This window comes from Festucalex cinctus, chromosome 20, assembly GCF_051991245.1.
Source record: "Festucalex cinctus isolate MCC-2025b chromosome 20, RoL_Fcin_1.0, whole genome shotgun sequence".
In the NCBI taxonomy this organism is placed as follows: Eukaryota; Metazoa; Chordata; class Actinopteri; order Syngnathiformes; family Syngnathidae; genus Festucalex; species Festucalex cinctus.
The window spans coordinates 513,517-585,605 of record NC_135430.1 but is presented as its reverse complement, the minus strand read 5'-3'; the positions used below and the strand labels follow the sequence as shown (position 1 = coordinate 585,605).

The 72,089-nt window shown below is 41.1% G+C and overlaps 1 protein-coding gene across 1 annotated transcript; it reads left to right on the top strand.

Annotated features, from left to right (window-relative positions):
- The first annotated feature begins 44,659 nt into the window (after nucleotides 1-44,659).
- LOC144008931 (uncharacterized) lies at nucleotides 44,660-56,638 on the top strand. The gene is made up of 2 exons (XM_077508315.1): nucleotides 44,660-52,500; nucleotides 53,573-56,638. The coding sequence occupies exon 1, from the start codon at nucleotides 49,034-49,036 to the stop codon at nucleotides 51,614-51,616; it is 2,583 nt and encodes an 860-aa protein (XP_077364441.1). The 5' UTR covers nucleotides 44,660-49,033; the 3' UTR covers nucleotides 51,617-52,500; nucleotides 53,573-56,638.
- Nucleotides 56,639-72,089: the final 15,451 nt, after the last annotated feature.

Below are 72,089 nucleotides of genomic sequence, written 5' to 3'. Positions count from 1 at the left end.
GAGGCTTTTTCATGGAATTGTTGAACTAAAGACACCCCAATATGGCCTAAATTGACCAAGATCTTTGAAGAGATCATGTAGAATCGATACTAATCGTCTTGGGGTATTTTCTACTAATTCTTTACTCATTTCTAACCTGGTTATTCGATTCTTCAGTTCAGCAATCTCGTCTTCCATCTGCTTCTTGTTGTTACTTCTCTGAAGATGTGGAAGGCTGTGGACCCTGGCGTCTGTTCCAAAGGCGTGACAAAACTACCTCGAGGTTCTTATATTTTCTCACCTCGTCGTCCTCACTGTCTTCGCTCAACTCGAACTTATACTCTTCCTCTTCTGGTTCCTCCTTGTTAGGGGAGGCGCTCTTTCCCTTTACTGGCCCTTCCCTCCATTCCGCCTTTGACCTCGCGGCTGGAGTTTCCAATACTTTACCCATCTCCATCTGTTCCTTCTGGGAAAAAATGGAATGAGGGGCCCTTCTACACTTTCTCACCAATTCTTTCCATCTAGGTGATCTATACTCACATGGATTTGCCTTGTTAAAACTAGGACATCCACGTAGCGACCGATGCACTCGGCGGTCGCCAACTACATGTCCTTCACCGGTACAACCCGGGTATGGACATCCTTGCCACCATTTTTTCTCTGGGCGACTTTTATGGTCAGATTTTCCCCTGACATGGGTCACTCGCTCTTGCCCGAGCCTTCCCTCACTTAATGAATTCGCATTAAGTTTTTCTAGCTTTTCTGTGGCCACCTGAGCTAATGCCATCATCTTCTCATTACCCTTAGGCCTTATTTTTTCACTCTTTTCATCTCTATAGGTTCTACCACTATACATTCTTATCTGTGCACTACTATGGCACTCCCTATAAAAAGTACATTTGGGGTGAAGCCGCTTGGTTCCTCCTCCGTACTCATCGACACTTCCATTCCCAATGAGTATATACCCTCATAAGGTTTCATGGCCATCATTATTTTTACTTTTATCCAGTGTCCTGTGTCAGACCTCGTATCTTGTTGAGGCGACACCACTGGACTCACCCTTACTACTGCTGTTTTAGCCTTATATTCCATTTTATCCAATATAGCGTACATTAACACATTACTACTACACATACTACTAATATTTATTACCCTTTCTTGTGGGACGTCAGGTAATGTTTCCATCGGAATATCCCCTCGGGCTAACACACCATTGATTACTGTGGCCCAGGGTACCCCTGGTTCAACTACACACTTAGGTTCAACATATATTCGAGTTGGCGTCGCCTCCGAGCCAACAATAAGCGGAGCCGGGCGATACTCACCTCCTTCCGGCGGCCAGTTGTTGTAAAGCAGCGCCTGAAATCTTGAGTCGCACGTCCTCTCGTTTATCTCCATCGGCCAATAGGTCAGCAAATCGGAACTCAGCGACTTTATCGGGGTTTCCGCTCTAGTTAACTGCCACCCTTCGGCTTCCCCAGCTCTTATCAGTGAACCTCTTTCCATTCTCATCCAACAATGTTGACAATACAATACCTTCTCTCCATCCCACATACATTTACAATACTGTGCATCTGTATTCTCTTGCGGGGCTAAATCCCACTGAACATGCACTTTTATTCTAGGTAGGCTCTTTATTCTACAATACCCACATACCTGTATTTCAAATATCTTAGCCGTGCCTACCTCGCTCAAATCCGGCTTAAGCTCGTCCAACCAGCCTTCGTCGGGTATCTGTTCCACATTCCACTGGCTCCTCAACTCCTCGCTTCCACTACAAATTATGCAGGTCAAGATAGCCGGTTGCCAACTAAAATCTTCTACTCTATTAACAATATATCCTCTTATTGCATTTATCCAAAGATTAAATGCCCTACCAACCATTATTTCCTTTTCAGTCCTCCGCACGATGACAGCTCCTTTCACCATAACGAGCTTGACAAAGGCCGGAGTGGCTTGTTCCATCTTTTAATTATTTGTCTTACTCCTTAGCTTTAGGCTGAATTAACTGGCATTGGTTTTAGCTGCTCTACCCCTTGGAGTCCCTTCTTTTTTAATCGCACTGTATTTCTGTCTAAAACTTCTTCAATGATGTCAGATTGGTCATACTTCGCTTTTACTGCCTGACTATCGGATGGACCATGAGATTTTATCCACACTCTCTGTCCTACCTGAAATGGGCACTTTCCTTTCTGAGTGTTTTCTGTACTTTGCATTCGTCCTACCTCAGGAGCGACAAAGGGGCGCTGGTTTAACTCCTCTGAAGGGGAAGGTCTATCTGCTCTGCTCCTCCCATTCAAGTCCTTGACCAACTCCACCAATTTTTCACTCCATTCTTTTCCATTAGCATTTTTCCCGAGCCAACTTTTAACTAGGCCAATGGTTCGTTCAGCCACGCCATTAGCTTGAGGGGTGTAAGGCGGAGAGTAAGTCCTCATTATTCCCCACTTTTGACACCACCTGTCTATTGTAGCGTTTTTGAAATGAGTTCCATTGTCAGTTCTTAACTCTCTCGGTATGCCTAACCACATACAACCCTCTTCCAGTGTTTTTAGTACGCTATTAGCATTCGCATTACGTACCGCTTTTAATCCCAAATGTCCTGACATCGAATCTACAAGCACAACAAGATACTTCTCACCTTTAGTGCCGTTTACTCCCATGGGGCCTGCTACGTCCATGCAAACTGATGCCCATGGAACAGTGCTTTTAATCGTCAATCCGTCCACTCGTTGCCCTCGGCGTCCTGCATTATACTTATTACACAACTCGCAATTTCGTATAACTGAACGGATTTTCTTTTCTGGGATCCAAAGTTCCAGTTTCTCCAACTCTCTCTTTGTGGGCAAGGCACCTCCATGGCCTAGCGCTCCATGTACGGCCTTAGTAACCTCACACACAAACTCATCTGGGACCACTTTTCCTCCTTTGGGAGTATTGTCCCATTTTTCTGCTCCTACAATTACCAATCTTCTCTCTTGGACGTATTTATCTATTTCATCATTTCCTCTCCAGTGAGCCCCCTCCTTGACGTGGGCTTTCTGGTGAACAACATCGATAGTCATATTTAACCTTAACTCGGCTATTTTCTTCCATAACTCAGCATGAGCAATTTCTCTACTCCTCGCTCCTTCAAACCCATTTTCTTCCCAAATGGATAAATCTTCTCTGAGCGCCTGGGCGCAATAGTGACTATCGGTTATAAGTCTTACTCGACTCACGTGTAATCTTATGGCCTCTAACAATCCTTCTAACACCGCTGTAGCCTCTCCTGCTTGGGCACTGCCAGGAGTCTGACCTTTCCTGCGGCATATCTCTTTACCATTGTGTTTCAGGATGAAGCCCCAGTGGGCATACTGGTCTTCACCCTTTTTGGATCCATCTGTATATAGAATCCATTCATATGGTCTCTCCTCACTATTTACAGTTTTCGCCTGTTTTTTAGATATGGATTTTGCTGGTCCTATCTCTAGGTCAGGGTCAAGCAGGATATCTTCCCACCTCCCCCATCTCACATTCGTCGCTTTAGTACTTTCTAGTGTGTCTTTACGCAGGTATCGATGTACTTGACTCTGCGTAACAACTTTTATGCCTTGTCCCTGGGCTAGGTCTTTTAATGTTCCCCAATATTTAGCAAGAACTGCTAATTCTCTCTCCTCCTGGGGAAACTTTTTCTCAACATTATTTATAGTGTAAGTCCATAGTGTCACTAAGCCGGCACCTTCATTACTAACACTTACCATTGCATTATCTTCATCACATTGTATCTCGGCAACCAACCTGACTTCCAAGCTTCTCGGTTCGAGGCGTATAGCATTTTTTACTACGTTTTTAAGCCCTTCTAAATTCTCTTGGTCTTTAGCTGACCAAGGCCAATCTTTTGTTTTCTTTTCGTTAGGAATTTTACGCAATCGAGCATAAAGGGGTCTCGCAAATTTCTGATAATACGGAACATAATCTCGAACATAATTACACAGTCCTAATATTTTCTGTAGCTCGTTCTCGGACGTTGGAGGCAAAATCTGTTCTATTTTCTCTCGATACGCTTGCGACAGCCCCAAGTCTTCAGACACTTGGAATCCCAAGTAATCTACCTCAAACCTGGCCAGCTGACACTTCTTAAGATTTAATTTTAATCCTGCCTCCGTCACTCGTTCGATTACGGCCTGCAGAATCTCCAAATGTTCCTCCTCCGTGTCACTAGCGATGAACACATCATCGATGTAAACTGTGACTGGGAGACCTTCCAAAATATGCAAGACAGCTGATTGAAATACATTCGGGGAGTTCTTATATCCTTGCGGCAACCTCTGCCAAACGTATGCTTTTCCTTTATGCGTAAACGCTGTTTTCCCTTGTGATGCTTTGGCAATTCTCAGGGAAAAGAATCCATTTGCAAGGTCAATACATGATTTATACTTCTTTACTCTTAATGTTTTTAAAGACGCCTGGGGGTTTATGAGGCTCGCTCGGTTAGCCACCGTTCGGCGGTTTAGAGCTTTAAAGTTAATGACTGGCCTCCATCCCCCTCCTACCGCTTCAGGTTTTTTAACAGCTTGAATTGGGCTATTGGTAATAGGGTTTAGTTCTTCACGAATAATGCCAAGTGCTAATAATTCTTTTACAATTACCTCCATTTCGGCCACTGCTCCGGGGTTGAGGGGATATTGCCTCACTGGCGGATGTACCCCCCCAATTATAATATGCACATAATTTGCGCCTAAATCACCGCAATCATTCTTAAAATGTGCGATGGCGGCTTTGTCTAGAATTTCACCTAATTTCTTTTTCCCTTCCAGTGTTAATACACTGTCTTGGATTTGTTGGGCTTTTACGGCAGGTACATCTACTGATTTATACCATTCTTGGTCGGGTATTATTTTTGTAGGGCCTACTTTCACTAATTTCGGTTTTAGTTTTTCCCATCTCTTTTTCGCAACTTGCCTTTTATTTTTAGGCTTTTCCATTTCTTCTGCATCTTTTAATGTCAACAAATTGTACGGTCCTAACACCCACAAAATTCCCTTCCAAATCCCTACCGGCATTTTGGCAATCGAGCCATCAGCTACCATTACTTTTAGGTGTCCGATTCGTTTTAAGGCTCTACGGGTCATGGACACCTCGGCCCCTGTGTCTACTAAATAGGGCACTCCCTCTACCTTAGCATAAAGGTTATCCCCTATTCTGTAAACCCCTTCTAGGGTGACCCGTGCCTTTGTTTCCATTATTTCCCAGGCCCCCCGGAGGCTGCAGCCTTGCGAGCCTCGAGGAAGGCCTTCCTTTCTTCTGGGTTCAGTTTGTCAAATTCTTCTTTGGGCATATATGCTGGACCTGGTCTTCGCACTGCTGGCTGTTGTCTTGGTTGGGGCCTCGTCTGCTGTCCTGGCTGGGTGGCCTGTCTCTGATTCCAGTTCGTTCTCTGCTGCTGAGGTCTCACGTAGGGGACAGTCTGAACTGGTTGCTGAGCTCCCTGCTGGACCTGCTGTTCGCTCCCTCGGGTGCGACTAGCGACTGGTCCGGTTCTCCTTTTCTCAGCGTTATGCTTAGTTAGGCGATCCCACTTCTTAACGGAGGCTTCAATTTTCAGCGTCGTGCTATTTGGGGCCATCTTCACAAAGACAGCTTCGTTCCCTCTGTCCTTGACAATCATCCGCAGCACTTTGATATACCTATTTGGAGATATAACTTCCTTAATTTTGTGCCACACATTTAGCAGTGAAACGTCCCTTTTGAGTTGCTCTCTAGCCCTGCTAATATGGGCATCTTCATCCTCATCTTCGCCGTCCACCCATCTTTCGTAGACCTGTTGTGGTGTTTCGTATGGTCCGACAGGGCTAGCGATGATGTACTGAAGCCATAGTTTCTTAGCACCATCTCCTCCTGGGGCGTCTCTAATCATAGGCCATGTCTCAACTAAATACTCTTTAGCTGTCTCTAGCCTACCTTTTTGGTGAACCAGCTCCTTCAAGGTCTTAAATTGTTGCACATCCCCCTCCATGTCATGTGGTTGGGGCACTGGGTTTGGTACTATTGTAGTTGATCCCAGCCGTGTCACATATTGGGACTGTTGGTTCAAAGAGGTTCTTGGGGCAGCTGGTACCGTTACAGTAACCGCTGCTCCATCATTATCAGAACCTGAATTCAGGTCATCGTCGGCTCTCAGCTCACATTTTGCTTTATTATTTATTGCTTTTTTAAGCCTTCTCAACATAAAATCATGTGCCACCGCCACGTAGCCATCCCTGAAATTCTTAGTCAGGTCTTGGTGAATTAATAATGTGGTATATGGCGGAGCCTGTAAAATGTTAATAGCCTCGCGATAAATTATTCGCATAGTTAGAGGCATTTTACTATCTAGCTTATTGAGCCAGGCAGGTGGATAGGGGCGATTTACTTGCCCTGCCTCGGGTACGTAAGCTCTTCGCCCATCCTTTGTCTCGATCCATCCCAGGTTAAGATCTCTAGCTACCCTTGCTGAGGATTGGTACACGTCCAACGTAGGTTGAGGATTTTTCTTTCTTTTACTAACTGGTCTTGTAACTATTTTCGGGTTCTGGCCGGGGTTGCCCGGGTCATCTTCTGATGAGGTTGAGTCTTGGTCTTCGTCAGCGGGGTTAGCGCCAATCACGGTCGAAACAGGAGCTTGCTCTTCATCGTCTTCCTCTTCGCTCCCATCTCCTGGCACCAAACACTGCGGCAGGGGCACCGTCTTCATGGGGGGTTGTCCCGAACAGGGATGCCGTGCTGTTCCAGGTGTAGACGTGACGGGGCTAAAGGTCACCGCTCCCCTTGAGGCCTTGTTTTTTCCCTTTGGGGTTTGTCTGCTCGGTCCCGCTCGCTCTTCATCCTCTACCACCCGGGCAGCTCCTGACATCCCTCCACTTACCGGGGAAGGCACGGGAGTTGTTTTAACTGGGGATGGTGACTGGGGCGAGTCCCTGGGTTCTCCGTTTATTGATTGCTGGAGCTGGCGTCGTTCACGATCCATCTGTCTAGTACGGGTTAAAATCTCGTCTGTCACTGATTTAACTCGTTCCTCTCTCTGCTTTTTTGATATTACTATCACAAATTCTACTCCCGATGGTGTTGTTACAGGAGTCTTAGCTCTTAGAGTGAACGCTGCTACTGCTATGGACTCAGCCTGTTGCCACTGCATCTTTCCAGTTTTAATCCAATTTACAGCCATCACTATTCTCTCCGCTCCTTCTCCTAACGCTTTGTCGACCCCCCTCTCCAATGCTTTTGCCATCTCGTCCGCATATTGTGACTGATCGATATTGGGGTTCCACTCTGTCCCTGGCACGTGTATTATCATGCCGTAGGGAGTGTTCCCGCCACTAGTTTTTGCCGCTATTATTGGCCGCTGATTATCTTTTTGTAATTCTTGTTTAACCTCTAATTCATATTCTTGTCCCGCTTCCTGCCTTAAAATGTTTCCAAGCGCTTTACTATGCGGTTTTAGTGATCTATCTGTTATTATCACTATAGCATCCCCCCGTATTTGCCAGGGGCTTCCCACATAGTGGCACAATATTACACCATTCCCAATTGAAACCTTTTTTGTTTCCTCCGGCAGCCCACCCAGGGGCGCCGTTCTTATCAGGGGAGTCATTTTTACAATTTTTCCTGGGCTTTCATTTTCTGATGCTCCTGCATCCTCCTCATGGACACATGAGCCCATATCAACAAAGCCCTCTTCACCAACAGCCTCAGCTGGCCTTTTCCGCATTTTTTGTAACTCTTTCTGCTTTTGATCAAATCCCGACTGCTCCCAGAGGTTGAAGCTTAATGCTTCAGCCCCCTGGGGATTTGCTAATTCCACCCTTATCTGCATTTTCTCAGCGAGGGATTTAATCGTAGAGTCCCACTGGACTCCGGTGCTAGTTACTTCCACTACGTTATACACATCCAACAACACAGTCCACCAGTGGACCCAAAGGCCCACCGTCCCAGAGGTGCATCCCTCCTGGGGGTGGTTTATTACTACTGTTGCTATGCCCATTATTTCGGGAAATTCACTCACAAACACTCCTGTTTCCTTCACCGACCTTTCCACCTCAGCTGCGAGGTCGGCAAGACGGATTGAAGGGTTGTTTACTTCCAGGTGCCTTCTTGCTGCTGGTGGCCATCGATCTACACCTTCGCCCAGTAGCATAACCACTACTGGTATATCTGGTTGTTCTAGAGGCTGGGGTGCAGGCATTAACCCTGCTACCCCCTCTGTAGGGCTGGGGGGCTTTCCCCTCCCATTTCTCCCTATTATTCTTTCCATTACTTCACTAGCGTGTTCTATAGCCCGCTTTGCTTTCTTATTGTAGGAGTGGAGCTATCTATTTCCGAAGCCTTCCCCGCGCGCTTTGGGTTCAGGGACGTACTTTAGCTCCTGGTTACTCAGCTCCGTACCCGTGTACGTTGCCTCTACCTCTATCGGGACTACCGCCTTCGGGTTTCCTACCTTTACTCGTCGGCGGATGTCCTCTCTCAAACGGTGGGGTGTGTTGTCCTTTCGGGTCGGTTATAATCCTTCCCGCTTCTCTTCTCCGGGATCTGGATGTCTTCTTGTTCCTGGACACGTCTGCTAGGAACCGAAAAAGGCTGCCTCCACTAGAACATTAGTCTAGTGGAAACTCCTACCTTTCCTCCTTGGTTCTCGACGACTTTCTTCTTGTGCCAATGGACACTCCTGTCAAAACCGAAAAAGGCTGCTTCCACTAGAACATTAGTCTAGTGGAAACTCCTACCTTTTCTCCTTGGTTCTCGACGACTTTCTTCTTGTGCCAATGGACACTCCTGTCAAAACCGAAAAAGGCTGCTTCCACTAGAACATTAGTCTAGTGGAAACTCCTACCTTTTCTCCTCGGTTCTCGACAACTTTCTTCTTGTGCCAATGGACACTCCTGTCGGGAACCGAAAACTTAAAAGTTTTTCAAAAACTCCCGGAGAAAAGGCAAGCGACCGGGAATCAGGGTTAGGTTTGCAGCGTCAGCCTCTGACACTGAGTCCGCTATCCAAGATAAGGGACTATAAATATCTTCAGGCACCCCGCAATAACTAAGCAAAGAGTATGGTAGTTTTGCTACAAATGGATACCTGAGATAACAAACCAATAAAATGGGCAACCGCACCCAATCTGGCAAGCCTAAATAGCGCAAACCATAGTTTAACATCACAAGTCTAAAAGAGACTGCCTCTCTCCGAGCAGCCTCTCAACATTAACTCTAACTGTTCAAGCCCTCCTTCTTTTTGTGGACAGGCCTGAACCACCCCTTGACTCAGCCCCCCCCCTCAGGAAAGCGCGGCGCAGCGCGCTCTGCCAAGTACACTATCAGTACCTTCACAGCTGACCAGAGCAGCAGGTCGCTGTTAAAGCCCATTCACTTTGAATGGCCTTCTCACACTCAACCTCTTTTAGAGTGCAAGTCTACTGGGGGAGCCAGTCACCGTTTCTTTAACACAAAATAGTACAATCAACTTCAACTCAAAAATCACACTAGATTTTCACAATTAAAGAAGCTCTTTTCCATGAAACACTATTCATCAAAGAGACTATTTTGTGTTAACTCAGGGTCGTCTGACATGACAATTTATCAGCGAGTTCGCTATCAGCTCTAAGCTCTGTGCCCTCCGCTCAGAGCCGCAAGCTTCGCTCACTCGGGTTCCTGTTTTGGGCCTCGATCGATCCCGATTTTGACAAAAATGAGTCAATCGAAGCCCCACGTCTGGGCGCCACATGTCAACTTCCGCTTACCCGCAGGACTTAAATCGGGAAATATGTCCTGATCGACTCTCCAATTAAAGGGTTAGAAATTCCCCTTTTTCCTCACCAGCTCTAAGGCGTCAGCGTGAGGAGACGGGAATTAAATAAGCCGATATATCAAAGTGGATTCACCTAGGTTTGTTCACTGTCATCTTATCATGAGGCCAATCCGTTTTCATACACCTATCAATCCTGAGTGAGTAACCACACACACAGAGCCCAGGAATGCTAGCATGTACACCTCACTTCATTGGCAGCTCCACTTCTCTGAGTTGTTTGCATTTGTTATTGACCTAGTAATTTAATAATCCTTGTTAGGATCATACGGATTTGTTACATATCAAGCAGGAGTATTTGACTTATATTAATACAGATGGAAGCATTGGTTAGAGGTTATTCAAATGCACTTACCTTCTTCCAGACGTCCGTTACTGTCGTCCGTCTTGGAAAAAATAATGAGGTGGACTCAAAATGTCCAAAATAAATAAAATAAAATCAAAAAAATAATGAGGGCTCATCAAACGTCCCAAATAAAATCATAAACAAACATTAAGGTCTTATAAAACGACCAAATTATAAAAATAAAATCAAAAGCAAATGAAAAGGTCTTATAAAACGACCAAATTATAAAAATAAAATCATAAGCAAATAAAAAGGTCTTATAGAACGACCAACTTATAAAAATAAAATCATAAACAAATGAAAGGGACTTATTAAAACGTCCAAAAATAAATATAATAAAATCAAAACAATATGAGACAAGATAATAGAATGATTAATACGAACCTTGTCTTTTAAATAATTTTATTAACAATAATAAGACAACCAATATAAATCAAAAATCACATTTAATGATAAAACTTTAAATCAATCAAAATAAAATAAAATAAAATAAAATAAAATAAAATAAAATAAAACAGGAGATTAAAAATAGTATAACCTTTTACAATAAGCTTTACAAGATTGATCATTCCTCGGAAAAGCTTAAGACCTGATTGACAATAAGATGTTTTTGGCTGAAAATAATTTTGAAGATATGAGAGTGTATTAAATGGCCCCCACCCTAACACGCGATTAGTCATTCATATCTTCCTATTATACATCATTATTGCTAAAAGATTTGTACATTACCAATCATTGAAGAAAGGGTCCAACCACGGCTTAATCCCAGTCCTTCGTAAAAATCCAAAGTCCAGGCAGGCAGTTATATTCCATCTTCGAGAATGCACTCTATACAGACACATCGCAGGGTGAAAAGGGGCGTAGCTCAGAGTTGGTGACGGCCTTTTATACTCTTGGGCCACACCACTGACTCCTTCCGGTGAATGTCTCTCCGCGCACCTTCTCATATCAAAGCGCACTTGCTGGAACTCATTTTCAGTAATTTTCCACAGACGAGCCATGAAGATGAATCATGATGAGGTCATACATTCCTTACAAATGTGTCATGGATACACAGCGTTGCATGATGAGTCATACATGAAAATATGTCAAGGTCTTCAGCTCTATTCGACAAATGATGAACGTTAAAATCAATAAAATCATATATATATTAATTAAGCAAGCATGAATAACATATATATACATTGCATGTTAAATCCCAAATTCTCTCAGCTTGAATTTAACAGGTTAATTCTAATCTCTGTTGCACATCTTGTATATATCTTTGTTAAATCAAACAATACATACGGACAATCTTTTCAATGCAGTTACAGCAATATTATCAGCGATAAAAGTCAGTATCGATTATAAATGAAAGAAAAGAAAAAGAAAGACAGGAAAACTTCATAGTTGGCTTTCAATGTGTTACAAACATTGCTCCAAAAATCAGGTTAACAATTATCGAATATAGATTGTGTTGTGTATTATTATTTAATTCAGGATATCATTTATTTATATTTAATTTGTATCTTATATGGAATGTCCGGGCAATGCTGAGTGGGTGGCTTAGTTGTACAGGTTTGGCGGCATCTGGTGGTTACTTTGAGGAACTACACCCAGAGGCCAAAGTTTAATTATCAGTCCTATAGACACCTATTGGTCTCTAACTAAGAATTGAGTCTAGCCCATTAATTTGCTATCTCATTTTACATGATATGGCGTTTCATCTGACCCACTCAATCCACTCAATTCAACAGTATCCTGAAGTGTTGGGATTTGTTTCTTAACCATATTTTTAACTTGCAGATAATGTAAGAAATTTCCATTTTTTATTTCATATTTCTGGACCAAGTTTGTATACGATATAAACTTATTATCTGAGAAAAGATGATGAAGGTGTGTAATTCCTTTCTGCTCCCATAAGCTTAAATGGAACGACTGATTATTAAGTTGAAAGTCGGGGTTATGCCAAATGGGAGAGAGCCCACAGGGCGCCAATTGGGAGTTTGTAATTTCTAATGCCTTCCACCAGGCAGTCAGGGTGGCGGCTCTCATTGGGTTTTTAAAACAATTATGTCGTTTTATTGATTTTGTAATAAAGAGTAAATCTAAAAGTCTAAGATTATTACAATCCTTCTGCTCCAATTCCAACCAACAGTTAGTATCTCTGTTGGGTTGTGTCCATAGCACAAGATATTGTAGTTGATTAGCTATATAATAGTACATAAAGTTTGGTGCCTCGAAACCTCCTTTAGATTTACTTTCTTGAAGAGTAGATAGACTAATTTTGGCTTTTTTTTTATTCCAATAGAATTTTATGATAGCAGAGTCCAGCAATTGGAACCAGTTAGACGTAGGTTTAAATGGAATCATTGAAAATAAATAATTAATCTTTGGTAAAACTTTCATTTTTATAGTAGCTATCCGTCCTATTAAAGAGATCGGAAGATTATTCCAGCGCTCCAGATCACTACGGATACTATCCAATAATAGTAAAAAATTTAAAGAAGTTAATTCAGTTAACTTTGGTGAAATTTTAACACCTAAGTATTTTAAATTACCTGTAGGAAAGGAGTAGTGTGGATCCTGACTTGTAGGATTCCATGAATTTTCTGTAATAGGTAATAATGTTGATTTTGTCCAGTTAATAGAGTAATCTGATAAGTGAGAGAATTTAGTTATTAAGTTAAATGCTTCCCCTAGCGAGATAGCAGGTTCTTCTAAATAGAGTAGTATATCATCGGCATATAGATTAATTTTATGTTCTATTGTCCCGGAGTGGATTCCTTGGATCCGTCTATCCTGACGTATAGCTAATGCAAGCGGCTTAATAAATATAGCAAATAATAAAGGAGACATTGGGCACCCTTGTCTTGTTCCCCTTTGTAGAGTAAAACTCTGTGATGTAATCCCATTAGTAGTAACTGTAGCTTTAGGAGAATCATATAATATTGAGACCCATTGAATGAATGACTCCCCGAAGCCGAATTTATTTAAGACAGCAAAGAGGAAGGACCAGTTAACTTTATCGAAGGCTTTTTCTGCATCCAGCGAAATAACAACTGCCTTTTTATCATACCGCTGTGACATACTAATCAAGTTAAAGAGCCTCCTAATATTATTAGTAGAATGACGACCTTTAATAAAACCTGTTTGATCGCTATGAATAATTGTCGAGATTACTGTCTCTAGTCGAGATGCCAAGGCCTTAGCGATAATTTTAATATCGGTATTAATTAGTGATATCGGTCGGTAACTTGACGGGAGGGTGGGGTCTTTTTCTGGCTTTAATAAAAGTTTAATTGCTGCTATATTCATATCTTGACGTATATCACCCTTACTTTTAATTTCAGTTACTACTCTTAGAAATAATGGAGCAAACATTAACCAGAAATGTTTAAAAAATATAGCCGGATAGCCGTCTGGACCATGTGCTCTGCCATTAGGCATACTGTCTAAAGCACGATACAACTCATCTATAGTAAGCGGGGCATCTAGAATATCTTTATGTTCAATAGATAACTGAGGTATATTTAAGCTATTTAGGAATACCTCAATATGTTCAGGGTTAGGTCTATTAATTTCTGAGTATAGATTTCGATAATAGTTATAAAAAATATGGTTAATTTCTTCTGGTGATTGTGTGCATTCACCATTTATATCTTTAATAGCCGTTATAAGAGATTTTTCCCGATTCCGTTGAAGTTGATTTGCCAGGAATTTACCTGATTTATTATTATGTTCAAAATTATTATATCTCAACTGTTGTATTATAAACTCTTTGTCTGTCTTTTTAGATAACATGTTATCTAACTGTATTTTTATATTCTGTAGTTCTATCCATATTTGATTATTTGGGTTTAATGCATATTCATCCGTTAGTTGTTTAATTTTATCTTCCAGGTATTTTTCTAATTTTTGATCCTGTTTCTTTTTATAAGTTGAATATGATATAATTTTCCCTCTAATTACCGCTTTCCCTGCTTCCCAGAGAAGAGATGGAGATATATTTGGAGAGTCATTTATTTCCAAAAAATCTGCCCACTCCCTTCTAATAATTTTATCAAACTCTACGTCTTTCAGTAATGAGATGTTAAAACGCCATATCGGGGGAAGTTTAAAGGTAGAGTCAATTTGTAGAGTGAGGGAGACTGGTGCATGATCACTTATAATTATAGAATGTATTTTTATAGCAGTTTTATCAACAATAGAATTATTTGTAAGGAAAAAATCAATTCTTGAGAATGATCGGTGCACCGCAGAGAAGAAAGTAAATTCCTTCTTAGTTGGGTTTTGAAGTCTCCAGCCATCGCTGAGGCCAAAATCCTCCATATATTCATCTATTACTTTAGAGGATCGTAATCGCCTTGGATATATCGTATTATTAGAACGATCTGTTAACGGGTTTAAGACCGTGTTAAAATCACCTCCAATAATAATAGTAGAATTTGTTGCTAAATCGAGTAACCGGAGAAAAATTCATGGAAAAAATCCGGGTCATCATTATTTGGGGCATATAAATTACCAATTGTATATACTTTATTAAATATAGTTACCTGGATAATAATATATCGGCCCTCTAAATCTGTTACTATATTATTTAGAGTAAAGAATAAATTCTTATGTATAAGTATAGAGACACCTCTTTGTCTACTATTATAGGAGGCAGAGTAAACTTGACTAAAATTTTTATCTATAAATAATTTTTCTTCTGATTTTTGTAAGTGGGTTTCTGCCACAAATATCTGCCTTAAATTTTGAGAGATGGTCTAAAATTTTTATTCTTTCTGCCTGGGAGCGAGCGCCACACACATTCCAGGAGACCAGAACTAATTTCTGCATACAAGCAATGTAGACTCAGTCTTATGTATACATCTATATAAGCTGCTTATTAATATTAACATATTGTAGGATAGCAAAAGAGTAATTAGGCAATTTATATAATTTATATAAAGAGAGAGATAGCAAGTAGATAAGTATAATAGTGAAGAAACGAGGGGGGAAGTGAGTGTGAAGGAAATCTGTGGGGGATTCAACATAACAATACACCAGTAAATAGTGACCTAAGCGAGATTATTATTTTTATTATTATTATTATTAGTATTTTTTTAAGAACATATTTTTATATTATTATTATTATTATTATTATTATTATTATTATTATTATTATTATTATTATTATTATTATTATAGCCTATACATGATATAAATTCATATTCTCAGTTTCGTAACCCATTATCCATACATATACATACATATACATACACATATATATACATATACATATATACATATATACACATACATATACATACGTCAAATAATCACACAATACTCGGCTCTACCAATTATCAGTTAGAACAGCCAAGGGGTCGAGGTTGGGTTTCGGAATAGCTGGCCGTCGATATATAATTTATCAACGACCATCGAAGTCCGTTTACCCTCCTGTCTATTTTGTTTCATTATAGGAAACAGTACTTTTCGCCGCTCGTTTATCTCTCTTGGGAATTGATCATTCATCCCGAAAGATGTCCCTTTGAGCTCCCGTCCTTTACTTTTTACCAATTCTTTATGTTTAATATGTTCGAACTTAGCAATAATAGGACGGGGCTTATTGCCCTTACGAGCTCCGAGCCGGTGTACACGGTGAAAAGAGATATTATTTACCGTCTCCTGAGGGATCTTTAGCGATAATGTCATAAATTTTTTTATCTCGCCCTCTGGATTATCTGGGGTATTTTCGGATATACCTGAAAATATTAGATTTTCCCGCATACTACGGGATTGAACATCTAAGACCGTTTCCTTTAGCATTTTATTTTCCTTTTTAATCGTCTCCAACTCGGCTGTGACAGCGACGAGAGAGGAGCGTAGCTCGGAATTATCTCGTTGGAGATCGCTTACCTGTTGGCTAACGAATTCCAAACTTGCCTTTAATTCTTTTCCTCTGTCTTATCCGCGAGGACGTCAAGTTTTTTATTTATGGAATCCAGCATACTCACCGATACGTCGGCGGTTACTAAATCGTCCGTATCTGTTGACGAGTCATTTTTCCTTTTTTTCGAAGGATTATCACGACTAGCCGCCAGATCATCCATCGCGCAGCTATAAAAATAATCGTCAATAAAGCGTTCGAGGTCGTCCACACTGGATAATATTTCCGATCTTTCTTAGAAAAGAAAAAAATCGAATTTATCTAATCGTTAAATTCGGGTTTAATTAGAAATATAAAGCTAATTCTATTTTAGCAGCAGGACGCCGCCATGTTAGATTTTCCCAGTCTCGCTACCGGTCTCGCGATAGTCACAGCATCTCGCGATGAGACTCTGGTTTTGTAACCACACAGGAGGGGTTTGGTTGGTGCTGGATTTCACTTTGATGGATTGGATGTACTGGCTTCTATGGATCTCACTCTGCCTCATCGGTCCTTCCCTCCTTCGTCTCTTTAGTTTTTCCTATGGTCTCTTGAGATCTCGTTAATTTGTTGGAATTTAGAGGCTTCCGGGTTTGGCGTAAGACTTTGATTTTGTAACCATGGGGAAGGCAGGAAGTGTTTGGTCGGTGCTGGATTTCACGTTGATTTATCTTTCTTTTCTCTTTATTTTTTCTGAACTTTTCTCTGGTCTCCTGACCATTTGAACCTCACGACTCTGGCGAGACTCTGAAGTACCTGGTTAAGGTGAAGGGTAATGGGATTTTTATAAGGCTTTAGGTGAATTAATGAGTATAAATTTATACGTATTTGCACGCACACGCACGCAAACGCACGTACACATACACACACACAAAAAAAAGAGCAATGATGATAAGACGTTGAATCGGTAAGACTACCGAATGAACAATTCTGAGCTCTTAGAAAGAAAAAAATAAATAAAAAAGAAAAAAAAAAGGAGGACAGAGGTCCTCCTCCATCGCACTGAAGTTCGCAACACACTCTCCCGCGTAGGCATAAAAGGTCCGTGTGAAACATGGACGGCGGCGGCGCAAACATAATTCCGGGCGGCGCGTCCACTTATATTTATCCAATCGACCTATTTTTAAAGTCGACCTAGATCGACTTTTTTTCCCCAGCCCTACACCAAATCGAATTGTTTCATTTTAAAATTGAACCGTCCTTGTATCGGATCGTTTTGATTGGAGAGATTTACACCCCTAATATTTATGTATACTGTATGTGCTTTCACATTGCATGCCATATTCTTGAAGTACTGTATTTGACTGCATTTGATGTCGTACCTTGAGTCCACGGCAGGAGTGATTGTTTTTTCTTCTGCTTCTCTGCAAAAAACATTTGCTCTTGTTACAAAACGTTTCTAAAACTGAAAATCGGCAAACACACGTGTGTTCTTCATGTGTTTATTTTAAACATGTACAGGACTGTCTCAGAAAATTTTAATATTGTGATAAAGTCCTTTAAAAATAAAAATAAAAAAAATAAAAATGTCAATCATTCTGGATTCACTTGGAAACACTTTCAGGTGTTTCGAGTTAGACGATTCAAGTTATTAGTTGAATAGCCTACTAGTATAATTTTTAATGATATTCTAATATTTTGAGACAAGATATTTGAGTTTTGTTTAAGCTGTAAGCCATAATCAGCAATATTGAAATACCGTATTTTCAAGACTATAAGGCATTATAAGGCGCAGCTTCAATGAATGACATTTTAAATATTCTAAAGACAATAAAAATACTACAGACTAAACGTAAATTATAAAAATTATAACACTGAAGACTCACTAGGAATGTAACGGAGTCAAAAGTAAAACCTGTAGAATTAAAATAGTTTCTTTATAATGCATCAAGAATGTAAGTTTTTTTTTCAATGATGTATCGTGTTTTTACGAACGCGCACTATCACACAGGCACATAAAGGTGTTTTGTTCTAGTGGGGTTGACGTAGTTAGCGATCCAAGATGGCGGGATCTTCTGCGCATGTTACCGATCGTGCAGGGTCACCGATAGTGTCTTGACAGCGAGACCTGTTCCGGCTCAATATTGATCCATATATAAGGCGTACCGGATTATAAGGCGTATGGTCAGCTTTTGAAAAAAATTGAAGGCTTTAAATACGAAAATACGGTAATAAAAGGCTTGCAATATTTCAGTTGATTTGTAATGAATTTAGAATGTATGACATTTTTGTTTTTTTAATTGCATTACAGAAAATAAAGGACTTTATCACAATATTCTAATTTTCTGAGACAGTCCTGTAGGCAGTGCTGTCGCGTGGCTTCCATTTTGTGTGTGCGCTCCCGCAGCATGTGGATACAATTTTTTTTTATGGGGCTAAGTAGTTTGGCACAACACCTGTTCATGTACACAAATACTGTATTGGTAGACAGGCGTAGATGTGTACCTGCCTTTAACACACATTTTTTGTAAGTACCGGTGCTAAAAAAAAATTATACCGAGCCATTTTTGACGGCAAAACATCGAGATACGGTATTGGTACCGGTATCGCGTGCAACACTACACTGTACTATCCTGGCAAAGAATGACAGTTCGTACTGATATCCACAATCATTTTTATTCCAGTCGTCCATCATGAATTCATGGTAGGATTGTTAAGAAACAGAGTGAAAACGATAACAAATATATTCCACATATTTACACTCATTACATTTACTGTCATCTCTAACCCAAACGTTCCTAAACAAATAAAAAGGTAAAGATACCTATTAGTAGCAATATTGAAGATAAAAGTGATAATCACTCTCTCTCTGAAACGTTTGTGGCCCAAACAGGAAGTGATGGTTCATAGGAATATTTTCTAAATAAACCTTTCACTAATAGTAACAGAAATACAAAACCGTAAAAGGTTTATTATGGAGGACCAAAACTGCCAAAATTCAAAATAAATAAATGACTAAATAAATAAATAAATAAAAGACTAAAAGTGAAAAGAAAAATGAATCTAAAAAAATTTAATTCGAAAATTATATCTAAAAAAATAAATATAAATGTAAACAAATCAGCTTTTATTTTCACTTTTAGTCATTTATTTATTTATGTAGTCATTTATTTATTTAGTCATGTATTTATTTAGTTATTTGTTTAGTCATTTATTTATTTTGAATTTTGGCAATTTTTGGGCCGTACTGCCAAGTCCAAATGTTATTCAAATGAGGGGGCGGTCCTAAGCGTGGCTTGGGTTGGACTCCACCATTGTAAACTGCCTGTCATTGGTCGAGCGAGCAGCTCGGCAAACAAGGAAGTCTGCCGGCTTGCAATGGAGAGCTCCAGCAATGGATGACTATGACTAAGGTGGAGTCCAACCCAAGACACGTTTAGGACCGCCGCCTCATTTGAATAACATTTCGACTTGGCAGTACGGCCCAAAACTGTCAAAATTCAAAATAAATAAATAAATGACTAAAAGTGAAAAAAACAATTTTTTTAATATTCATTTTTATTTTCACTTTTAGTCATTTATTTATTTATTTAGTCATTTATTTATTTCAAATTTTGGCAGTTTTGGTCCTCCATAGTTTATATGCAAATTTACATGAAAGTAATGCACCGACATAAAATAATGAAAACAAAGATTACATACATACTGGCAACCAATCAAAGGCAATTCTAGTGAAAAATCAACGATTAATAATTAATAATAAAACATTCAAAGAAATAAAAAAGTAAAATTGAATTGGCAAGCCAGCATTGTAATGATGACAGTACCACATAATTGAAGTACACAGAGAGGATAATAACATTTAAGCATAGTCTACATGTGTACATGTGATTTTTATTTTCAGATAACAACAAGGTCATCTCGCCACTGCTGCAGACCGGGGCACCTTGTCATGTACTGGTGACTTGAAAGACTGTCACTCGCTCTCATTTGTTTTCATGCGCTTGCCCCAAGTACTTGGATGGACGCCACATTAGCCGTTAGCTTGGAGAAACGCATGCCAATGAAAGCCTGTCCCCCACGCCAACAAGGAAGGAGTGGTGTTTTGGTGAGTGCTACTTTCCTTAGCGAATCACAACAAGACTTCATTGACTGAACTGTTATGACAGCATATTCACTCAATGAATCGTACGCGAACAGGAAATGGCAACACTGGCTGGTTGTTGGCCCTGTCCCAATACTAAGGGTGCAATGGTTTTAGATTTTGGTTCACGATTATAGTCTGAGAAAAAAAAAAAAAGGTCATTATGGTCATTCTTGTAGACATAAAAAAAATCTCAGCATTATTTGAATTTTTTTAACAACAATAAAAAACAAAATAATTTTTTAAAAAGTTGGTGCCTTTTAATAAATACAGAAGATTAGACAGACTAGTAGGCTCGGAAAATAGGGCCTGGGCACTAGGGCTGGGTATTGCCGCCAACCTCACGATACGATACGTATCGCGATACACACATATGTATCCCAATACTTGATCTTCAAGGCAATACATATGATTTGGGGAGGTGATAAGTACAGAAGTACAACCCCTAGCAAAAAGTATGGAATCACCAGTCTTGAACGAGCACTCATCAGACGTTTTATTCTTTAGATCAAACTCAGATAAAAAGCATGAAACATTCGTAAGGTCATTCCAAAGTGCAACATCTTGGCTTTCAGAAACACTAAAAGAAATGAAGAAAAAACATTGTTCTGGTCAGTAAATGTTACTTTTATAGAGCAAGTGCAGGGAATAAATATGGAATCACTCCATTCTGAGGGAAAAAAATATGGAATCACTCCATTTTGAGCAGAAAATAAGGACACGCCCAGTCAATTTCCTTTCCTTACTTGGGCACCTGCCCAAATAACATCTGCTCGTTAGTCAGCAGTTAAAAACAGTGCAGTTATCACACCTTGGAGGGCTGCTGGACCAAGTGGATTGGCATGAATCATGGCTCCAACAAGGGAGATTTCTCTTGAAACCAAAGACAGGATTACCAAACTTCTTGAAGAAGGTATGGTTGCCAAAGATGTGGGCTGTTCACAGTCAGCTTTATCGAAGATCTGGACCAAGTACAAACAGCATAGGAAGGATGTTAAAGTCAAGCGTACTGGTAGACCAAGGAAGACATTGTAACAACTATGGCCTATGGCCCAGTCCACCCTCTAATTTTTTTTTTAAGTTTGCCCTCCTGGAACGTCTGGATGGAGCAACAGCACCGTCAAGTGGTGAAACTTGGAACTATCCTTAGTGACAATTCATATAAGTAACCGCATTTTACACATTTATACCATGATAATTCTTGACAGATAACTGAACTACGAATGATTCATGTTATATCTTTGTGTGTATGAACGTCCTATTTCATTTGTACTCCATAAGGAATGAAAGGTAATCAATATCTTTCAGTTCAGTCAGATTAGGCTCAAGTAGAAATTACCTCACAAGTTGGTTTATGATGCATTAATTACGATGTGTGTTAAACGGGTTGTGTGGGAAAACTGATTTGCCAGACTGACCAAATTTAATGCCAAATTATTAATCCCTTTAATAATTTGTTTTTTTTTTAAAGTCTGCGTGAGCGAACAGAAAGAGTGTGCCACCCCCTACTGAAGCCCCACCCATAGACTTTAAAAAGACGAGGGGACCCCCTTGCTCCCTCTCTACCAAATCCTCTTCCAACTTCGCTCCTCCAACATCATCTTCCGATCGCTCTCTACCTGCAAGTTTCCCAGCCTGCTCAAACTCATTGTTCCAAGAAACTTGCCAAACACGTGGCCCCTTTTTTCCCTGGCAGCAACCGTTGCCACGAGAGCAGACACTCGCTCCACGCCACGCCAAAGCAGGTGCAAACTGCAACGCTGACCCCAAAGACTCTTTTACTTTTTTTTTTTCTTCACCATCGGTGATTGCCCGCCAGCGGCGATCTCCGCGGCCCCGGGGTACACTTGCAACGTACCGCCGGACTCAAGGTTGTGCACCTAAGCCGCCCCGCACCACCTGCTATTCGGTGGCGCCCCGCCGCGGTGCCAGCTCACCTCCAACGGCTGGCCTTCCCCGTACGCAGGCAGAGAGAGTATTACAAGGCCGCTTCTGTCAAAATTTGATGGATGACATTCTTAATTAGATTAGGGGGGGTCATGTATGGGTCATGACCCCTCCCTAATGAAGCTTAATGACCCTTTAATGACTTCCAGATGTCATATAATGAGGGTTAATGACCCTTAATGACTTCCTGATGTCATTTAATGAAGATTAATGACCCTTAAGGACTTCCTGATGTCATTTAATGAAGATTAATGACCCTTTAATGACTTCCTGATGTCATTTAATGAAGATTAATTACCCTTTAATGACTTCCAGATGTCATATAATGAGGGTTAATGACCTTTAATGACTTCCAGATGTCATTTAATGAGGGTTAATGACCTTTAATGACTTCCTGATGTCGTTTAATGAAGATGAATGACCTTTAATGACTTCCAGGTGTTATATAATGAAGATGAATGACCCTTAATGACTTCCTGATGTCATTTAATGAAGATTAATGACCCCTTAATGAAGATGGATGATGTGTAGGTGGTGTTCCTACCTGTTTTTGCAGATATCATGGCTGACCCGGGTTCAAATGCTAATTGTTTGGTTAACTTCCGGATCCGGTGCACGCCCCCTAGATTGAGTGAATAATAATGAGATTGAATGACGTGATCGGAGGGAGTGGTTTAGTATGGGTAAAACCGCCGGGGGAAAAGTACTAGCCATTTCTATTATGGTGAAGGGGGGGAAAAGCATGCGCAAACACGGCTCAAAGATTGTATTTTAGAGGTTGTAAAACAAGAAGTATAAGGTAAGGTTAAACTGTGATACGCTGGTTGGTATTATGAAATTAAAAAACTCTAACATGAAGTTATACATTATATGTAAAAATGTTGTAAGAGTCGTTCGTGACTGCTGGGGTTGAATCTGAAAATAAACGGTGTCAACTTCCGCTTACCCGCAGGACTTAAATCTGGAAATATGTCCTGATCGACTCTCCAATTAAAGGGTTAGAAATTCCCCTTTTTCCTCACCAGCTCTAAGGCGTCAGCGTGAGGAGACGGGAATTAGATAAGCCGATATATCAAAGTGGATTCACCTAGGTTTGTTCACTGTCTTCTTATCATGAGGCCAATCCGTTTCCATCCACCTATCAATCCTGAGTGAGTAACCACACACACAGAGCCCAGGAAGGATAATCTGAACACCTCACTTAAATTGGCAGCTCCACTTTTCTAAGTTGTTTGCATTTGTTATTGACCTAGTAATTTAATAATCCTTGTTAGGATCATACGGATTTGTTACTTATCAAGCAGGAGTATTTGACTTATTAATACAGATGGAAGCATTGGTTAGAGGTTATTCAAATACATTTACCTTCTTCCAAAAGTCCGATGCTGTTGTCCTTCTTGGAGGAAGAAAAAATAATAATGATGCGGACTTATAAAATGTCCAAAATAAAAATTGGAAAGAAACAAATAAAATAATTAATCCACAACTGGTTCTTCAATTATTTTATTTGGACTTATAAAACGTCCAAAAATAAATAAAATAAAAGACAAATAATAAGGTCTTATAAAACAACATCATTAACTTTATACTAATATATTTTGTGCTTTATCTCAAGCTACACATCCTCTCATTTATCTCCATCGACCAATAGATCAACAAATCAAAACTTAACAACTTTATCGGGGTTTCTGCTCTGATTAGCTGCCACCCTTCAGCTACCCCAGCTCTTATTCAGTTAACCTTTCCCTATCCTCATCCTACAATGTTGACAATACAATATGCTCTCTCCGTCCCACAAACATTCACAATACTATGCCTCCATAGTCTCTTACAGGTCTAAATCCCACTGAGCATGCACTTTTATTCTAGGTAGACTATTCTACCATATCCACATATCTATGTTTCAAATATTTTAGTCGTGCCTACCTCGCTCAAATCCGGCGTAAGCTCATCCAACCAGCCTTCGTCGGATATCTGTTCCATATTCCACTACAAATTACACAGGTCAAGATAGCTGCTTGCCAACTAAAACCTTCTACTCCATTAACAATATATCCTCTTACTACATTTATCCAAAAATTAAATGCCCTTCCAACCATTATTTCCGCACGATGACAGCTCCTTTCACCATAACGAGCTTGACAAAGGCCGGAGTGGCTGCTTCCATTTTTTAATTATTTGTCTTACTCCTTAACTTCAGGCTGGATTAACTGGCATTGGTTTCAGCTGCTTTACCCCTTGGAGTCCCCTTTTTTTTTTTTCTTCCTTTTTTAATTGCACTATATTTCTATCTAGAACTTCATCACTGATGTCAAATTGGTCATACTTCGCTTTTAATCCCAAATGTCCTGACATCAAATTTACAAGCACAATAAAATACTTCTCCCCTTTAGTGTCGTTCACCCCCCATGGGGCCTGCTACATCCATGCAAACTAATGCCCATGGAACATTGCTTTTAATCATCAACCCGTCCACTCGTTGTCCTAAGCATCCTGCCTTATACACAACTCGCCATTTCGTATAACTGAACGGATTTTCTTTTCTGGGACCCAAAGTTCCAGTTTCTCCAGCTCCCTCTTTGTGGGCAAGGCACTTACATGGCTAGCACTTCACGTAGGCCTTGGTAACCTCCCACACAAACTCATCTGGGACCACTTTTCCTCCTTTGGGAGTATTGTCCCATTTCTCTGCTCCTACAATTTTTATAGCCTGTTTTACTTTCTTATTGTAGGAGTGGAGCTATCAATTTCCGAAGCCTTCCCGTGGCCTTTTTGGGATCAGGGACGTACTTTAGCTCCTGGCTACTCAGCTCCGTACCCGTGTACGTTGCCTCTACTTCTACCGGGACTACCGCCTTCGGGTTTCCTACCTTTACTCGCAGGCGGATGTCCTCTCTCGAACGGTGGGGTGTGTTATTTCTTTTAGGTCGGTTGCTCCTTCCCGCTTCTCTTTTCCGGGAGGTGGATCTCTTCTTGTGTCCATGGACACTCCTGTTATGCAACTGAAAAAGGCTGCCTCCACTAGAACATTAGCCTAGTGGAAACACCTACCTTCTCTCCTTGGCTCTCGACGACTTCCTTCTAGTGCCAATGGACACTCCTATCGGGAACCGAAAAAGGCTGCTTCCACCAGAACATTAGCCTAGTGGAAACCCCTACCCTTTCTCCTTGGTTCTCGACGACTTTCTTCTTGTGCCAATGGACACTCCTATCGGGAACCGAAAAAGGCTACCTCCACTAGAACATTAGCCTAGTGGAAACACCTACCTTTTCTCCTTGGTTCTTGACGACTTTCTTCTTGTGCCAATGGACACTCCTGTCTGGATACCGAAAACTTACAGTTTTCTCAAAAACACAAGGAGAAAAGGCAGAGGGTGGGGGATCAGGGATAGATTTATAGCGGCAGCCTCTGTCAATGCATCCGCTATCCAAGAAAAGGGACTATAAATTGCTCCCGGCACCCCACAATAACCAAGCAAAGAATATGGTAGTTTTGCTAAAAATGGATACTTGAGATGACAAACAAATAAAATGGGCCACCGCGCCCAAGATGGTAAGCCTATATAGCGCAAACCATAGTTTAACATCACAAGGTTTGAAGAAACTGCCTCTCTCCGAGCAGCCTCTCAACATTAACTCTGTTCAAGCCCTCCTTCTCTTTGTGGACAGGCCTGAACCACCCCTTAACTCAGCCCTCCCCTCAGGAAAGCGCGACGCAGCGCGCTCTGCCAAGTACACTAAGTACACTATCAGTACCTTCACAGCTGACCAGAGCAGCAGGTTGCTGTTAAAACCCATTCACTTTGAATGGCTTTCCTCACACTCAACCTCTCTTAGAGTGCAAGTCTCCTTGGGGAGCCAGTCACCGTTCCTTTAACACAAAATAATACAATCAACTTCAACTCAAAAATCACACTGGACTTCCACAATTAAAGAAGTTCTTTTCCATGAAACACTATTCATCAAAGAGACTATTTTGTGTTAACTCAGGGTCGTATGACATGACAATATATCAGCGAGTTCGCTATCAGCTCTAAGCTCTGTGCCGTCCGCTCAGAGCCGCGAGCCGCGCTCACTCGGGTTCCTGTTTGGGCCTCGATCGATCCCGATTTTGACAAAAATGAGGCAATCGAAGCCCCACGTTGGGCGCCACATGTCAACTTCCGCTTACCCGCAGGACTTAAATCGGGAAATATGTCCTGATCGACTCTCCAATTAAAGTGTTAGAAATTCCCCTTTTTCCTCACCAGCTCTAAGGCGTCAGCGTGAGGAGACGGGAATTAGATAAGCCGATATATCAAAGTGGATTCACCTAGGTTTGTTCACTGTCTTCTTATCATGAGGCCAATCCGTTTCCATCCACCTATCAACCCTGAGTGAGTAACCACACACACAGAGCCCAGGAAGGATAATCTGAACACCTCACTTAAATTGGCAGCTCCACTTTTCTAAGTTGTTTGCATTTGTTATTGACCTAGTAATTTAATAATCCTTGTTAGGATCATACGGATTTGTTACTTATCAAGCAGGAGTATTTGACTTATTAATACAGATGGAAGCATTGGTTAGAGGTTATTCAAATACATTTACCTTCTTCCAAAAGTCCGATGCTGTTGTCCTTCTTGGAGGAAGAAAAAATAATAATGATGCGGACTTATAAAATGTCCAAAATAAAAATTGGAAAGAAACAAATAAAATAATTAATCCACAACTGGTTCTTCAATTATTTTATTTGGACTTATAAAACGTCCAAAAATAAATAAAATAAAAGACAAATAATAAGGTCTTATAAAACGACCTTGGACTCATAAAACGTCCAAAAAAAGAATAAAACCAAAACCAAATAAAATAGAGACAAAACAATAAAATGATTGATACAAACATTGTCTTTTAAACAATTTTATTGACAATAATAAGACAACCAATATTAATCATAAAAATCACAACATTGTCTTTTAAACAATTTTATTGACAATAATAAGACAACCAATATTAATCATACCAATCACATTTAATGATAAAACCTTAAATCAATAAAAATAAAATAAAATAAAAACAGGAGATCAAAAATAATATAACCTTTTACAAAAGCTTTCTAAGATTGATCATTTCTCGGAAAAGCTTAAGACCTGATTCACAATAAGATGTTTTTGGCTAAAAATAATTTGAAGATATGAGAGTGTATTAAATGGCCCCCACCCTAACTCGCGATTAGTCATTCATATCTTCTATCATATCTATTATACATCATTATTGATAAAAGTTTTGTACTTCACCCAATCATTGAAGATAATTCCATTCACGGCTAGTCCAAGTCCTTCGGAAAAAAATCGTAAGTCCTCAAACAGCCATAAATCCATCTTCAGAAATACACTCCATCCAGACCACATCGCAGGGTAAAAAGGGGCCTCGATCCCAGCTGGTGATGACTTTTTATCACCTTGGGTCATATCACTGATTTCTTCCGGTGAGTGTCCCTCCGCATCTCCTCATATCAATGCGCACTTGTTGAGACTCATTCTCAGTAATTTTCCACAGATGAGTCAGGAAGATGAGTCATAAATTCCTTCACAGCTGAGTCATGATCATATGTCAAAGGTCTTCAGCTCTATTCGACAATAATAAACGTTAGAATCAATAAAATCATATGTATATTTGATTTGATTTGATTTGATTTGATTTGATTTATTTGTTCATTTTTCCTTTCGGACAGCATTGTTGACAATCAAACATTACATCATACAATTTTGACATACAATAACCGAAAAGAAAAAGGGCTGGCAGGAAGAAGCATAAAGCTTATAGATTCCCGCCCCCATACTAAACTAGGACGCATAAAATCAAATAAAAATAATAAAAGTCAGCAGAGATGATAAAATTTCACTCAGATTATCAAGTCCATGAAGTTAGAAATCCAGTTGATTGCATTCGGAGACAATTGATTCAAGCAGATGGATTATTGAAAGTTCACTCAGTTCATCAAGTCCAAATAGCAGGTTGTCGAGTTGATTACATTCGGAGACTTATGATTCAGGCAAATGGATTATTGAAAGTCAATCGGATCCTCTTCACCAGTGATTTGATCGCATGTAGACCATGACAAAAGATTCTTTCCAATAGTTTGTTGATCACTTGTTGATTCATACCATGTGGATTATCACAGTCCAGCAGCTTTAGATAACTGGGCATAGTGAAGACCATGTGTCCGACACCTCCTTCAGTCCGATCCGTCTTCATCACGATTTTGGTTCATCGTGACCTTTTTCTCCAGTTCAAGCAACCTTGTGGCCATGTCTCTCCTCATTCCGTTCATGGCAAGGTTGAGTGCTGCAATGTCGTTTTTCACCAGAGAAGTGTCATCAACGGCCTTAGTTCGGCCGGCTTGCACGCCAGTGATGGCTCTCAGGGTGGCCTCAGCCATTTCCTCTGCAATCTTCTGGCGATCAGACATTTTACGCAGCGTACGATACAGCCAGTGGGTTCCAATCCCCAGCAGCATCAGCAAAACCACCAGCACAGCCAGCAGGTAGACGTCCTCAACGTCCTCAAGGTCAAAACTGGTCAGACACACTGGTCTCCACCTTGCCCAGGAATCCTCAGCATATCCAGACATGTGAGTACCACTTGGACATGAACGATCAGTAGGTGCAGGTCTCATCATAGAGAAGATTTTGTCAAACGCACTTACAGACCAGACCAGATCCATGTTGGTTTGCAAGAAGTTTTTGGAGCAGAGTGTCCTTTTCACAGCAGTCAGCACAGATGCTGTTTTCAAATGATATAAAATAGACTGTCCTTGCATTACAATAACATAGTCAGACGTGTTTACATTTTTGTGTTGAAGCTCCCTCCTTGTTTTTGACACTGGAGTTATTGCTCTCCCACATAAAAGTTGAACAAAAGTCAGGTTAAACATTTTCTTCAATATAACTGATTAATACCATTTCTTTGTATTTTTTCTTGAATCCAGCCAGTGTCTTTGTTTCTGTTAGTCCCAGATCTAATGAATTCCATAATTTTACACCCGTACAGGAGATCGAAAATGACTTCAGTGTAGTTCTAACACATCTCTGAACAAACACATGTTTCTCTCTCAAATCATATTTCGACTCCTTTGCCTGAAAACATGTTTGCAAGTTATAAGGGAGACAATATCTGGCCGCCTTATACATTGTCTGAATAGTTCTATAGTTGACTAAATCTAATAATTTCAATAGTTTAGCTTCGATAAACAAATTGTGTGTGTGTGCATTATATGGAACACTATAGATAATTCTTATTGCTCTTTTCTGTAATACGATCAACGGCTGCAATCGACTTTTATAGGTGTTTCCCCAAATTTCAACACAATATGTCAAATAAGGCAAAATCAATGCATTATAGATTATTTGGAGTGCCTTTAGACTCAATATTTTTTGTGTTCTGTAGAGGATGGATATACTTCTTGCCATTTTTTTTTTTTAACTGTGTGATGTGAGGAATCCATGTAAGCATCTCATCAATAATTATTCCCAACACATTGTGTTGGTTTACTCGTTCAATATTTACATTAGAAATTTGTAGGCTGATATTTTCTTTAGTTCCTTTTTTACCAAATAACATAAATTTAGTCTTGTTGAGATTAATAGACAATTTATTGGCGTTAAGCCATTGTTGAATTTTATGTAATTCTTCATTTACTATTTGCACTAGACTCTGTATATCCTCACCTGTACAGAAAATGTTTGTGTCATCAGCAAAGAGTACCATCTTTAACACAGTAGAGACTTTACATATGTCATTTATATACAATATAAACAATTTAGGGCCCAAAACTGAGCCCTGAGGTACACCACATAAAACTTCCATTTTATTAGAAGTACTCCCTCCCAATGTCACATACTGATATCTTTTGGTTAGATAACTTCGTAACCAACTTAATACAGTGCCCCTGATCCCCATTTTCTCTAGTTTATTTAATAATATTTTGTGATTTACAGTGTCAAACGCTTTTTTTAAATCAAGAAATATTCCAATAGTATATAATTTTCGGTCAATAGCATCTGTGATAATTTCCATAGATTCAGTCAGGGCTTGGGCCGTCGAATGTTCTTTTCTAAAACCATATTGGCTATCATCTAACAATTTATGTTTTGTTATAAATTTATCAAGTCTATTATTAAAGAGTTTTTCTAAAATTTTTGACAACTGTGGCAAAATTGAAATAGGTCTATAGTTGCCATAATCATGAACATCACCATTTTTATATATAGGAATAATTTTTGCTATTTTCATTTCATCCGGGAATACCCCAGTCTGAAATGAAAAATTACATATATAGGTTAGTGGACATAGAATTTCATTTATTATACTCTTAATTAACTTCATATCAAAACCGTTTGAGTCACAGGAGTTTTTTGTTGTGCATTTGGCAACCAAGTGTCTTATCTCAGTGTCCATGACTGGCTCCAAAAACATCGAGTGAAAGTTGCCTGCATAAGTGTTCTCATAGTGAGAGGAGGATTCTGGAATTTTTTTGGCGAGGTCTGCTCCTACAGTTACAAAAAACTCATTAAAATTATTTGAAATAATTTCTGTATTCATTACTTTTTTGTTATTGACATTAAAATATTCAGGATAAGATAATTTATCCTTTTTATTTTTTCTTATGACTTCATTCATAATGTCCCATAATTTACAAGTATAGTTTTTGTTTTCGTCTAATAATTTAGTATAGTATTGTTTTTTGCAGACCCTTAGAATAGAATTTAACTTATTTCTATATTTTATCTATATATCTATCCTCAGCCTGTTTAGTTCTTTGGTTGATAAATATCTTGTATAAATTATTCTTTTTTCTGCAAGCATTTATTAAAGACTTACTCATCCATGGTTTGGCTTGTGAGTGTTCTTTCAAATAAACCTTTTTTACTGGACAGTGTTTATCATACAATTGTTGAATTTTATTTGTAAAGTAGCCATAAGCCATATTCACATTTATTGCATCATAAACACAGGTCCAGTTTTGGGTCAACAAGTCATTTCTTAATGCAATAATATTCTCTTCTGTCCTAAATCTTTTATACACAGCTCGTGTTTGTCTAGTACCATTTTGATACCATGAATAATTTGCAAATATTGGGAGATGATCAGTTATGTCATTAATCAATATACCACTATTAATTTTGTTTAATATAATATTAGTATAAATATTATCTATTAAAGTAGCACTATGAGTCGTAATTCTTGTAGGACATGTAATTAATGGATGCAGACCTAGTGAATACATTGTATCAATAAAGTCTTCAACATGAATGTTTTTGTTTGGGTTTAACAGATCAATATTCATGTCACCACAAAAAAATATTTGTTTGTTGTGGATTGTTGACAAAAGTTTTTGTATACACTCGGTAAACATTTCCACCTTAGAGTCTGGTGTGCGATAGATACAGCTTACAATTATATTTTTCCCTTTTATCACATTGATTTCAATCGTAATACATTCCATGAGATTGTCAACCTGTATCGACATATTATGCAAAATATCAAACTTGATGTTACAATCCACAAACAAGGCCACCCCTCCACCTCCTTTACCAGTTCGATTAGTAGATACCATATTGTATCCAGGTAAATCAAAATCCACGTCCTTGTTTTCTTTCATCCATGTTTCTGAGATTGCAATAATATTTATTTTGTTGTTGAACTTCTGGAGATATTCTTTAATGTGTCCAAAGTTAGTATATAGACTCCTGCTGTTAAAATGAATTATTGAGAGCTTACCAGTGAGATTAATTGATTTGTTGAATTGTTCATCAGTGAGATAGTGGCACTTGTCCGCTTCGTTGTTATAAAAGTTTTTGTCAGGGTCGAATATTCCATTTGGATCGTTCAAGGCATATTCCACAAATTGATCATCTAAGTCAGTGTAGTTTGGCGATATGGGGTCAACTTTTTGAGACATAATTAATCGTCGTAAACTTCCAACTCCTGCAATCGCTTGACAACCCTGGTTTTGATCTCCTCTGGTGAGCTCCCTTGTGTCTTGATAAGGACTTTGCAGTTGGCGGTCCAAGTTGCCATAATTTTCCCATCTTTCTTCAGTTGACGTGCCTTTCTTGCGATTTCTGTATTCTTTTTGGTCAGGTTTTCATTTAGAAAGACATTCTTGCCTTTCAGTTTTGGGCCTTGCTTGAGGAGTGCGATCTTGCTTTTTCTGTCAGTAAGTTTCATGAAGACCATAGGTGGTTTTCTCCCTCCAGATGGAAGTGTGTAACACTCTTGGATATGCTGCGATTCCACCGTTATTTCAAATTCCCGAAGTTTGGTTATCACTTGTTGCTCCACTGATTCATTGTCAGGATTTAGGTCAGAATCCTCATCACTTCTCCTGGCCGCGGCTTGTGCATACGTGCGCGGCCTGACTTTAATGCCAGTGATAATGACATCATTGATGCGAGATTTTTGATCAAGCTCATCTACCTGTTCCTGCAAGATGACAATTTGCAGGTCTTTCTTTTTCATCTCCACCTTCTGGGCTTGAACCACATCCCGCAGTTGCATCACCTCTTCCAGCAGTTTCTGGTTGGTTTTTTCCATTTCATCCAACTTCTTCTCCATGGTTTTCTCCAATTTATGGATAATAGTCTTTAATTCATCAATTTCTTCCGTTCTTTTCCCACTAGGCATGTTGTAAAAACAAAAGAGTTGTTGTTACAGCTGGGCCGCAGGGGAGTAATCGCAGAGCGATAAGTTGCGTCCTTCTCAGTCAGAGTCAGGAAGCAGAAAATATTAATTAAGCAAGCATGAATAACATATATATACATGACATGTTAAATCCCAAATTCTCTCAGGGAACCTAACAGGTTAATTCTAATCTCTGTTTCACATCTTATATGTCATGTTGAGAGAACAATACATACAGTTAATCTTTTCAATGCAGTTACAGCAATATTATCAGCGATAAAAGACAGTATCGATTGTAAATAAAAGAAAAGAAAAGAAAAGAAAGCAAAACTTCATAGTTGGACTCAATGTGCTATAAACATTGCTCCATAAATCAGGTTAACAATTGTCGAATATAGATTGTGTTGTGTATATTATTACTTAATTCAGGATATCATTTATTTACACTAATTTATATCTGGCCATAAGGAATGTATGTCCGGGCAATGCTGAGTGGGCGGCTTAGTTGTACAGGTTTGGCGGCATCTGGTGGTTACCTTGAGGAACTACACCCAGAGGCCAAAGAATAATTATCGGTCCTACAGACACCCATTGGTCTCTAACTAAAAATTTAGTCTAGCCCATTAATTTATCTCATTTTACATGATATGGCGTTTCATCTGACCCTACTCAATCTACTCAACTCAACACCCCCGCCTAGAGATCAATGGTGTCTAAACCTATCAACCTCGCGAGCCCGTCACCCAGCTGCAACCAGTCACCCTCATCCACCCCCCCCCCCATGTCATCCGACAACGGAGACACCGGGGATTCAGAATGCAAGGTGTCTGACGGAGGGTCAGTAAGAGGAGACCATAGGCCTAATTCCCTTATCATCAGGGAGGGAGATGACCCCGTTCCACCCCCATCCTCGCCCGGCACACCCTCCAGGTCATCGGTGCTCGATGAAACCGTGGGGGAGGGTGTTCTCGACAGTGGCATAACCTTACCAACTGGAGCATCCCGTCGGGCGGCACTGGGTTCCCCAGGCTCGTCAACCCGGTCCAGGAAGGGCGAAGTGGGCGTTACTGGCTCGTAGGGCCACTCATCCTCAACCCGACTGGATCCGACCTGTCTCAACGGGGTGGCGGCTACACAAAAGCCAGCCAAGGTGTTGAATGTCAAGCGCCGAGTACCGTCAGGCAGGCGCCATATCATGCGCATTAAAGGGAAAGTTCTCCCAATGAGTTCACCCTCATTGTTAACATGATAACGTACCTCTTTCAGGCGACTTTGAACCAAACCTTCCAACTTACTTGAACCCGCGAGGTCAGCAAAACCAGGCCACACCCAGGAACCACACTGGATATCGATAAAAAAATCACTGACGAAGTTTAAAAATAGCCCGTCTGGGATGAGCCACATTTCTCTTCTCTCATCCTCCGTGGGCAACGAGTAACAACAATGACCATAGTACTCATCCCTCACCACCCAAGCGGATGTGAGGAGGTCATCTCCGCAGAAGACACACTGCGGCTTATCTTGGTTATCCTGTTAAACACATAAACAAAATTCGACAATTCTTAGACCCGAGGGAAACCTAAAATATTGCGGCTCCCAATATATACATTCTAATCTTGGTCTAAGTTTCCATCCGCATCTATTCCATTGATGCAGAACACCTCTACTAGGGAGAGCGAGGGTGTGGTCGCTCTTCCGAGTAGCGGAACCTCTTGGCGGGAGAGTAAAATAAAAAATAAAAAATACATAGATAAAAACCCAATTTACTAAAACCAAGTGGCCGACCAGACATAACCAAAGGAGAATTAAAATTATTCCCCACACTATTAATTTAGTTGTTCGCTATATCCGACACAACAAATAAAAAATATTATTATCCGATATTCCACTTTATTACTCACATTTTGCAGAGCGCCTGGTCTCCCAATGAGGCCTTTCCCCGGAGCATTACAAGCCATGGTTAGTTGATGTTTACTGTTCCACCAAGAGGTTTCAATGAGAAGTGAGGAACTCAGGGCGAGGGCATCTTATTTAGGATCGGGTCGATCCCACCCATTTCTGATGCCCATCCTTACTCCTCAATAGTTTCCCATTAGTTGGCCCCCCCATTTTTTCTGCAGCTCGTTGGCCAATAACTAAATTTTGACCTTATTTGGTAAGGTTTTGTCTTTATAATTTAGGTGGGCAGATAATGCCAAGGTCCCTCTTTTGATAACTGCAACCGCTATAACTGCTGACAGGACAATTCCTAACACTAGCAGGAACCATACTTCTCCTTATGATTATATTCCTCACTGCGTCCACAATGCAGCCATCTTTCAACAAATTCGTGGCAGGTGCAAGATAGTGATGGCAAAATAAAACCCCGTAAAACAGTGAAGTCCTACTAAAAAATGCTTCACACACACCTCGGGGCCTCAGGATGATTCATTCCTTTGACTACGCCATCATGTGGACAAAAATATATAACATGCTTGGTGCATGCAATAAAATGGTGGGATATATATCATGCTTCAAAAAAATGTAGTTTTTTAATAATGTTTTAACATACATTATTCTATATTACTTTGTCTATGTTTACACTTAGACAACAAACAAAAATATAAAATGGGATAAAATAAAATCCTTATTCCTTTCTATTTAAAAACAATATGTTTTCCAAAATTTTTGGACTCAGGCGGCTTATTCATTTTACAAAAATTTTCACCTGCTTAAAAACTCTTCCACATGTTACTGATAAAACAGGGGTGCATCTATATGAGATAACAAGTTTATATAAAATTTGGACACATATATTTCTGTGATTCCAAGATTAAAGGGGACTTTCAACTACAGACAAAAATATAAATTTTATGTGTTGTCTCCTTTTATCTCATTTTATCATTAAAATCTGTTAAAATAATACCACAATTACAATACATTACCTTCTAAGGTGAGATCTGCTCAAAGTGCACCCAACCAAAAAAATCTCTTTCTTGCTAATTCCATCACAAAAACTCGAATCAAATGCAAAAACAAAAAAATATATATCACAATAAGGGACCCCAAAAAAAATAGTGGGGAATCCATAGCAAACCTAGCTAATCCTTCCCTGAGTCAATCACGTGATACACCTGCTTCATGGGGCTTCAAACGTCACCACTTACGTCATCAATACACTTACTGACACGCCATTTATAAACCACTCATAAACCCCCCATCCATCTTCAGGGATTCATCCAAAAAAACACATCACTAGTGCCAGGGTCATAACTCTTATCAAATCCCAACCAATCAAACCCTATAACTATATCCCCCTTACAAAGGGTCTTCCTAAATGCGTGACCTTCTAAGATCTGCATAACAAAATCAGGGATCATTCTCAATCCTACCATTGGTAAATTTTATCAAAATCACCCTTTGGGGCATTATATAATTCATCCGATATAAAAATACGTTGAGCCTACATCTGTGCCCAGACCACTTTTAACACATTTATTCCCATAGATTTATTAACGATTTATTTCAATATCTCTATTCCTTTTTCCCATATCCATAAAAAAATCATTTAGCCATACTTCATGTTTCACTACTATTTCCTTTTGATTTAATACCTTTCATCAGGGACTCAGGATTCAACTTACATCACCCCTTAGCCTTATCTAAAAAATTATAATTCTCTTACCCTCATCTGCATAACAAAACATATGATAGGTCTCAAAACAATATTTCATCATATTCCAATCACCATGACTACTATTATACTGGGCCTTTTCTAACATTAACTTACATCCTGATAGTCGCGTTATTACTAATTTTTCTATAATGTTGACACAAGCTTTTCAAGTTTTACAAGCCCAAATAGCTAAAAAAAAAAAAAAAAAAAAAAAAAAAATTCAGGTGTCCTACCTGATGATGGAGTAGGAGTACCTGGCAGGTAATCAGTGGTCCCGTTGGTCCCTGGCTCCTCGCACCGAAAGGTTATACAGTTCCAACATGGTTCCCATGCCGGGCGAAATTCGATACAAGTGTAATTCCGTGGGGCCGCGGGGTAGGTGAAGTCAGGGGCACCATAGTCTGTCTTCACCCAATATCCACCTGTTGCATCTGGCAGTCCTGCACAATATTCGCTGAGGTACCAAGCAGGTTCCTCCTTCCCGATCTGGACCCAGTTCTTTCTGATCCTTCTTTGTTCTTGCTTCTCCAGACATAAAGTAATATTGACTGTAAAGTCGCTTGTTGTGTTATCAACTCGTAGAATCACTGGATGTACACACTTGCTTTTTGATTTTGCAGGATATGTCGTACTTCTTCTCAAAACCTCTAGGGTTTCATTATAATCTGTATTGTTGAAGGTGCGAAGATAGGAATTTATTACTGCTATCTTCTCCCTTCTCCATCCCACCTCACAGGGTTTTTCCTCGACAGCACCGCAGGCTCCCTTCTCCCTTCTCCATTCTTCATAAACATGCTTCACTTCCCGTTTCCAGCACGTCTGGTTGATTACTTTAGTGGTGCCATGTCGTATTTCTACCAGGTCGAGGGGATTAATCGGGGCTGTGCCAGCGATGCTAGATTTTTGTCTCATCAAATAATATATCAAAAATATTACCACGACACAAAGTTGGATAGTCACCAAAACTCTTCCATACCTCCAATTTGGTCTCTGGCGGTCGACACGAATGTTCATGTACACTCTGTCAGCTTCAGGTTGAACTTCAGGTTGTTCATAAACTGTATCCGGTGGATCTTCATTCACTGGAGTCTCATAATAGTTCTCTATCCTTCTGCGCTTCGGTTGGTGTGTAATTGTTCCTCCATTGTAGCAGACATGCGGCCCTTCTCCTACCTCTAAAGTCAGGGGGTGAGGCAAGTTCAGAGTCGTAGGTCGAGGTAGGTCGTACATCGGGTTTCCGTATCCCGGCGGTTTCCATCCTCGTTCTCCCTCCATCTTGTAGCTCCGTTTCATGCTTTCTCCTTTTGATCTTGTCCTTTAAAAACTGTTGAGTTTTAACATCTCCTTAGCTCCTCCTCCCTTTCCTAGGGGTTGGCTTTCATTACACAATTATCTTATCTTTTTACAAAAATTTATTTTCTTTTAAAATAGGCGAGTTTTTTAATTTATTGATAATCAATTTTCCTAGCTTCTTTTTTTTTTTCCCCCTTTTGACTACTTATCTTCATCATGTCTGGCCAGCAATTCAGCCAATCTTTCTTGCATCTGATTTCGTAAAAACTCTTGATAATCAAACAACAGGGCCGTCGAGGGTCCTGGTGGCTTCTCCTGTTCAAAATTCACGGGGGTTTGGTTGGACCTCTGTATCTTGGCTTCTGCTTCCGCGATTCCTTTTTCCAATTTTCTAATCCTTTCTCTCATTTCTCCTCTCAGGGAGGCTTCTTCATGGAAGTGTTGAATTAAAGACACCCAATATGGCCTAAATTGACCAAGATCTCGAAAGAGATTATATAAAATCGGTACTAATCCTTGTAGGCTATTCTCTACTAGTTCTTCACTTGTTTCTAACCTGGTTATCCGGTTCTTCAGCTCAGCAATCTCGTCTTCCATCTCCTTCTTGTTGTTGTTTCTCTGAAGATGTGGAAGGCCGTGGACCCTGGCGTCTGTTCCAAAGGTGTGACAAAGATATGTTGAGGTTCATGTGTTCTCTTACCTCATCATCCTCATTGTCTTTGCTCAAGTCAAACTTGAATTTTCTCTCTTCTGGCTCCTCCTTGTCAGGGGAGGTGCTCTCTCCCTTGGCTGGCCCTTCCTTCGATTCCGCCTTTGACCTCACGGCTGGAGTTCCCAATACTTTTCCCATCTCCAGTTATTCCTCCTCCTCCTGGCGGTCAGTTGTTATAGAGCCGTGCCTAAAATCTCGGGTCAAAACTGGTGGAGATACAACATTATTTTCCAACAAAAGACAACTAATCAAGCAAACCAGGCAGTTCAATTCTGATTTTAAATATTATGTTAAATTATAACCATTAACCATTCTCTAAAAATAAATTTAATAACACAATTTTTCTTTTAAAAATTACAATAACACAAACCAACTAACAATAAATTTTCCATTTATATTGATAAACATCTCTGCCACTACAAAACAAACTCCTAATTAAAGCACCAACAAAAACCTAACATTTACTTTTTTATATCAAAACAAATAATTTTATCAAAATAACATCATTAACTTTATACTAATATATTTTGTGCTTTATCTCAAGCTACACATCCTCTCATTTATCTCCATCGACCAATAGATCAACAAATCAAAACTTAACAACTTTATCGGGGTTTCTGCTCTGATTAGCTGCCACCCTTCAGCTACCCCAGCTCTTATTCAGTTAACCTTTCCCTATCCTCATCCTACAATGTTGACAATACAATATGCTCTCTCCGTCCCACAAACATTCACAATACTATGCCTCCATAGTCTCTTACAGGTCTAAATCCCACTGAGCATGCACTTTTATTCTAGGTAGACTATTCTACCATATCCACATATCTATGTTTCAAATATTTTAGTCGTGCCTACCTCGCTCAAATCCGGCGTAAGCTCATCCAACCAGCCTTCGTCGGATATCTGTTCCATATTCCACTACAAATTACACAGGTCAAGATAGCTGCTTGCCAACTAAAACCTTCTACTCCATTAACAATATATCCTCTTACTACATTTATCCAAAAATTAAATGCCCTTCCAACCATTATTTCCGCACGATGACAGCTCCTTTCACCATAACGAGCTTGACAAAGGCCGGAGTGGCTGCTTCCATTTTTTAATTATTTGTCTTACTCCTTAACTTCAGGCTGGATTAACTGGCATTGGTTTCAGCTGCTTTACCCCTTGGAGTCCCCTTTTTTTTTTTTTCTTCCTTTTTTAATTGCACTATATTTCTATCTAGAACTTCATCACTGATGTCAAATTGGTCATACTTCGCTTTTAATCCCAAATGTCCTGACATCAAATTTACAAGCACAATAAAATACTTCTCCCCTTTAGTGTCGTTCACCCCCCATGGGGCCTGCTACATCCATGCAAACTAATGCCCATGGAACATTGCTTTTAATCATCAACCCGTCCACTCGTTGTCCTAAGCATCCTGCCTTATACACAACTCGCCATTTCGTATAACTGAACGGATTTTCTTTTCTGGGACCCAAAGTTCCAGTTTCTCCAGCTCCCTCTTTGTGGGCAAGGCACTTACATGGCTAGCACTTCACGTAGGCCTTGGTAACCTCCCACACAAACTCATCTGGGACCACTTTTCCTCCTTTGGGAGTATTGTCCCATTTCTCTGCTCCTACAATTTTTATAGCCTGTTTTACTTTCTTATTGTAGGAGTGGAGCTATCAATTTCCGAAGCCTTCCCGTGGCCTTTTTGGGATCAGGGACGTACTTTAGCTCCTGGCTACTCAGCTCCGTACCCGTGTACGTTGCCTCTACTTCTACTTCCGGGACTACCGCCTTCGGGTTTCCTACCTTTACTCGCAGGCGGATGTCCTCTCTCGAACGGTGGGGTGTGTTATTTCTTTTAGGTCGGTTGCTCCTTCCCGCTTCTCTTTTCCGGGAGGTGGATCTCTTCTTGTGTCCATGGACACTCCTGTTATGCAACTGAAAAAGGCTGCCTCCACTAGAACATTAGCCTAGTGGAAACACCTACCTTCTCTCCTTGGCTCTCGACGACTTCCTTCTAGTGCCAATGGACACTCCTATCGGGAACCGAAAAAGGCTGCTTCCACCAGAACATTAGCCTAGTGGAAACCCCTACCCTTTCTCCTTGGTTCTCGACGACTTTCTTCTTGTGCCAATGGACACTCCTATCGGGAACCGAAAAAGGCTACCTCCACTAGAACATTAGCCTAGTGGAAACACCTACCTTTTCTCCTTGGTTCTTGACGACTTTCTTCTTGTGCCAATGGACACTCCTGTCTGGATACCGAAAACTTACAGTTTTCTCAAAAACACAAGGAGAAAAGGCAGAGGGTGGGGGATCAGGGATAGATTTATAGCGGCAGCCTCTGTCAATGCATCCGCTATCCAAGAAAAGGGACTATAAATTGCTCCCGGCACCCGACAATAACCAAGCAAAGAATATGGTAGTTTTGCTAAAAATGGATACTTGAGATGACAAACAAATAAAATGGGCCACCGCGCCCAAGATGGTAAGCCTATATAGCGCAAACCATAGTTTAACATCACAAGGTTTGAAGAAACTGCCTCTCTCCGAGCAGCCTCTCAACATTAACTCTGTTCAAGCCCTCCTTCTCTTTGTGGACAGGCCTGAACCACCCCTTAACTCAGCCCTCCCCTCAGGAAAGCGCGACGCAGCGCGCTCTGCCAAGTACACTAAGTACACTATCAGTACCTTCACAGCTGACCAGAGCAGCAGGTTGCTGTTAAAACCCATTCACTTTGAATGGCTTTCCTCACACTCAACCTCTCTTAGAGTGCAAGTCTCCTTGGGGAGCCAGTCACCGTTCCTTTAACACAAAATAATACAATCAACTTCAACTCAAAAATCACACTGGACTTCCACAATTAAAGAAGTTCTTTTCCATGAAACACTATTCATCAAAGAGACTATTTTGTGTTAACTCAGGGTCGTATGACATGACAATATATCAGCGAGTTCGCTATCAGCTCTAAGCTCTGTGCCGTCCGCTCAGAGCCGCGAGCCGCGCTCACTCGGGTTCCTGTTTGGGCCTCGATCGATCCCGATTTTGACAAAAATGAGTCAATCGAAGCCCCACGTTGGGCGCCACATGTCAACTTCCGCTTACCCGCAGGACTTAAATCGGGAAATATGTCCTGATCGACTCTCCAATTAAAGTGTTAGAAATTCCCCTTTTTCCTCACCAGCTCTAAGGCGTCAGCGTGAGGAGACGGGAATTAGATAAGCCGATATATCAAAGTGGATTCACCTAGGTTTGTTCACTGTCTTCTTATCATGAGGCCAATCCGTTTCCATCCACCTATCAATCCTGAGTGAGTAACCACACACACAGAGCCCAGGAAGGATAATCTGAACACCTCACTTAAATTGGCAGCTCCACTTTTCTAAGTTGTTTGCATTTGTTATTGACCTAGTAATTTAATAATCCTTGTTAGGATCATACGGATTTGTTACTTATCAAGCAGGAGTATTTGACTTATTAATACAGATGGAAGCATTGGTTAGAGGTTATTCAAATACATTTACCTTCTTCCAAAAGTCCGATGCTGTTGTCCTTCTTGGAGGAAGAAAAAATAATAATGATGCGGACTTATAAAATGTCCAAAATAAAAATTGGAAAGAAACAAATAAAATAATTAATCCACAACTGGTTCTTCAATTATTTTATTTGGACTTATAAAACGTCCAAAAATAAATAAAATAAAAGACAAATAATAAGGTCTTATAAAACGACCTTGGACTCATAAAACGTCCAAAAAAAGAATAAAACCAAAACCAAATAAAATAGAGACAAAACAATAAAATGATTGATACAAACATTGTCTTTTAAACAATTGTATTGACAATAATAAGACAACCAATATTAATCATAAAAATCACAACATTGTCTTTTAAACAATTTTATTGACAATAATAAGACAACCAATATTAATCATACCAATCACATTTAATGATAAAACCTTAAATCAATAAAAATAAAATAAAATAAAAACAGGAGATCAAAAATAATATAACCTTTTACAAAAGCTTTCTAAGATTGATCATTTCTCGGAAAAGCTTAAGACCTGATTCACAATAAGATGTTTTTGGCTAAAAATAATTTGAAGATATGAGAGTGTATTAAATGGCCCCCACCCTAACTCGCGATTAGTCATTCATATCTTCCTATTATACATCATTATTGATAAAAGTTTTGTACCACCCAATCATTGAAGATAATTCCATTCACGGCTAGTCCAAGTCCTTCGGAAAAAAATCGTAAGTCCTCAAACAGCCATAAATCCATCTTCAGAAATACACTCCATCCAGACCACATCGCAGGGTAAAAAGGGGCCTCGATCCCAGCTGGTGATGACTTTTTATCACCTTGGGTCATATCACTGATTTCTTCCGGTGAGTGTCCCTCCGCATCTCCTCATATCAATGCGCACTTGTTGAGACTCATTCTCAGTAATTTTCCACAGATGAGTCAGGAAGATGAGTCATAAATTCCTTCACAGCTGAGTCATGATCATATGTCAAAGGTCTTCAGCTCTATTCGACAATAATAAACGTTAGAATCAATAAAATCATATGTATATTAAGCAATATTAAGCAAGCATGAATAACATATATATACATGACATGTTAAATCCCAAATTCTCTCAGGGAACCTAACAGGTTAATTCTAATCTCTGTTTCACATCTTATATGTCATGTTGAGAGAACAATACATACAGTTAATCTTTTCAATGCAGTTACAGCAATATTATCAGCGATAAAAGACAGTATCGATTGTAAATAAAAGAAAAGAAAAGAAAAGAAAAGAAAGCAAAACTTCATAGTTGGACTCAATGTGCTATAAACATTGCTCCATAAATCAGGTTAACAATTGTCGAATATAGATTGTGTTGTGTATATTATTACTTAATTCAGGATATCATTTATTTACACTAATTTATATCTGGCCTTATAAGGAATGTATGTCCGGGCAATGCTGAGTGGGCGGCTTAGTTGTACAGGTTTGGCGGCATCTGGTGGTTACCTTGAGGAACTACACCCAGAGGCCAAAGAATAATTATCGGTCCTACAGACACCCATTGGTCTCTAACTAAAAATTGAGTCTAGCCCATTAATTTGTTATCTCATTTTACATGATATGGCGTTTCATCTGACCCTACTCAATCTACTCAACTCAACAACGGATAAAACTATATAATTTCCCCTTACTGATATAGTTGCTATCTGACATTTTTGTTCAATATTCCTGTGAGTAGGGGGGAAGCAGATGCAGTCAAAGATTCATGGGGAGGTCAAATGTATGTCTGTGCTTGTGTGTGCGTACGCGCATGTATGGCTGCATGAGGGTCAAAGAAGTGTGAGGACAGACGGGGTGGCTGAAGAAGTGTGAGGTAAACGGTGGCTATAATGTTGTTAGTTTGAAAAGACAACACTTCCTAAAACATATTACAAAAATATGCATCTACTTAGATCTGATTCTATTTATAATGATAATTTTATGTAGAAATTGGTGAAAAGCCATCATCAGCGATAGTCTCCTTACCCCTGCGAGGACAGCGGCTGCTGGTCATAAAATTAAATTAGGCTGAAGGAGGAGGAAGAGAAAATATCGGGGGGGGGGGGGGGGGGCTTCCTCCTATCTTGGTTAAAATGAGCGCCATTTTTGGTCTGAGAAAGGCGATTGTTCAATATTCCTGTGAGTAGGGGGAAGCAGATGCAGTCAAAGATTCACGGGGAGGTCAAATGTATGTCTGAGCATGAGGGGCCTGTGTATGCGTGTGTGCGTTTGCATGAGAGCTGAACAGTGTAAGATTAAACGGTAACTGTAATGTTGGTTTTCAAGAAGACATTTCCAAAACTGCTTCTTTAAAAAAACATCTACACAGATATCCATTTATGATAGTTTTATGCAGCAACCGATAGTTGAAACATCCTAGCTAACATTTCCTCAAGGATTTGAAAAGTGGTGACAAGTGAAAACTAATTAAGCTTACCTATAGGCGTAACGGTGTGTGGCTTTGAGTCCATCACATACATGCTCTGCATAGAGCATATATGCGTAGCAGCGAGGTATGCGTAGCAGAAAGGGGAGATGTCCCTACACTCGTGAGAATTTTCTGAGGCTTGTTGGAGACACTAGGACTCTGTCACAGTTTGAGTGTGTGTGTTTCAATGACCATAATTGTTGGGGGGCTGGTGGATATGAGCGAGGGGGTTGGTTAGACGTCTGCCAGCGTGCTCTCCTTGGGATATTTTCTCAAATACTAAAACCCAAATGCCAGTCCTCTGAACCGAATGACCAGTTGTCTAAACACATTGAATAAATGTAACCCCTCATTTTCCAATGCCATAAAAACATTTTACATGAAGACACAATTCACAAATTGCTCTCATGCGATACAAAATGTTTACCACAAGTCAACAATATTTGAACACAACGGACTTAACTGGCGTTCACACAACAACTCAAAAATTGAATACACTTGTTGCTAATGATGTGACCACACCTATAAACTCAAGTTCAGAGTGTACAGTTTGCTGGAGAGTCCAAACAAGCGCAATGGATAGAGGCAGAGCCAGAGGAAGAGGAATTAGAGGAGGGAGAGGAGCAGGTCGAGCAATGCAAAAGTTACAAAATAGTAACATGGAATGGTAAGGGTATTCGTAAACACGAAAATAAAAATAATAATTTAACCATCTTATTACAGTCTTTCTCAATTGCTAATACACATTTCTTGAAACCTGTACCCATTTTCTCACAACCTTAAACACAAACACAAAAATTCTAACAATTTTCACAAAAGCCGTGACTTTTCACTTCAAAACCTATTATCCGGTATTCAAATCCGAACAATATATTCAGATCATACACACAGTAAGTCAAAATATATTCACCATGAGAGCATTTGTTAGACACGACATAAAATAATCTAACACAGAGCATCCATTGTTTGAAATTAGACACAGTCCTTATGATTTAAGGGGTACAAGTGTGTACAAAAAACCCAAAACAAGAACAAATGTTAAGCAAAGGTGTGTTTCTGTAAAAGGTGTTAATTTGTGGAATAATCTGGGAATTGACTTGAAAAGATGTGACTCACTTGTTGAGTTAAAAAAAAAAAATGTTTAAATGCAAAGTTAAAAAAAATTACTTTTGTCAAATAAGAGCATGAAAATTGTATATAATGAGTATGAGTATATGATTTATAAATGTATTATGGTATATGTTTAGGAATTTCATGTATATATGTTGCTGGATAATGCACGCATCATTTTATTTTTAAAAATATTAACCTAGTATTGTATCAATAATGAAATAAGTTTAAATGTATAATGTATGAGGGGTTGGACTAAATAAGTTAACTTCTTCCTACTCCCTTTTGAACATGTAAACAATGATGAGTTTGTTTTTTGTTTTTTATTTTCTTCTTTTCTTTTTTAACTTTTGTTTCTCTGCTGTTTGTTTTTATGTTCAATAATTCAATCAATCAATCAATCAATCAAAAAACATGATAGAGTCAAAATGGGCACTTTTAACAAAAAAACATGCATTAGTCTTAGGGCAAAATAATTTAGGAATAGTGTGAAATGTGTTTAAGTTTTATCCAAAAAGAGTGGATGAGTTTTGAGAATTGGGTCTAAGCCTGAACCGTGTGTAAGGTTTGGTCAAAAAAGTGTTTCATTCCAGAAATTAGTCTCGGAAACTGAGAATTTGCTTCATAGAACGGGGTTTGGTGTTTTAGCAACTGATAAAAACTGTTAAGTTAAAAGCGGACATGACAATACAATAACCTCACATAACAAAATCAGAACAACCCTATCTCAATAGTAAAGAATACATTCAAATATTCACACCAACTTCTAGGCCGTGGGGTGAACCCCAAAAAAGTGCCTAGAAAATGAGTTTCGCTCCACTGTCTGGGCACTACTTGTTCAATGCATTTTTTGAGAGATAATACCCTTCTGAACTTTGGGTTAAAAGTTCACCCAATGTTTTCCTGCCCCAATTTTGTCACAAGCCAGAAATGCATATATAGGTAAATAACAAAAAACGAAAATCTTGTGCTGCAGTTTTTGGTTGTAAAACGTCTTACATTAAATTTGGCAACAGAAAATCAGTGTCACGGGCTGAGGGCTGAGCGGATGTCACCAAAAGTTAAAATATAGATGATGTCACTAACATGTATAATGTGAACCTGTGCCATGTATTAACAAATGAATGCAACGATGCAATGATTGTTTGAGATAATCGCTATGTCACACAAATCTGGTATGTCACACAACACTAGTCTGAAATGTCTTTGGTGTAATTGTCAACTTCATTAGCGTTTAAACATGCCCCATAATTGGTAAATATACTTGTGAGCCAGCAGCCAGCATAAAACACATATACACATATCCATTTACGGTAACACAATTGCACACACTTTGCACACACAACACGCTCACATGTCAAAGCACATACTTAAATGGAGTGCGGGAGTAAAGGCCTTTTTGACATGTCGCCATGAGATTGCAAGAAACGTGGTTTTGACATAACATGTATTTTATTTGAGTGTGGTTTGAGTTTTATGTGCATATTAATCAGTATTGGTGTGGGGCATTATGAGTAAAAAGCTTTGAAGGGATTTTATTCACAAATGGGAAGTACAGTTTATTTTAAAGTCATGAATGTTTTGTCTGCATAAAAAATTGGACCATGTCAACAAATGGGTTTTGCAAAGCTGTTAAGGTCGCAGTTTTAAGAGGAACTGAGAAGAGGAAGTAAACACCAGACATTTAGAACTCAGCAGTTCAATCTTTGGTACGGACTGACTGGAACACACTCATCTGTGCTTAGTCATGCTATGTTCAGCATCCCGAGGTTATAAATTGACGGGGACGAAACGAGGCGGGTGTGCAAAAAAGATCGAGGCTCTCTCTCTGTCGAGAAGGGCATTTTCGTCTCTGCGCCCCATTTACCCCTATATGCTAAATGAGGAAGTAATTCTAACAATCAAAATAAGAGTAATTTGTGGTAGACACATTGTCTTGATTGGCTGTTAGAAGATAATAGTTCCCCTTGTTTTGATCAGTTTTATTAAATTAAACAGCCGGGGTAGTAAATGGTAAACTTCCTCAATTATTTTCTTTGAGCTACTAGTTTAGCTCAAGGATAATTAGGCCCAGGTGGTTCATCACAGAATAGCTACCTGTCGTGACTACCCAGCAAAGGAATAATTCTTTTTCAAAGCTTTTGCCCTCCTTTTTGTTTTTTTTTATTTTTCTTTTCTTTTTATTTTTTCTTGTTTCTTCAATTGATGGTCTGGAGTAAGGAGCAACAAATTTGTGAGTACATGTGATTCTGTTCTGTTTGAATTTATGATGTGACTCATTAATGTTTGTCATTAATCAACATATATTCATTATTGTACAAATTTTGCTTTGCTATTGGTTTGAACACTGATCAAGTAATAAATCAAGAAAGACAAGATGTGGTTTAGGGTTTTCATGTGTGTGGTCACATTAATCATTGATTTTTTAAACCCAACCTTCACCTTCCTGCTTTAACACTTTTCTCTCACTATTTGAGTCATACTTAGAGATACCTTATTGAATAGATAATAGTTCCATCTACATGTCGGCTGCGTTCCCAAAAATTCCTGAAAGGTTATTTCGGCTTACATAAACAAATAAAACAAGCCCTTACGGTTCTAACAAGGACAGTAAAACATATTTAGGTCATTCTAAGTGCAACCGATCATAAGGAAAGGAGCCGCTGTAAAAAGAGTGTGATTAGATTTTATATCCTTAAATCATCAAGGTTACTCGTTAAGGGTGTAGTCTAATGGAAGCCGGGGCTGACACTCTAAAACTGGGGCGGTGAGAACCTAAACGAATCCTTTTCGACGCCAGCTTGAAGCGTCCCCGTCATCTCTGTAAATCCCGTGTTACTACGGTTGGAGATAAAAGGGGGGCCTTAACCCTTTGTAATGGAGAGTTGGCCAGGTAAGCAAGATCAGACACTTGGCGCCCGAACAGGGACGTGCAATTGATTAAAGTTAATTGATTCATGTCCGTAGGAAGAACCTGGACGGGGAGTAGCTGGGGTTGACTTCCCAGGACCTCGCTACCCCAGAAAGGACCTAAATTTAGTGTCAGATAAGCTTAATTAGACATATAAACAGTGGCTGTGAGGAATAGAGTTTCCTGGAACAGCACCTGCAACATAAATATCCAAGAGGGAAATTGTGCTGTAGGCTACAACTGGAATAGGTCTAAAAATAGTGGAGATCAGTCTTAAAGTAACAAATAAAAATTTGTTTGGTTGTTTGAAAACCTTAGGGAGTATAAATAACACCAGTTTATTTGGGCTGACTGCTCAGGTCCAAAGCACGGCAAGGCGGGCTCAGAAATACGCCAAAAAGGCTGATCAAGGGGAATGTTGAAATAGGTATGAAACCTAATTGAAATATCCCACCACTAGTAGTTACTAATAAAAGTTAGCTAAAGTAATAGCCCTTTTGTTAGTAGAGAAGAAGTGACTCTGTAACCAGAGGCATTGAGTAACCAGAGGCTATAGTAAGTCCCTGACCCTCTATGCGCAAGAGGGAGGCAACTGAAAAAATAGCTTCGACCTACAACTATTGTAAAAACGTAAGGCAGCAGAATGCAAGGGCCAAGCGAATCCAGTGAAAATTTAGTGACCTCGGGTCAAGAAGGGCCTGAGGCACTGCAACAGTCAGTTCATGGACAACCTCATATTCAAACACGGCTTTTTCTTCATGGGCAAGGTATAGGAAATTGGCATCATGAAAGAAGAGAAGCAATTAACTGTCTAAACCCGTCTATCCCCCCAGATAAACTCGGAGGGTTGATAGAAGATACTATTCAGGATAAAGGCATTTTTTATGCTGAACTCACAGGACAGGGATATTTGCTAACTGCTGTAGTTAAACATCCAAGTGTTGGACAGACAAAAGAAAAAGGTGAAATATGGCTAAAATGGTGGGTGGAAATATTCAGCGAATATAATGTTGTGCAATTGGTCAGCACCCAACCAGAATTTGATCCGGTGGTAAAAATGCTCGCCGCAACAGCCCAGATAGAAGGGAAGTTGATAAAGCCTAGTGAAACGAGAGCTATGCCCCGCTTAAAAGAGTATCAACCACTATTGGATCAAATAACCGAAATAGCAGTATATCGGAAACAGGGAAATATACTGGAAAGTGGAAGTGAAATTGATTCAGATTATGAACTCACACCTGAAGGAATTACGATGGAAGATACAGACACGGAATATGACAACAAAGAAAGTGAGTGGCAGGCTAGAGAGGAAGTGAGACATAAAGCACTAACTCAAAAAATGAGTCCTCTTCGGCTGCAGCCTCCGCTAATTTCTTTGCCGGATGAAACCACCAAAAAAGTGAATGTGGGAAATGGTATAATGCTATGTCAATTCCATGGAAATGTGTGGGAGATTGGTGGAAGCGCTCTTATTGTTCTCACTGATGTAAAACTCAGGCCGTACAATAGTAAATTCAGGGCGAGTTTAAAATCATCAGCTGGAATAGAATTTGAAAGAGAGAGAAGAGACATACGGAGCCAAGCTCCAATTGAGGAAGTATCTGAGGCAAGGGAATACAGAATAACAAGTGGAGGAAGTTCTAACTTTTACATGATAGTTCATTGCCCAGGACAAAAATGGACTCCAGAATTGAATCAAAGAGTATATATGAAAAATGTGATGAAACTTTTGGAGAGAGCTATAAATGGAGCTATTGATCAGGAAGCTACACGTGTCGTGATTGATGTGAACGGAATAAGATCAGGAAGAATGTTGTGGACAATAGCCGAGTCAGTGGCCCTAGGGGCCTTTAGGCTACAGATCGCGACCCCTGTCACCCAGCTTCCAGATACAGAGTTCGTGGTGGCCATATCACAAGAACAGCATAACAGGAGGGAGGCCGAGGCCATGGAGAGATGGACTGCACGAGCCTTGCAGGAGGCCAGGCTGCAACTGAAGGAGGAAGCGCAGCGTCAGAAGCGGCGCCTGATGAAATCTCCTGAAGGCGCCGGGTCACCGGCCACGGAACAAGGTATGAGCACTCAAAATGTAACCTTCGGCCCCCACCCTTCCTCTGTCACAGGTTCACTGGTGAGTGTTGCCAAGGAGATGGTGTCAGATGATGAACAACTCGGCCCCAGCGGCCTTCCCACCACGCCTTGGAGGCCCTCGCTACCTGGAGAAGGTAGGGAAAAACTAACGGAGATAAAAAAATCACCAGGTAGAAATAGCATGCAGGATGCTGTGATAGACCCGGGCTTAGCGGCCTCCTCGCCGCAGGGAGTGGATGACTCATATAGGGAGTTGCCTCCTCCGACCCCTGTTACCAAAGAGGTCATGGGTAGGAAAGCGTTGAAGAAAACAAACAGAGACGCTGAGTTGATGGCTCCGCCAATTTCATCTTCATCCGGCGAAGAAGAAGAGAGTGAGGATGAGAGAGATGACCTCGGGTCCTTGGAGTCATTTGCCCCCCCGACCAGCCCTAACCATGCTCAGCAGCCAAAAGTAATAAAAGGAGCGATCCGCAAGGGGACCAAAAAACAGCAACCAGTTCTAAGTGTTTTGAAGGCCTCGGAAAGGATAGCCCTGGACACCCGGGTTGGTTACCTGCAGACTAAAGATGACAGGCGTGTGTATGTGCCGTCAGTAGGTCAAACAGAGTATCCTTATCCTGCTGCTTGGTTGGACAAACTCAGCGAAGAAGCATCCCTAACTGTGAAAACGAGTTATGGAGAGATAATTAATGTGTTGATGACCCCCGCATATCGTACATTAATAAATTGTACAATGTTGACTAAAAATTTCAGAGAAGGTTTTGTGACCGTGTTGTATGATGTTTTGCTTAAATTGGTGAAACAGGCGGCTTATTGCAAAGCTCAGACAGAGTTGAGAGAACAGGATGACGTCATAAATCAAGACGGGGCCGGAGTGGGGCCTGCTGGCGCTCAAGCAGGATCTGCAACTTCCTCATTGCCTGTCTCAGTCACTGTTCCTCAGCAACAGCAAAACACGGCACAGCCTGTGTTAGTAACACAGGCCCCAAATGATTTGGCAATGTTAGATGATCAAGAGAGAAATATGCGAGCATTTAAGGCCTTGAAGGCCATGGTTCGAGATAAAGACCCAAAAGAAACAGTGAAAGAGTATTTGTATGCTACTAGCCATCTGGGAAGAAAATGGTTATGAGGGAGCGAAAGGTAAAATGGTAGCTCACAGTGAGTTATGGAAGAAAATAGCTGAAATTAGACTTTTATTAAAAATTGATGTCCATCAGAAGGCACACCTTAGGGAAGGAAGCCACTGGCAAGGAAATGACGAAGTGGACCGATATGTTCAAGAAAGAAGGTTAATAGTTGTAGGAGCGGAAAACTGGAGCAGAACACCACAGGGAAAGGTGGTTCCAGACGAGTCCGTGCGGGAGGTGGCTTCGGCTGTACACTAAGCTATAGACCATGCTGGCCCCATCCCCACAAGGAAAGAGCTGGGAAAGCTGGAACTTTGGATTCCTGACAGAAACACGGTCCGACTGAAAAAAAAAGGAATTCAAGGCGTGGAGCAGCTTAAAGCTACATCCAGCTCAAGCCAGGAAATAACCAGGGAATCAGAATGGCAGCGAACATCGCCGACATCCCGCCCTTTATCAAACTAGCTTCAGTCAAGGGTGCGGTAATTACACGCCGCTCGCCAAGAGGCATAATGGCCGGATTGGCAGATTGCATTTTGGAAAATGCAAGGTGTGGATTTTTAACCACAGCAGTGGAGGAATGCTGGGGAAATCCTCTTTTAGAGGTAAGAGAAGCACAGCCACACTGAATCATCAATCACAAATTGATAGGAACAAAATGTAATAATTGTTCAGGGTTACTTGTGAATAATATTGTAAAAGATGTTTTGCAGGCTTGGAAAGAATTTCGCACTCGTGATCTCGCCAGGACCTGGTGGGGCTTTCGAAGCTGGGAAAGGAAAAAAAAAAAAATGGGTTCTGCCTTGCCTTAATATGTCATTTAATTATTGGATTAAATGTCAATATTTGGCCACAGTGTATTCTAAAGAACAGGACACTTATCCAGGTACGTCGCTGTGGTCACCATATTTATATTTTGGCCCCAGGCCTTGGATGATGAGTTGCAATTCCGAAAAAACATCCTGTTTGATTCAGCTGGCCCGCGAAAATTGTGGATCAGTGCCAAATTGGGGTGGGTTTTGCAAAAATAAATGGCCTTATGCAAATTTTAGTACTCCTGAAGGAGGCCTTTGGGTCAAATTATCTAATACCAAAATATGGAAAAGACGAATGCAAGCTGACAAACAAACTTGTCTTAAATGGGTGAATGATTATGGGCTTACACAGACTGAATATCCAAAATTCATGCCTGATCGACCTGATGCTTTATTGCAAATTGGGGAGGGACATGCATTTAGAAAGTCGCTTTGCCAGGGTAGTCAAGTTTTAGGTTTTGATTGAATTGGAAACAAAATTTATAACAGCGGAACTTGTTTTTTCCCTGCTGAACATTGGCTCCAACGTGGACACGGCAGCGACCTTCATGACTGCACGTGGTATGAAAAAATTGAATTGGTATTTGTTCAAACTACAAGAGTTGTAATTGATTCCACATTAGATTTAGATTTAGATTAGATTTATTTTGTGGAACAAGGTCTTGAAACCATTGGTTCAGGATTGTGGCGTGCTATAAGTAAATCAGGGAAGTGGATTTTACTTGGTTTGTTTTTGCTTACAGCAGCGGCCACAGCCTGCCTCCTGACCAAAACATGCGCCAAAGAGCTGCTCCTTCTTATATAGGAGCGTTTTTTTGTTTTGTTCTTTGTTGTCGTTCCACCCCAGGGAGAGAGTGATGTCAACAGAGCGCCGATTCTGGTGGCTCGTTCTGTTGCTTCACTGTCATCCAGAACTGAGAGGTCGCTTGAACCAGCCAGAATCCCTCATGATGTGTCTGTAACGATCCACCAATCTGGATGAACGGGGGTTCACCAACTGAACAGTACAGAAAACAATAATGATGAAAGTTGATTAAATAAATAGCCGAGAGAAAAAAAAAAAAGAGGCTACATTTAACCTGCTGTTGCTCATTTGTTCTGTTATGATTTTATTTTGAGTGGTAATTTTGGTTTTTGTTTTAGAACCCTACTCCACGATGTATCCTGTGTGGAACAATCCACGTGAAATATGCTTGGCTGGTGGGGGACGTGATGATGGGAAACGGCTGTTTCCCCCTCTCTTCCCACTCCAATTGGTTCTTCTGCGAGGGGCTGTTAAAAACGAGAATGAAGTTGACATACGACGTGACTTGGCACAATCCGACTTCCATACGGTGGTCTCTGAGTCCTCCGGCACACTGCAGTCGGCCCGAGGAGAGCCTCGGCATCCTGAGATGACATCCGTTGCATTACAACACACCTTGATGATGGCGCATGCCTGCTGATCTCGTCTTGGCGTTCACGCGCTGACTGGAATCCGTGGAGAGGTGGACCTCTCCCCTTGGCGCCTGCAGCCCGGCCGAGGGCTGTTCAACGGGATCCGCCGGTTGCGGTGGAACAGGTCGTTCCGGACGACCCTCACGATGGTGGGGTCACCCCTGCGTCACCCGAACCAACTGCTGGGGAGCCTCCGGTTGGGGGTGCGGGTGCTGCTCCAACAGAATTGCTCGTATCCTCCCCTTCTCCTGAGACACTAAGTGGCTTAGGACTTCTCCCTACGCCATCGCCCCTTCCGCTCGATGGGGATACCTCGGCGTCCGAGGTGTTGAGGCGCCTTTTTGAGCCTGATCTCTGCGCCTCCTCCCCCCCCTCGCCTGGTGGCCCTGTCGGCTACCGCATTGATGGTCGCAGCGGGCTCTTGGTGCGTGTGTACGATCTCTCCGAGCTGGGTGAGGGGATCTCAGGGGCTGACCACAGCCCCATGGTGATTGATGAGGAGCGTGCGGTGAGCGGTTCATCCGGGGTTCAATGTGATGCCTGATGTCTGTGCGGGACCTGTCTCTCAGCTGTTGTGTGTTCCCTATCTCATATCTCATGTGGGGGGTGACGAGTAACACGGGCTGAGGGCTGAGCGGATGTCACCAAAAGTTAAAATATAGATGATGTCACTAACATGTATAATGTGAACCTGTGCCATGTATTAACAAATGAATGCAACGATGCAATGATTGTTTGAGATAATCGCTATGTCACACAAATCTGGTATGTCACACAACACTAGTCTGAAATGTCTTTGGTGTAATTGTCAACTTCATTAGCGTTTAAACATGCCCCATAATTGGTAAATATACTTGTGAGCCAGCAGCCAGCATAAAACACATATACACATATCCATTTACGGTAACACAATTGCACACACTTTGCACACACAACACGCTCACATGTCAAAGCACATACTTAAATGGAGTGCGGGAGTAAAGGCCTTTTTGACATGTCGCCATGAGATTGCAAGAAACGTGGTTTTGACATAACATGTATTTTATTTGAGTGTGGTTTGAGTTTTATGTGCATATTAATCAGTATTGGTGTGGGGCATTATGAGTAAAAAGCTTTGAAGGGATTTTATTCACAAATGGGAAGTACAGTTTATTTTAAAGTCATGAATGTTTTGTCTGCATAAAAAATTGGACCATGTCAACAAATGGGTTTTGCAAAGCTGTTAAGGTCGCAGTTTTAAGAGGAACTGAGAAGAGGAAGTAAACACCAGACATTTAGAACTCAGCAGTTCAATCTTTGGTACGGACTGACTGGAACACACTCATCTGTGCTTAGTCATGCTATGTTCAGCATCCCGAGGTTATAAATTGACGGGGACGAAACGAGGCGGGTGTGCAAAAAAGATCGAGGCTCTCTCTCTGTCGAGAAGGGCATTTTCGTCTCTGCGCCCCATTTACCCCTATATGCTAAATGAGGAAGTAATTCTAACAATCAAAATAAGAGTAATTTGTGGTAGACACATTGTCTTGATTGGCTGTTAGAAGATAATAGTTCCCCTTGTTTTGATCAGTTTTATTAAATTAAACAGCCGGGGTAGTAAATGGTAAACTTCCTCAATTATTTTCTTTGAGCTACTAGTTTAGCTCAAGGATAATTAGGCCCAGGTGGTTCATCACAGAATAGCTACCTGTCGTGACTACCCAGCAAAGGAATAATTCTTTTTCAAAGCTTTTGCCCTCCTTTTTGTTTTTTTTTATTTTTCTTTTCTTTTTATTTTTTCTTGTTTCTTCAATTGATGGTCTGGAGTAAGGAGCAACAAATTTGTGAGTACATGTGATTCTGTTCTGTTTGAATTTATGATGTGACTCATTAATGTTTGTCATTAATCAACATATATTCATTATTGTACAAATTTTGCTTTGCTATTGGTTTGAACACTGATCAAGTAATAAATCAAGAAAGACAAGATGTGGTTTAGGGTTTTCATGTGTGTGGTCACATTAATCATTGATTTTTTAAACCCAACCTTCACCTTCCTGCTTTAACACTTTTCTCTCACTATTTGAGTCATACTTAGAGATACCTTATTGAATAGATAATAGTTCCATCTACATGTCGGCTGCGTTCCCAAAAATTCCTGAAAGGTTATTTCGGCTTACATAAACAAATAAAACAAGCCCTTACGGTTCTAACAAGGACAGTAAAACATATTTAGGTCATTCTAAGTGCAACCGATCATAAGGAAAGGAGCCGCTGTAAAAAGAGTGTGATTAGATTTTATATCCTTAAATCATCAAGGTTACTCGTTAAGGGTGTAGTCTAATGGAAGCCGGGGCTGACACTCTAAAACTGGGGCGGTGAGAACCTAAACGAATCCTTTTCGACGCCAGCTTGAAGCGTCCCCGTCATCTCTGTAAATCCCGTGTTACTACGGTTGGAGATAAAAGGGGGGCCTTAACCCTTTGTAATGGAGAGTTGGCCAGGTAAGCAAGATCAGACACTTGGCGCCCGAACAGGGACGTGCAATTGATTAAAGTTAATTGATTCATGTCCGTAGGAAGAACCTGGACGGGGAGTAGCTGGGGTTGACTTCCCAGGACCTCGCTACCCCAGAAAGGACCTAAATTTAGTGTCAGATAAGCTTAATTAGACATATAAACAGTGGCTGTGAGGAATAGAGTTTCCTGGAACAGCACCTGCAACATAAATATCCAAGAGGGAAATTGTGCTGTAGGCTACAACTGGAATAGGTCTAAAAATAGTGGAGATCAGTCTTAAGGTAACAAATAAAAATTTGTTTGGGTGTTTGAAAACCTTAGGGAGTATAAATAACACCAGTTTATTTGGGCTGACTGCTCAGGTCCAAAGTAAGGCAAGGCGGGCTCAGAAATACGCCAAAAAGGCTGATCAAAGGGAATGTTGAAATAGGTATGAAACCTAATTGAAATATCCCACCACTAGTAGTTACTAATAAAAGTTAGCTAAAGTAATAGCCCTTTTGTTAGTAGAGAGGAAGTGACTCTGTAAGCAGAGGCATTGAGTAACCAGAGGCTATAGTAAGTCCCTGACCCTCTATGCGCAAGAGGGAGGCAACTGAAAAAATAGCTTCGACCTACAACTATTGTAAAAGCGTAAGGCAGCAGAATGCAAGGGCCAAGCGAATCCAGTGAAAATTTAGTGACCTCGGGTCAAGAAGGGCCTGAGGCACTGCAACAGTCAGTTCATGGACAACCTCATATTCAAACACGGCTTTTTCTTCATGGGCAAGGTATAGGAAATTGGCATCATGAAAGAAGAGAAGCAATTAACTGTCTAAACCCGTCTATCCCCCCAGATAAACTCGGAGGGTTGATAGAAGATACTATTCAGGATAAAGGCATTTTTTATGCTGAACTCACAGGACAGGGATATTTGCTAACTGCTGTAGTTAAACATCCAAGTGTTGGACAGACAAAAGAAAAAGGTGAAATATGGCTAAAATGGTGGGTGGAAATATTCAGCGAATATAATGTTGTGCAATTGGTCAGCACCCAACCAGAATTTGATCCGGTGGTAAAAATGCTCGCCGCAACAGCCCAGATAGAAGGGAAGTTGATAAAGCCTAGTGAAACGAGAGCTATGCCCCGCTTAAAAGAGTATCAACCACTATTGGATCAAATAACCGAAATAGCAGTATATCGGAAACAGGGAAATATACTGGAAAGTGGAAGTGAAATTGATTCAGATTATGAACTCACACCTGAAGGAATTACGATGGAAGATACAGACACGGAATATGACAACAAAGAAAGTGAGTGGCAGGCTAGAGAGGAAGTGAGACATAAAGCACTAACTCAAAAAATGAGTCCTCTTCGGCTGCAGCCTCCGCTAATTTCTTTGCCGGATGAAACCACCAAAAAAGTGAATGTGGGAAATGGTATAATGCTATGTCAATTCCATGGAAATGTGTGGGAGATTGGTGGAAGCGCTCTTATTGTTCTCACTGATGTAAAACTCAGGCCGTACAATAGTAAATTCAGGGCGAGTTTAAAATCATCAGCTGGAATAGAATTTGAAAGAGAGAGAAGAGACATACGGAGCCAAGCTCCAATTGAGGAAGTATCTGAGGCAAGGGAATACAGAATAACAAGTGGAGGAAGTTCTAACTTTTACATGATAGTTCATTGCCCAGGACAAAAATGGACTCCAGAATTGAATCAAAGAGTATATATGAAAAATGTGATGAAACTTTTGGAGAGAGCTATAAATGGAGCTATTGATCAGGAAGCTACACGTGTCGTGATTGATGTGAACGGAATAAGATCAGGAAGAATGTTGTGGACAATAGCCGAGTCAGTGGCCCTAGGGGCCTTTAGGCTACAGATCGCGACCCCTGTCACCCAGCTTCCAGATACAGAGTTCGTGGTGGCCATATCACAAGAACAGCATAACAGGAGGGAGGCCGAGGCCATGGAGAGATGGACTGCACGAGCCTTGCAGGAGGCCAGGCTGCAACTGAAGGAGGAAGCGCAGCGTCAGAAGCGGCGCCTGATGAAATCTCCTGAAGGCGCCGGGTCACCGGCCACGGAACAAGGTATGAGCACTCAAAATGTAACCTTCGGCCCCCACCCTTCCTCTGTCACAGGTTCACTGGTGAGTGTTGCCAAGGAGATGGTGTCAGATGATGAACAACTCGGCCCCAGCGGCCTTCCCACCACGCCTTGGAGGCCCTCGCTACCTGGAGAAGGTAGGGAAAAACTAACGGAGATAAAAAAATCACCAGGTAGAAATAGCATGCAGGATGCTGTGACAGGCGTGTGTATGTGCCGTCAGTAGGTCAAACAGAATATCCTTATCCTGCTGCTTGGTTAGACAAACTCAGTGAAGAAGCATCCCTAACTGTGAAAACGAGTTATGGAGAGATAATTAATGTGTTGATGACCCCGGCATATCGTACATTAATAAATTGTACAATATTAACTAAAAATTTTAGAGAGGGTTTTGTGACCGTGGTGTATGATGTATTGTTGAAGCTGTTAAAACAGGCTGCGTACTGCAAAACAAATGCAGAAGTTGAGAGAACAGGATGATGTCATAAATCAAGACGGGGCCGGAGTGGGGCCTGCTGGCGCTCAAGCAGGATCTGCAACTTCCTCATTGCCTGTCTCAGTCACTGTTCCTCAGCAACAGCAAAACACGGCACAGCCTGTGTTAGTAACACAGGCCCCAAATGATTTGGCAATGTTAGATGATCAAGAAAGAAATATGCGAGCCTTCAAGGCTTTGAAGGCCATGGTTCGAGATAAAGACCCAAAAGAAACAGTGAAAGAGTATTTGTATGCTACTAGCCATCTGGGAAGAAAATGGTTATGAGGGAGCGAAAGGTAAAATGGTAGCTCACAGTGAGTTATGGAAGAAAATAGCTGAAATTAGACTTTTATTAAAAATTGATGTCCATCAGAAGGCACACCTTAGGGAAGGAAGCCACTGGCAAGGAAATGACGAAGTGGACCGATATGTTCAAGAAAGAAGGTTAATAGTTGTAGGAGCGGAAAACTGGAGCAGAACACCACAGGGAAAGGTGGTTCCAGACGAGTCCGTGCGGGAGGTGGCTTCGGCTGTACACTAAGCTATAGACCATGCTGGCCCCATCCCCACAAGGAAAGAGCTGGGAAAGCTGGAACTTTGGATTCCTGACAGAAACACGGTCCGACTGAAAAAAAAAGGAATTCAAGGCGTGGAGCAGCTTAAAGCTACATCCAGCTCAAGCCAGGAAATAACCAGGGAATCAGAATGGCAGCGAACATCGCCGACATCCCGCCCTTTATCAAACTAGCTTCAGTCAAGGGTGCGGTAATTACACGCCGCTCGCCAAGAGGCATAATGGCCGGATTGGCAGATTGCATTTTGGAAAATGCAAGGTGTGGATTTTTAACCACAGCAGTGGAGGAATGCTGGGGAAATCCTCTTTTAGAGGTAAGAGAAGCACAGCCACACTGAATCATCAATCACAAATTGATAGGAACAAAATGTAATAATTGTTCAGGGTTACTTGTGAATAATACTGTAAAAGGTGTTTTGCAGGCTTGGAAAGAATTTCGCACTCGTGATCTCGCCAGGACCTGGTGGGGCTTTCGAAGCTGGGAAATGGGAAAAAAAAAAAAAAAAATGGGTTCTGCCTTGCCTTAATATGTCATTTAATTATTGGATTAAATGCCAATATTTGGCCACAGTGTATTCTAAAGAACAAGATACTTATCCAGGTACGTCGCTGTGGTCACCATATTTATATTTTGGCCCCAGGCCTTGGATGATGAGTTGCAATTCCGAAAAAACATCCTGTTTGATTCAGCTGGCCCGCGAAAATTGTGGATCAGTGCCAAATTGGGGTGGGGTTTGCAAAAATAAATGGCCTTATGCAAATTTTAGTACTCCTGAAGGAGCCCTTTGGGTCAAATTACCTAATACCAAAATATGGAAAAGACGAATGCAAGCTGACAAACAAACTTGTCTTAAATGGGTGAATGATTATGGGCTTACACAAATTGAATATCCAAAATTCATGCCTGATCGACCTGATGCTTTATTGCAAATTGGGGAGGGACATGCATTTAGAAAGTCGCTTTGCCAGGGTAATCAAGTTTTAGGTTTTGATTGAATTGGACTAAACAAAATTTATAACAGAGGAACTTGTTTTTCCCCTGCTGAACATTGGCTCCAACGTGGACACGGCAGCGACCTTCATGACTGCACGTGGTATGAAAAAATTGAATTGGTATTTGTTCAAACTACAAGAGTTGTAATTGATTCCACATTAGATTTAGATTTAGATTAGATTTATTTTGTGGAACAAGGTCTTGAAACCATTGGTTCAGGATTGTGGCGTGCTATAAGTAAATCAGGGAAGTGGATTTTACTTGGTTTGTTTTTGCTTACAGCAGCGGCCACAGCCTGCCTCCTGACCAAAACATGCGCCAAAGAGCTGCTCCTTCTTATATAGGAGCGTTTTTTTGTTTTGTTTTTTGTTGTCGTTCCACCCCAGGGAGAGAGTGATGTCAACAGAGCGCCGATTCTGGTGGCTCGTTCTGTTGCTTCACTGTCATCCAGAACTGAGAGGTCGCTTGAACCAGCCAGAATCCCTCATGATGTGTCTGTAACGATCCACCAATCTGGATGAACGGGGGTTCACCAACTGAACAGTACAGAAAACAATAATGATGAAAGTTGATTAAATAAATAGCCGAGAGAAAAAAAAAAAAAAGGCTACATTTAACCTGCTGTTGCTCATTTGTTCTGTTATGATTTTATTTTGAGTGGTAATTTTGGTTTTTGTTTTAGAACCCTACTCCACGATGTATCCTGTGTGGAACAATCCACGTGAAATATGCTTGGCTGGTGGGGGACGTGATGATGGGAAACGGCTGTTTCCCCCTCTCTTCCCACTCCAATTGGTTCTTCTGCGAGGGGCTGTTAAAAACGAGAATGAAGTTGACATACGACGTGACTTGGCACAATCCGACTTCCATACGGTGGTCTCTGAGTCCTCCGGCACACTGCAGTCGGCCCGAGGAGAGCCTCGGCATCCTGAGATGACATCCGTTGCATTACAACACACCTTGATGATGGCGCATGCCTGCTGATCTCGTCTTGGCGTTCACGCGCTGACTGGAATCCGTGGAGAGGTGGACCTCTCCCCTTGGCGCCTGCAGCCCGGCCGAGGGCTGTTCAACGGGATCCGCCGGTTGCGGTGGAACAGGTCGTTCCGGACGACCCTCACGATGGTGGGGTCACCCCTGCGTCACCCGAACCAACTGCTGGGGAGCCTCCGGTTGGGGGTGCGGGTGCTGCTCCAACAGAATTGCTCGTATCCTCCCCTTCTCCTGAGACACTAAGTGGCTTAGGACTTCTCCCTACGCCATCGCCCCTTCCGCTCGATGGGGATACCTCGGCGTCCGAGGTGTTGAGGCGCCTTTTTGAGCCTGATCTCTGCGCCTCCTCCCCCCCCTCGCCTGGTGGCCCTGTCGGCTACCGCATTGATGGTCGCAGCGGGCTCTTGGTGCGTGTGTACGATCTCTCCGAGCTGGGTGAGGGGATCTCAGGGGCTGACCACAGCCCCATGGTGATTGATGAGGAGCGTGCGGTGAGCGGTTCATCCGGGGTTCAATGTGATGCCTGATGTCTGTGCGGGACCTGCCTCTCAGCTGTTGTGTGTTCCCTATCTCATATCTCATGTGGGGGGTGACGAGTAACACGGGCTGAGGGCTGAGCGGATGTCACCAAAAGTTAAAATATAGATGATGTCACTAACATGTATAATGTGAACCTGTGCCATGTATTAACAAATGAATGCAACGATGCAATGATTGTTTGAGATAATCGCTATGTCACACAAATCTGGTATGTCACACAACACTAGTCTGAAATGTCTTTGGTGTAATTGTCAACTTCATTAGCGTTTAAACATGCCCCATAATTGGTAAATATACTTGTGAGCCAGCAGCCAGCATAAAACACATATACACATATCCATTTACGGTAACACAATTGCACACACTTTGCACACACAACACGCTCACATGTCAAAGCACATACTTAAATGGAGTGCGGGAGTAAAGGCCTTTTTGACATGTCGCCATGAGATTGCAAGAAACGTGGTTTTGACATAACATGTATTTTATTTGAGTGTGGTTTGAGTTTTATGTGCATATTAATCAGTATTGGTGTGGGGCATTATGAGTAAAAAGCTTTGAAGGGATTTTATTCACAAATGGGAAGTACAGTTTATTTTAAAGTCATGAATGTTTTGTCTGCATAAAAAATTGGACCATGTCAACAAATGGGTTTTGCAAAGCTGTTAAGGTCGCAGTTTTAAGAGGAACTGAGAAGAGGAAGTAAACACCAGACATTTAGAACTCAGCAGTTCAATCTTTGGTACGGACTGACTGGAACACACTCATCTGTGCTTAGTCATGCTATGTTCAGCATCCCGAGGTTATAAATTGACGGGGACGAAACGAGGCGGGTGTGCAAAAAAGATCGAGGCTCTCTCTCTGTCGAGAAGGGCATTTTCGTCTCTGCGCCCCATTTACCCCTATATGCTAAATGAGGAAGTAATTCTAACAATCAAAATAAGAGTAATTTGTGGTAGACACATTGTCTTGATTGGCTGTTAGAAGATAATAGTTCCCCTTGTTTTGATCAGTTTTATTAAATTAAACAGCCGGGGTAGTAAATGGTAAACTTCCTCAATTATTTTCTTTGAGCTACTAGTTTAGCTCAAGGATAATTAGGCCCAGGTGGTTCATCACAGAATAGCTACCTGTCATGACTACCCAGCAAAGGAATAATTCTTTTTCAAAGCTTTTGCCCTCCTTTTTGTTTTTTTTTTATTTTTCTTTTCTTTTTATTTTTTCTTGTTTCTTCAATTGATGGTCTGGAGTAAGGAGCAACAAATTTGTGAGTACATGTGATTCTGTTCTGTTTGAATTTATGATGTGACTCATTAATTTTTGTCATTAATCAACATATATTCATTATTGTACAAATTTTGCTTTGCTATTGGTTTGAACACTGATCAAGTAATAAATCAAGAAAGACAAGATGTGGTTTAGGGTTTTCATGTGTGTGGTCACATTAATCATTGATTTTTTAAACCCAACCTTCACCTTCCTGCTTTAACACTTTTCTCTCACTATTTGAGTCATACTTAGAGATACCTTATTGAATAGATAATAGTTCCATCTACATGTCGGCTGCGTTCCCAAAAATTCCTGAAAGGTTATTTCGGCTTACATAAACAAATAAAACAAGCCCTTACGGTTCTAACAAGGACAGTAAAACATATTTAGGTCATTCTAAGTGCAACCGATCATAAGGAAAGGAGCCGCTGTAAAAAGAGTGTGATTAGATTTTATATCCTTAAATCATCAAAGGTTACTCGTTAAGGGTGTAGTCTAAGGGAAGCCGGGGCTGGCACTCTAAAACTGGGGCGGTGAGAACCTAAACGAATCCTTTTCGACGCCAGCTTGAAGCGTCCCCGTCATCTCTGTAAATCCCGTGTTACTACGGTTTGAGATAAAAGGGGGGCCTTAACCCTTTGTAACGGAGAGTTGGCCAGGTAAGCAAGATCAGACACTTTCCCACATTCACTTTTTTGGTGGTTTCATCCGGCAAAGAAATTAGCGGAGGCTGCAGCCGAAGAGGACTCATTTTTTGAGTTAGTGCTTTATGTCTCACTTCCTCTCTAGCCTGCCACTCACTTTCTTTGTTGTCATATTCCGTGTCTGTATCTTCCATCGTAATTCCTTCAGGTGTGAGTTCATAATCTGAATCAATTTCACTTCCACTTTCCAGTATACTTCCCTGTTTCCGATATACTGCTATTTCGGTTATTTGATCCAATAGTGGTTGATACTCTTTTAAGCGGGGCATAGCTCTCGTTTCACTAGGCTTTATCAACTTCCCTTCTATCTGGGCTGTTGCGGCGAGCATTTTTACCACCGGATCAAATTCTGGTTGGGTGCTGACCAATTGCACAACATTATATTCGCTGAATATTTCCACCCACCATTTTAGCCATATTTCACCTTTTTCTTTTGTCTGTCCAACACTTGGATGTTTAACTACAGCAGTTAGCAAATATCCCTGTCCTGTGAGTTCAGCATAAAAAATGCCTTTATCCTGAATAGTATCTTCTATCAACCCTCCGAGTTTATCTGGGGGGATAGACGGGTTTAGACAGTTAATTGCTTCTCTTCTTTCATGATGCCAATTTCCTATACCTTGCCCATGAAGAAAAAGCCGTGTTTGAATATGAGGTTGTCCATGAACTGACTGTTGCAGTGCCTCAGGCCCTTCTTGACCCGAGGTCACTAAATTTTCACTGGATTCGCTTGGCCCTTGCATTCTGCTGCCTTACGTTTTTACAATAGTTGTAGGTCGAAGCTATTTTTTCAGTTGCCTCCCTCTTGCGCATAGAGGGTCAGGGACTTACTATAGCCTCTGGTTACTCAATGCCTCTGCTTACAGAGTCACTTCCTCTCTACTAACAAAAGGGCTATTACTTTAGCTAACTTTTATTAGTAACTACTAGTGGTGGGATATTTCAATTAGGTTTCATACCTATTTCAACATTCCCTTTGATCAGCCTTTTTGGCGTATTTCTGAGCCCGCCTTGCCTTACTTTGGACCTGAGCAGTCAGCCCAAATAAACTGGTGTTATTTATACTCCCTAAGGTTTTCAAACACCCAAACAAATTTTTATTTGTTACCTTAAGACTGATCTCCACTATTTTTAGACCTATTCCAGTTGTAGCCTACAGCACAATTTCCCTCTTGGATATTTATGTTGCAGGTGCTGTTCCAGGAAACTCTATTCCTCACAGCCACTGTTTATATGTCTAATTAAGCTTATCTGACACTAAATTTAGGTCCTTTCTGGGGTAGCGAGGTCCTGGGAAGTCAACCCCAGCTACTCCCCGTCCAGGTTCTTCCTACGGACATGAATCAATTAACTTTAATCAATTGCACGTCCCTGTTCGGGCGCCAAGTGTCTGATCTTGCTTACCTGGCCAACTCTCCATTACAAAGGGTTAAGGCCCCCCTTTTATCTCCAACCGTAGTAACACGGGATTTACAGAGATGACGGGGACGCTTCAAGCTGGCGTCGAAAAGGATTCGTTTAGGTTCTCACCGCCCCAGTTTTAGAGTGTCAGCCCCGGCTTCCATTAGACTACACCCTTAACGAGTAACCTTGATGATTTAAGGATATAAAATCTAATCACACTCTTTTTACAGCGGCTCCTTTCCTTATGATCGGTTGCACTTAGAATGACCTAAATATGTTTTACTGTCCTTGTTAGAACCGTAAGGGCTTGTTTTATTTGTTTATGTAAGCCGAAATAACCTTTCAGGAATTTTTGGGAACGCAGCCGACATGTAGATGGAACTATTATCTATTCAATAAGGTATCTCTAAGTATGACTCAAATAGTGAGAGAAAAGTGTTAAAGCAGGAAGGTGAAGGTTGGGTTTAAAAAATCAATGATTAATGTGACCACACACATGAAAACCCTAAACCACATCTTGTCTTTCTTGATTTATTACTTGATCAGTGTTCAAACCAATAGCAAAGCAAAATTTGTACAATAATGAATATATGTTGATTAATGACAAACATTAATGAGTCACATCATAAATTCAAACAGAACAGAATCACATGTACTCACAAATTTGTTGCTCCTTACTCCAGACCATCAATTGAAGAAACAAGAAAAAATAAAAAGAAAAGAAAAATAAAAAAAAACAAAAAGGAGGGCAAAAGCTTTGAAAAAGAATTATTCCTTTGCTGGGTAGTCACGACAGGTAGCTATTCTGTGATGAACCACCTGGGCCTAATTATCCTTGAGCTAAACTAGTAGCTCAAAGAAAATAATTGAGGAAGTTTACCATTTACTACCCCGGCTGTTTAATTTAATAAAACTGATCAAAACAAGGGGAACTATTATCTTCTAACAGCCAATCAAGACAATGTGTCTACCACAAATTACTCTTATTTTGATTGTTAGAATTACTTCCTCATTTAGCATATAGGGGTAAATGGGGCGCAGAGACGAAAATGCCCTTCTCGACAGAGAGAGAGCCTCGATCTTTTTTTGCACGCCCGCCTCGTTTCGTCCCCGCCAATTTATAACCTCGGGATGCTGAACATAGCATGACTAAGCACAGATGAGTGTGTTCCAGTCAGTCCGTACCAAAGTTTGAACTGCTGAGTTCTAAATGTCTGGTGCTTACTTCCTCTTCTCAGTTCCTCTTAAAACTGCGACCTTAACAGCTTTGCAAAACCCATTTGTTGACAAGGTCCAATTTTCTATGCAGACAACACATTCATGACTTTAAAATAAACTGTACTTCCCATTTGTGAATAAAATCCCTTCAAAGCTTTTTACTCATAATGCCCCACACCAATACTGATTAATATGCACATAAAACTCAAACCACACTCAAATAAAATACATGTTATGTCAAAACCACGTTTCTTGCAATCTCATGGCGACATGTCGAAAAGGCCTTTACTCCCGCACTCCATTTAAGTATGTGCTTTGACATGTGAGCGTGTTGTGTGTGCAAAGTGTGTGCAATTGTGTTACCGTAAATGGATATGTGTATATGTGTTTTATGCTGGCTGCTGGCTCACAAGTATATTTACCAATTATGGGGCATGTTTAAACGCTAATGAAGTTGACAACCACACCAAAGACATTTCAGACTAGTGTTGTGTGACATACCAGATTTGTGTGACATAGCGATTATCTCAAACAATCATTGCATCGTTGCATTCATTTGTTAATACATGGCACAGGTTCACATTATACATGTTAGTGACATCATCCATATTTCAACTTTTGGTGACATCCGCTCAGCCCTCAGCCCGTGTTACTCGTCACCCCCCACATGAGATATGAGATAGGGAACACACAACAGCTGAGAGACAGGTCCTGCATAGACATCAGGCATCACATGAACCCCGGATGAACCGCTCACCGCACGCTCCTCATCAATCACCATGGGGCTGTGGTCAGCCCCTGAGATCCCCTCTCCCAGCTCGGAGAGATCGTAAACACGCACCAAGAGCCCGCTGCGACCATCAATACGGTAGCTGACAGGGCCGCCAGGCGAGGCGGGGGAGGAGGCGCAAAGATCAGAGTCAAAGAGGCGCCTCAACACCTCGGACGCCGAGGTATCCCCATCGAGCGGAAGGGGCGATGGCGTAGGGAGAAGTCCTAAGCCACTTAGTGTCTCAGGAGAAGGGGAGGATACGAGCAATTCTGTTGGAGCAGCACCCGCACCCCCAACCGGAGGCTCCCCAGCAGTTGGTTCGGGTGATGCAGGGGTGACCTCACCATCGTGAGGGTCGTCCGGAACGACCTGTTCCACCGCAACCGGCGGATCCCGTTGAACAGCCCTCGGCCGGGCTGCAGGCGCCAAGGGGAGAGGTCCACCTCTCCACGGATTCCAGTCAGCGCGTGAACGCCAAGACGAGATCAGCAGGCATGCGCCATCATCAAGGTGTGTTGTAATGCAACGGATGTCATCTCAGGATGCCGAGGCTCTCCTCGGGCCGACTGCAGTGTGCCGGAGGACTTAGAGACCACCGTATGGAAGTCGGATTGTGCCAAGTCACGTTGTATGTCAACTTCATTCTCGTTTTTAACAGCCCCTCGCAGAAGAACCAATTGGAGTGGGAAGAGAGGGGGAAACAGCCGTTTCCCATCATCACGTCCCCCACCAGCCAAGCATATTTCACGTGGATTGTTCCCCACAGGGTACATCGTGGAGTAGGGTTCTAAAACAAAAACCAAAATTACCACTCAAAATTAAATCATAACAGAACAAATGAGCAACAGCAGGTTAAATGTAGCCTTTTTTTTTTTCTCTAGGCTATTTATTTAATCAACTTTCATCATCATTGTTTTCTGTACTGTTCAGTTGGTGAAGCCCCGTTCATCCAGATTGGTGGATCGTTACAGACACATCATGAGGGATTCTGGCTGGTTCAAGCGACCTCTCAGTTCTGGATGACAGTGAAGCAACAGAACGAGCCACCAGAATCGGCGCTCTGTCGACATCACTCTCTCCCTGGGGTGGAACGACAACAAAAAACAAAACAAAAAAACGCTCCTATATAAGAAGGAGCAGCTTTTTGGCGCATGTTTTGGTCAGGAGGCAGGCTGTGGCCGCTGCTGTAAGCAAAAACAAACCAAGTAAAATCCACTTCCCTGATTTACTTATAGCACGCCACAATCCTGAACCAATGGTTTCAAGACCTTGTTCCACAAAATAAATCTAATCTAAATCTAAATCTAATGTGGAATCAATTACAACTCTTGTAGTTTGAACAAATACCAATTCAATTTTTTCATACCACGTGCAGTCATGAAGGTCGCTGCCGTGTCCACGTTGGAGCCAATGTTCAGCAGGGGAAAAACAAGTTCCTCTGTTATAAATTTTGTTTAGTCCAATTCAATCAAAACCTAAAACTTGATTACCCTGGCAAAGCGACTTTCTAAATGCATGTCCCTCCCCAATTTGCAATAAAGCATCAGGTCGATCAGGCATGAATTTTGGATATTCAATTTGTGTAAGCCCATAATCATTCACCCATTTAAGACAAGTTTGTTTGTCAGCTTGCATTCGTCTTTTCCATATTTTGGTATTAGGTAATTTGACCCAAAGGGCTCCTTCAGGAGTACTAAAATTTGCATAAGGCCATTTATTTTTGCAAACCCCACCCCAATTTGGCACTGATCCACAATTTTCGCGGGCCAGCTGAATCAAACAGGATGTTTTTTCGGAATTGCAACTCATCATCCAAGGCCTGGGGCCAAAATATAAATATGGTGACCACAGCGACGTACCTGGATAAGTATCTTGTTCTTTAGAATACACTGTGGCCAAATATTGGCATTTAATCCAATAATTAAATGACATATTAAGGCAAGGCAGAACCCATTTTTTTTTTTTTTTTCCCATTTCCCAGCTTCGAAAGCCCCACCAGGTCCTGGCGAGATCACGAGTGCGAAATTCTTTCCAAGCCTGCAAAACACCTTTTACAGTATTATTCACAAGTAACCCTGAACAATTATTACATTTTGTTCCTATCAATTTGTGATTGATGATTCAGTGTGGCTGTGCTTCTCTTACCTCTAAAAGAGGATTTCCCCAGCATTCCTCCACTGCTGTGGTTAAAAATCCACACCTTGCATTTTCCAAAATGCAATCTGCCAATCCGGCCATTATGCCTCTTGGCGAGCGGCGTGTAATTACCGCACCCTTGACTGAAGCTAGTTTGATAAAGGGCGGGATGTCGGCGATGTTCGCTGCCATTCTGATTCCCTGGTTATTTCCTGGCTTGAGCTGGATGTAGCTTTAAGCTGCTCCACGCCTTGAATTCCTTTTTTTTTCAGTCGGACCGTGTTTCTGTCAGGAATCCAAAGTTCCAGCTTTCCCAGCTCTTTCCTTGTGGGGATGGGGCCAGCATGGTCTATAGCTTAGTGTACAGCCGAAGCCACCTCCCGCACGGACTCGTCTGGAACCACCTTTCCCTGTGGTGTTCTGCTCCAGTTTTCCGCTCCTACAACTATTAACCTTCTTTCTTGAACATATCGGTCCACTTCGTCATTTCCTTGCCAGTGGCTTCCTTCCCTAAGGTGTGCCTTCTGATGGACATCAATTTTTAATAAAAGTCTAATTTCAGCTATTTTCTTCCATAACTCACTGTGAGCTACCATTTTACCTTTCGCTCCCTCATAACCATTTTCTTCCCAGATGGCTAGTAGCATACAAATACTCTTTCACTGTTTCTTTTGGGTCTTTATCTCGAACCATGGCCTTCAAAGCCTTGAAGGCTCGCATATTTCTTTCTTGATCATCTAACATTGCCAAATCATTTGGGGCCTGTGTTACTAACACAGGCTGTGCCGTGTTTTGCTGTTGCTGAGGAACAGTGACTGAGACAGGCAATGAGGAAGTTGCAGATCCTGCTTGAGCGCCAGCAGGCCCCACTCCGGCCCCGTCTTGATTTATGACATCATCCTGTTCTCTCAACTTCTGCATTTGTTTTGCAGTACGCAGCCTGTTTTAACAGCTTCAACAATACATCATACACCACGGTCACAAAACCCTCTCTAAAATTTTTAGTTAATATTGTACAATTTATTAATGTACGATATGCCGGGGTCATCAACACATTAATTATCTCTCCATAACTCGTTTTCACAGTTAGGGATGCTTCTTCACTGAGTTTGTCTAACCAAGCAGCAGGATAAGGATATTCTGTTTGACCTACTGACGGCACATACACACGCCTGTCACAGCATCCTGCATGCTATTTCTACCTGGTGATTTTTTTATCTCCGTTAGTTTTTCCCTACCTTCTCCAGGTAGCGAGGGCCTCCAAGGCGTGGTGGGAAGGCCGCTGGGGCCGAGTTGTTCATCATCTGACACCATCTCCTTGGCAACACTCACCAGTGAACCTGTGACAGAGGAAGGGTGGGGGCCGAAGGTTACATTTTGAGTGCTCATACCTTGTTCCGTGGCCGGTGACCCGGCGCCTTCAGGAGATTTCATCAGGCGCCGCTTCTGACGCTGCGCTTCCTCCTTCAGTTGCAGCCTGGCCTCCTGCAAGGCTCGTGCAGTCCATCTCTCCATGGCCTCGGCCTCCCTCCTGTTATGCTGTTCTTGTGATATGGCCACCACGAACTCTGTATCTGGAAGCTGGGTGACAGGGGTCGCGATCTGTAGCCTAAAGGCCCCTAGGGCCACTGACTCGGCTATTGTCCACAACATTCTTCCTGATCTTATTCCGTTCACATCAATCACGACACGTGTAGCTTCCTGATCAATAGCTCCATTTATAGCTCTCTCCAAAAGTTTCATCACATTTTTCATATATACTCTTTGATTCAATTCTGGAGTCCATTTTTGTCCTGGGCAATGAACTATCATGTAAAAGTTAGAACTTCCTCCACTTGTTATTCTGTATTCCCTTGCCTCAGATACTTCCTCAATTGGAGCTTGGCTCCGTATGTCTCTTCTCTCTCTTTCAAATTCTATTCCAGCTGATGATTTTAAACTCGCCCTGAATTTACTATTGTACGGCCTGAGTTTTACATCAGTGAGAACAATAAGAGCGCTTCCACCAATCTCCCACACATTTCCATGGAATTGACATAGCATTATACCATTTCCCACATTCACTTTTTTGGTGGTTTCATCCGGCAAAGAAATTAGCGGAGGCTGCAGCCGAAGAGGACTCATTTTTTGAGTTAGTGCTTTATGTCTCACTTCCTCTCTAGCCTGCCACTCACTTTCTTTGTTGTCATATTCCGTGTCTGTATCTTCCATCGTAATTCCTTCAGGTGTGAGTTCATAATCTGAATCAATTTCACTTCCACTTTCCAGTATATTTCCCTGTTTCCGATATACTGCTATTTCGGTTATTTGATCCAATAGTGGTTGATACTCTTTTAAGCGGGGCATAGCTCTCGTTTCACTAGGCTTTATCAACTTCCCTTCTATCTGGGCTGTTGCGGCGAGCATTTTTACCACCGGATCAAATTCTGGTTGGGTGCTGACCAATTGCACAACATTATATTCGCTGAATATTTCCACCCACCATTTTAGCCATATTTCACCTTTTTCTTTTGTCTGTCCAACACTTGGATGTTTAACTACAGCAGTTAGCA

Bases quoted from the DNA above. Each gene is read 5' to 3' on its own strand.
- LOC144008931 (XM_077508315.1), top strand. From the start codon at position 49,034: ATGCAAGGGCCAAGCGAATCCAGTGAAAATTTAGTGACCTCGGGTCAA.